The 51,520-nt window shown below is 39.5% G+C and overlaps 1 long non-coding RNA gene across 1 annotated transcript; it reads right to left on the bottom strand.

Moving 5' to 3' along the window:
• Positions 1–29,984: 29,984 nt before the first annotated feature.
• LOC122454209 lies at positions 29,985–46,907 on the bottom strand. Its single transcript, XR_006273348.1, has 2 exons — positions 46,638–46,907; positions 29,985–30,448 (listed from the first exon to the last, which is right to left on the bottom strand). It is a non-coding gene; the product is annotated as an uncharacterized LOC122454209 (long non-coding RNA).
• Between the last annotated feature and the right edge of the window lie 4,613 nt (positions 46,908–51,520).

Genomic DNA, 51,520 nt, shown 5'->3' with positions numbered 1-51,520 from the left:
TCCAGATGTGCCCCAGCGCTCGGAGACCTAGGAGCGTAGGAGCACTCCCCTCTGCCCCTTGGTACCTTTACCCAGGGTATCTTACCGACCCTCGAGCCTGGAGGGAGGGGTGGCCGGCCACCGTGCAACCCTGGGCTGCCAGCCTCCGACCAGTCGGTCCGGATACTCTCCTTCCCGGGCGGCTCAACGGGATTGTCCTCCAGGGCCGGAGACGGTGAACATCGCCGGGTCAGTTCTGCTGGTGTGAGACACTGCGCTCCCGCGGTCCATTCATCCAGGCAACGGTCTTTCTGAGAGTGGGAAGAAACCCCATTCCTCTTCCTTACCGCTGACAAGAGTGCATTTTCCAGCCAAACCTGAGTCTCACTTCGGACATAAAAGATGCTAGTGGGAGCTATTTTGCAAATAGGATTTTCTAGCTGTCTGCCTGATAAAGCAGCTTATTTCGGATCCTGTGATTCCTTGCTTACAAAATAACCCCGACATTTCTCCTTCTCAGTTTTGGGGGGAAGAGCACCAGCATCTGACTGGTGAACAGATTTTAATTTGTTTCTAGTCAATGGGTCTCATGTACCACACAACTGGATGGACCGGATGGCTTTTATTTTCTTAGAGCGTGATTTCCATATCTGATCAACAGTGACTGCCTGTGAGTTTATTAGATGTGCTATTTCCTAATTACTTTCTTTGTAGAAAAATATATCGTAGCCAGAGGGGAGGATGTCAAGAGAAACAGTAACAGAAAATACTTAACACTTGGATCAATTTCTGTGAATTAACCTATTCAACATCTGTAATGGAATTTGGCTTTCAGATGAGGGATGCCTGCCCTCCCTGGTGTGGGGTTAGGTTCTTAGCCTCATAATCATGTTTTAAGTATCAGAGGTGTCCATTTAGCCACAGTGTGGAGTAATTTCTTCCTATAAATAAAATGTGATTTTTAGAAAGCAATTAATGTAAATGTGAGAGAGACCTATTGATGATGGAGAAATAGATGCATCTAAAACTGTACTAATAAAAATGGCTTTAAGGGGAATATAAATCTGTAGAATGTCATCCTTAAATTATTCTTTTGATTTTTTTTTACAATTTTTTTTTTTAACAGCCTGTTTTATTCACTTGAGCAGCAGCAACAACAACTGACTGACTCCCAGATCGGGAATAAACTGCTAGTGGATTGAAATAGTTAATTTTCTCCCTAAATATTTAATTTAACCAACCAGTGACATGCTATGGGTCTATATAATCCACCAAAGTAGAATACTACTTAACACATAAATTTGTTCATATAACAGAACTTTAAGAGATGGTAAATTTGAAACAATATATGTTAGCCTAATTATGCAGAGCTACTCTGGTGTGTCTGGAAAGTATTATTAAGAATATTTTAAATTGAAACACGGGTCAAATTTCACTGTAAATGAAAGAGGCATTATATTTTATAAAGCTCCTACCTTGTCCAAATTTTTTAAAAATAATAAAACTCTCATTTTGTCTCCATATATTAAACTTTACCAAGTGAATATTCTTGTGTGAGTGTAATTTCGATTCCCATTCAAGCATCACTCAATCTGGGCAACTATCTTGTTCATGTGCTATTATCATTATAGGCAGAGATGGGGTGGTCAGTTGAGCTGACAGTTAAACTATGTTAATGTTTTTGTCCTTGGATCTGCCCCCTCCAGCTAACATTCCTTTTCTTCTTCTTCACTATGAAGCTTCTTGAAGGTGGTACTTTTTCTTCTTGTGTTTTGTTTGTTTTTGCTTACTATCTCCATTTCATAACCTCCTACCAACTCCCTCTTAGCATGCTTCCATTTCAACAAAACTCCTGCTAAGGTCATTAGTAATCTAGATGGAGAAATCCAATAGCCATGGTTGGTATTGTCCATTTGCCATACCCTTCTGGTTTTCCTCTTCCTTTCCACTCAAATCCTAATTTTTCAAAAGTCTTTTTTCTATGCTCCCCAAGCCATATTAAATCTCTGCAATTATACATTTACAGACCATTTGATTAAGATCTGTCTTCTCCACTAGACTTTATGCTCCATGAGAGTGGGGAGTGTGCTCTGTTCACACCTGATACCTAATGCTATGCCCCCCATCCCATAGAAGGTACATGATAACCGTTTGTTGACTGAATGAATGAATAAAAGAAGGAAAGTCTCAGAATTAGTAACTGACATACTATAAAGCCAAGGTGTTAGGTAGAAAAAACCCACTGCAAATGTAGGATCACTTCTTTCTTTCTGTTTCATACTATGACAGTTTATTAGAGGCTGGTGATTGTTCTGTTCAGGGGACATAAATTTGATTTCTAACCAACTATTTATTTTATTAGAGTTTTCTTTCCACAGGGCAATTTCAGTTATCCATATTGTATTTCTTTTATCTCTTACCTTCCCAAATTTCTCTTTTAAACCTGAGCTGCATTTCAAGTCTATATTAAGTGGGAAAGAAAAGAACTACAGCATATATATGTATATATATATAGAGAGAGAATCTAGAAGAATGGTACTGATGAACCTATTTGCGGGGCAGGAAGAGACGCTGACCTAGAGAATAGACTTGTGGACATGAGGCAGGGTTGGGGGGTAAGGAGAGATTGGGACAAACGGAGAGCGTAGCACTGACATATAGACACTACCGTATGTACAATAGCTAGGGGGAGGCTGCCGTATAACACAGGGATCTCAGCTCAGTGCTCAGTGATGGCCTGAGAAGACTGGGATGGGGGAGTGGAGGGAGGCTCAAAAGGGAGGGGATACATTTATTCATACAGCTGAATTATTTTATTGTACTGCAGAAACGAGCACAACACAACATTGTAGAGCAATTATAAAGAAACAGAAAAGAAAAGAACTACAGACTGTGTGCTATGCTGGTGGCTTTCATATGCCCTATGTCATTGGATTCTTTTGGAACCCTGCAAGATGGCTATGTGTCTCATTTTTAATTTATATGTAATGATAGACCCCATCTCATACAGCTATTATAAACATTAAATAGATTACTGCACATAAAAAGCTTTGAACAGTACCTGGCACACAGTGTTCAATAATGAAGTTACTATTACAATTACAGATGAGAAATGGAGATTTGCAGGAGTTAAGTAGGAAAATTTTACCTTGTAAATTAATTCAACTATCACTAAAAGTCGTCCTACTTTTAGTGGGACATGTGAGAGGATGTGAGAGGAGCCCTCACATGCCCCTGTCACCCCAGGGTGCTTTCTGCCATGCCCGCTCCATTAATAATTGGCTCTGCCTGAAGTTCGTAAATGGTATTTAATAGGTCACAGAAAAGAGACTATATATGCAAATATTGTACTTGTGCTTTGGCAGGGAGACAATCCATTTTCAGTAAAGTCACATCCAACTTCAGGAGAAATGACTGAGACCCCGTGGAAGGCTGTGCCTCACGAACTAGGAAGTTCCACACCGGCATCTCTGCTCCCCATTCAAGGCTAACGGAGCCCAGTTATTCAATCTGATCTTTGCTGAAGCTGCTTTTTCTCTACTAACTGGAGAAATAAAAGGGCCTAAACCCTAAATTTTGCAAGATGAATGCCTCACCACAGTAAAACCTAGCCAGAGGCTTTCCTCTAGTCGACCTTGGGGCCAACAATGGATTCTTGGACATTAAAGAACATGTTCCAGTAAGGCAACAGGTTAAAAAAAAATAACCCTCTCCTCCCCAAAACTTTAAAATGACCTCCATTGGCTGTGTAGGTCCTATGTCATCTGCCAAGACAATAGCTTCAAGAGGGGTTAAGTACACAGTCTGGCATTGGCCAAGCCAACTTTGCCCCCTATTACATATGGAGTTAATTGGCATCTATGTTCCTATTGGTCCCTCCCAACCTGAAGAATGCAGCAGCCACGGCTCCACCTCAATGGCTGTATCCCAGGACCATGTCTTCCTTTGCATGATGGACAAGGGTCTCCCTGCCTTGCAGGACGGCACTGTTTTCTGTGCCTCCGTATACTACAGGGTGTTCTTAAAGGCAGGCTCCACCCAGTTGGGCTACCCAACAGCAGTAGCCACACAGCTTGTATCAGAGATGTGATGCAGCACTTATTCACTTAAACTCACCCAATAAATACTGCCGCTGTTGTTGTTTAGTCGCTCAGTCGTGTCCGACTCTTTGTGACCCCATGAACTGCAGCACACCAGGCTTCCCTGTCCATCACCATCTCCCTGGAGCTTGTTCAAACTCATGTCTATTGAGTCAGTGATGCCATCCAACCATCTCATCCTCTGTTGCCCCCTTCTCCTCCTGCCTTCAATCTTTCCCAGCATCAGGGTCTTTTCCAATGAGTCAGCATCAGGTGGCCAAAGTATTGGAGCTTCAGCTTCAGCATCAGTCCTTCCAATGAATATTCAGGACTGATTTCCTTTAGGATGGACTGGTTGGATCTCCTTGCAGTCCAAGGGACTCTTAAGAGTCTTTTCCAACACCACAGTTCAAAAACATCAATTCTTTGGTGCTCAGCTTTCTTTATAGTCCAACTCTCACATCCATACATGACTACTGGAAAAACCATAGCTTTGACTCGATGGACCTTTGTTGACAAAGTAATGTCTCTGCTTTTTAATATGCTGTCTAGTGTTTGTCGTAGCTTTTCTTTCAAGGAGCAATCACCTTCTAATTTTGCAGCTGTAGTCAGCATCTACAGTGATTTTGGAGCCCAAGAAAATAAAGTCTGTCACTGTTTCCATTGTTTCCTCACCTATGGGCCACGAAGTGATGGGACCAGATGCCATGATCTTTGTTTTTTGAATGTTGAGTTTTAAGCCAGCTTTTTTACTCTCCTCTTTCACCATCATCAAGAGACTCTTTAGTTCCTCTTTGCTTTCTGGTATAAGGGTGGTATCCTCTGCATATCTGAGGTTATCAATATTTCTCCCAGTTATTGATATTGATAGTGCTAGTTATGCTATTAATGTGAAGTCAGCACATTTGGGAACTGGATGGTATGGGGAAGGAGAGAGAAGATGTGATTCAGAATATATTTTCCTGCTCTTCTGAGATTCAAGCTAATGTCTGGAAGAGAGCAGATGGTTCTGGCTCTCTCAGGCCAGAGAGAGCTGCCCTTCAGGCTGTTGGGTTCATGATCTTCCAAAGAAAGGGCTCCTATGCAGATTGTAGCTGTTCAGGGAAAATGCTTGAAGGCTAAGGGTTAAGGGCAGGGGAGCTTATGGAGGTGAGTGAGGAAAAGACTCTTCTATTTTGCATCAGGACAAAGAACTGATTCAAAAGCTTTCATTCCTGTTTGAAAATAAGATCCTGGAAGACCAGAAGGGTTCTTCTAACCTGCCACATGATAATTGATTATCTTTATTTATTTTTTATTATTATCTTACTTTAAATCATACAACACTTAAGGAAGTAACTAAATTTCACTTCAAAGGAAGGCGTTAAAAATATATGTTAAAAAATAATCAGAGCTAAATAATTGATTCTAATCTAACTGATATTCTTTGTTCCTTGATTGTATATTTCGATATCATGTCTATTTAGCAGTGATTTCCTTTAAAGTAGTTTCAAAGATTTAGGAGCCAAAGCTCACATGATGAGGAAGAGTGAAACTCTTTAATTAGCTGTGTGTTTTTTTTTTTTTTTTAAAGAAACCTTAGTAGAATCTGATGTCGGAATAATTTAAAGAGGGCAACATTTTGTTCTTTATCCTGGCTTTCCGTTAATAGAATTTGAATGATTTAATAGAAAGTCTGGCTTTTAAGCAGTTCTGTTTATTTGTCTTCAAGTTTTATGTGATGGGGAATTATTTATTTTTAGTGTCAGCATTTCTCTCTGTTAAGAGTTGATCTGTTGCATTTTGTAATCATGGTTTCCACTCCAAAATTTACAGCTCAGCCAAATTCTAAAAATGATTCGTTACGGTATTTATCAGTTACATATAGTTACAATTGTTGCTGTGCTTCAGTTACTAAGCCACACTGCCTCTCAGCATTTTTTCTTTTGCTCATGCTTTCAGAGTGTTATATTCTGACTTTTTTTCTTTTAATCAATAAGATAAGTATGGAATATGCATAGGAAATACAGAACTAGTAAGGTATGATTCTACCTTTATTAAATATATTTTATAAGGAGATTAAAAGTAGCACTAACTTACTGCAAGAAATTATCAATTGTTGTTAAACACGTTCAAATGTCACATAAACTCTATGATTTTAATATCAATATGTTTTCTATGTTAAATTGTTATAATTAAATGGTGTTGTGTGTATTTTTTGGGCTGCTGTAACACAGTGCCACAGACTGGGTGATTTAAACAACAGAGCTTATAATCTCACAACTCTGGAGGTGCATGGTTGGAAATCAAGCTTGATTCCTTCCAAGGGCTGTGAGGGAAGGCTCTGTTGCAGGCCTCTCTCTGTGACTTATAGATGGCCATCCCTTCCCTGTGAATCTTTTTTTTTTTTTTTAGTTTATTTGACTGTGCCAGGTGGTAGTTGAGGCATGCAGGAGCCTCAGTTGTGGCATGCAGATCTAGTTCTCCGACCAGGGATCAAGGCCAAGACCCCTGCATTGGGAACATGGAGTCTCAACCCCTGGACCACCAGGGAAGTCCCTTTCCTGTGTTTCTTTATATCATCTTCCCTCTGTGCACGTCTCTGTGCCCAGATTCCACTTTTCTTGGGACACCAGTCATGTTGGATTGAGGGCCACTCTAATGACCTCACTTTAACTTGATTCCCTGGGTAAAAATCTCATCTCTAAAGAGGATCTCATTCTAAGGTACTATGGTTATCTGGCACAATTTAACCCAGAACATTCATGCTCCGGTCCCTCTAAATTCATACCCTTTTCATATGCAAAATACAGTCACCCCATTTCACCATCTCTGAAAGTCTTTAACCCAACCCATCATCAGCTCTAAGTCCAAAATATCCAAATATCATTTAAATCAGTTATGGGTGAGGCTTGGGGTCTGATTTATCCTGGGAAAAAATCCTCTCCATCTGTGAACTTGTAAATCTGAAACTGAGCAGAACCCTGACTTTCCAGGGAGCAGACATCTCTTGTTTGTAGAAAAACTTTGGCCTCCTAAATTTCCCCCGGGTTCCAAAGAACAAATTTAATCAAAGAAGTGAGAAACTGTAAACAAAGGGAAAAAAATCAAGAAAGACAAAATAATAGTTTAGCCAGAAAACAAACTCAAGGACCTTTAGCTCTTTCTCAATGTCTGCAAATAATATCCTGAGCCATATGCCTGAGTAGTTTTGCAGATACTAAAATCCCTGACAGGTGGAGGAGGTCAACTGTGGGCTGAGCATCAGCATGTTGACTGGTTGGGACTAGAAGGTTGATGAATAAGATTCTTGAAACATAGCCTGTTACCTCACCATCAACAGAGAGTTGAGCACCAGCTGATCATGCACCCTGTGACCCTCTCTCTCATACTGTCTTTAAAACACTTCCCTGAAAGCCGCTGAAGAGTTTGGGTCTTTTGGCCCTGAGCTGCCCATTCTCATGTTTGGTTCCTTCCCATAAACACAGTACTTTCTATCTGTGTTTCTCTCACTAAAATCTGGTGTTAGTGGATTGGCTTTGAAGTATTGTTGAAGTATAGGACAATGTTAAAGAAGTTATAGGTGTACAACATACTGATTTCAATATGAGTTTTAAAAGTTGAATTATTCCAAAATTTATGTTCAACTGTCATGGGTCACATGATTATACAATATTTTATAAGTGGATTTTTCCAGGCTTGGCATTATTCTCTGTATAATACACAGAAGAATAAATATGGTTTCTATTTTGAAGATTATTTCTATTTTTCTATTTTCCTCCTCAGAACTTTTTGAAACAGAAATCTTATAAACAGATGAAATATATAGTATACGAATTGCATTAAGTTTCAACCACATCCATTTAATATATTTGAACATGTAGACACTGTAATATGAACACTGCAACAGAATAATTAAAATTTATGTTTTCAAGTTTAAAAAAGTTACATTTTTGAGTTCTAAAAGAAAATTGTTAAAGTAGTGCAAATGAATATCACATTTTGAAAAGTCTAGATTGCTCTGGTGTCAGTTGCAAAATGTAAAATTTTAATAATATAAAGCAGCTGCAGTGGAAGAGAAGCACACCGTAGCAGCTGCTTCTTTTGTTATTGTTGTCGAATGGGTTTATTTTTAGTAATGTGACATGTTGATTATTCTTTTAAAGTGACTGTAAAAGCAAATGTTGAATAGATGCTCTAAGCATATGCATAAATTCTCTATGAGTTTTCTTACTGAACACATTATCTTGAATAATGTTTTTATTGGTTTACTTGCTCTCAAAACACTTATGGTGTTCGATACATTACTTTCACTTGTGTGCCTTATAATGTCAGATGCTCTAAATTAAAGATGTGGTTGGCAGTTACACAGCTATTTGCATTTGTGAGCTAAGTTTGCAAACTGTGGGCTTTATGAGAAAGAGTTGGATAACATTTCCAGACTTGGTAGAAATAGAGAATTTCCTTTTATATAAAAAGGCCCACAAGAGCATTAATAGAAAATGATGAACAACTGAGAGAATGCTTCCAACTAAACAATCTGTTTTCTGGAATAAAAAATCTTGTTTCGGTTTTAAAATAGCTAAATTCATGGGTAGTTTAATTCAGTAACAGTTTAACTATTTCTCTGTACCAGTGATGCAGTCCAAGATGTGCTAGATACATTTCATGTTTGGCATAATTACAGGTCCTTGAAATCCGAGGTCTGTAAAGCCATTGCCAGGGTTATCTTTTATTTCCAATGTTTAGCAGACATTGGACCAGACGGCACTCCCACCTATTGGGCCTTTTTGGGTGCTGTAGTTTTAGGCAAAGCATGATCAATACATTTTTCCCTTTCTCTCCTTAATTCTTCATAGAGTCACAGAAGTTTTTAAAGGGTGCTAGGAAATTAGGAAAGAAGACAGTGATCGCGAAGAAAGTACTGACTCATATTATTGCAGATATGATAGCAGGACCCAAGAATACTTCCGTAGCTCAATTACAGATCACGTGTGTTTAAGAGGAACGCGTGCTAAGTCACCTCAGTTGTGTCTGACTCTGCGATCCCCTGCACTGCAGCCGGCCAGGCTCCTAAGTCCGTGGGATTGTCCAGGCAAGAAAATTGGAGAGGGTTGCCATTTCCTTCTCCAGGGGATAACACACATCTCTTATGTCACCTGACTAGCGCCACCTGGGAAGCCTATTAAAGGGAATCGGACAGCAGAACTATTCCAAGTTTACATCATCATGGAATTTCATTATAGTTTTTCAACCAGAATTCTCTCACCACTGGTTTTTCCCATTTTAACGAATAGTGACATTGTTCTTCTAAGTGGCTCACATTCAAAAGTGAGTAAAATCTTTCCCCTCCCTTGCCTTCTGGACTTACTGGAGAATTCCATGGACAGAGGAGCCTGGCAGGCCACAGTCCATAGTGTCAAAGAGTTGGACACAACTGAAGCAACTAAGCATGCGTGCGTGCATCTGGCCTGCAGGGGGCATAGAGTCTACTCAGACTTATGGCTAGTTATTACTTCATTTTCTCATATCGTTACCTGCCTTTCCCTTTCCCTTGTAACTACCCTCCTTCAGATATTGTCACTTTATGCCTGGAGTATGATATTATTTTCCAAGTCTCTAACATCTTGCACGACTACTGCTCTGATCATGCGTCTCTCTTATTTGCCATGAAGTGGTATAGGCTTCGCATAATACCTTGTTTTCCAAATACTTGATTCTAATTTTGTCACTGTGTGTATATGTAGCTTGGGCTTCACTGGTGACACAGTGGTAAAGAATCCACCTGCCAAAGCAGAAGATGCAGGAGACAAGGGTTCGATCCCTGGGTCTGGAAGATTCCTTGGATAGGGAAATGGTGACCCATTCCGGTATTCTTGCCTGTAGAATCCCATGGGTAGAGGAGACTGGCTGGCCACAGGTTATAAGGTCACAGAGTCAGATACAACTAAAGGACTGAGCACTCACACACACATACACATCTCTATACGCATCTCTGTATATGCATATATACCTATATGTATGTATGTACACACAGACACTATTTAAACTGTGTTACAAAAGCAACAGGCACTTTAAATTCTGTACCTTTGCTGTTGGAGACGATCAAGGCTACAATATGTGCGGTTAGCTTATCTCAATTTTGTGCAGTTGTTGGAAAAATGCCTTTCCTGTGATCTTTGTTTATTGGAATTTTCCTGAAAGTGCAATGGGAGCTCTTCAAAACCTGTTATTTACGACTGTGTATCTGTTTGAAACAGATTTCTTTCCACACATAAAAAGAAACAAACAGGATCCCAAGCCCATGAAACATCTAGAATTTTCATGGTAAGTAAGAGAAGCTGCGACAGTTACCAACAGAAAGTGTAGTGCCGTGGGTTATGACAGTTGGGTCCAAATCTGAGCTACTGGAAAGAGGCCTGGACTTGTGGTGGGAAGATCTGGGCCCTGCTTATTAGGGATGTTCCTGTAGGCAAGTGCCACAGATCACTGTCCGCTTCTGGGTCTCTGTCCTCCTGATGGCAGTCTGTAGTTAATAATGCCTGAAAGTGAAAGTGGTAGTCGCTCAGTTGTGTCTGACTCTCTGTAGCCCTGTTGACTCTAGCCCTCCAGGCTCCTCTGTCCACGGGATTCTCCAGGCAAGAATACTGGTGTGGGTTGCCATTTCCTCCTCTAGGGGATCTTCCCGACCCAGGGATTGAACCTGGGTGTCCTACATTGTAGGTGGATTGTTTACCATCTGAGCCACCAGCGAAGCCCTTAATAATGCCTACCTTGACACAATGAAGTCTGGATAAAGTCATCTATGCAAAAGCTCTTCTGTGGTATAAATGACAACCAGATCCAGAACCCCTTTTTCTGTATCCTTACCCATGTTCTCCATTGCACAGTGACCTCTGTCCTCTGAGACTGTTTTCTGACCTCTGACCTGACCTGGCAGTTGGGAATTGCTTTGTTACCCTTGGTGCTCTTGGCTTCCCTCAACAAACTGACTCTTCCCTAAGCCTCCCCTTCCCCGACAGATAGACAACATCTGTGGTGGGTTTTTTAACATTGAATGTTGGACTGTGGATTTGAGGCATGAGATATGTTGTATTCCTGGGATGAGACATTTGGTAAAGGGCTATGAAATGCTGCCCTTACCATATTTCATCTTTGTCCTTTCAGAGATAACAAAAGATACAGCTTACACATTGGCATTAGATGATGAATTATAGGGAGAATTTGTTTGTCTCTGGGTCACTCATGTCTGGCACTGAAATTTTACCCAGATTTAGAAAGTCTCCTGGTAATAGTCCAAACTTTATGATTTTTAAATTCAGAAATACATTTTTGAAGGACAATTAAAAATTTCTGAGTCTTCAGTGGAGATAAAGAATTTCAGTTCCTCCAAAGGAAGAAATATTATAATGATAGTGCTAATAGTTAAGAATTGATGCTTTCAAGTTGCGGTGTTGGAGAAGACTCTTGAGAGTCCCTCGGACTGCAAGGAGATCTAACCAGTCAATCCTAAAGGAAATCAACTCTGAGTATTCATCTGAAGGACTGATGCTGAAGCTGAAGCTCCAATACTTTGGCCACCTGATAGGAAGAGCCAACTCCTTGGAAAAGACCCTGATGCTGGGAAGGATTGAAGGCAAATGGAGAAGAGGTTGGCAGAGGATGAGATGGTTAGGTAACATCACTGACTCAATAGACATGAATTTGAGCAAACTCCAGGAGAGAGTAAAGGGCAGGGAAGCCTGGCGTGCTGCAGTCATGGAGTTACAAAGAGGTGGACTTGACTTAGTGACTGAATAATAACAATAACAGCAATACTTTAGAAGGTAATGGGATCTTTGTCTCAGTCTCTATATTTGAAAAAATAGAAATGAGTCAGAATTTTCACTGTATGTTGGGAGAAAGAACGAAAACTAAGCTTTCTACAATCTGGAGCAAGTGAGAGAGATTATATATCAAGTGTGTGCTAAAGGAGCAATTATTTCATAATTATATCCTCAGTGTGCTATGGAAAAATAATTTAAATCTTTGCGAACAGAGAGAAAGAGCATGTTTAATCTTTCTGCCAGAAGAGTAGGAACTATGGAATAAAATCAAGTATTTGTAGTTGAGAGTAGACCTTTTATTTGATAATTTGTGTTACATTTGTGAGTAATGTAATCTTCAATGAGTTTGTGAAGCATTATTTCATGTGATGTCAGTTTATTGATAAAAATGGAATAATTTCACTGGGATAGCACCAGTTAATTTGGCAAACATCACAAATAAAATGTGTTGGAGAAAATATTTTAAAAGTCTACAAACAGTAAATGCTGGAGAGGATGTGGAGAAAAGGAACCCTCTTGCAGTGTTGGTGGGAATGTAAATTGACACAGCTGCTATGAAGAACAGTATGGAGATTTCTTTAAAAACTAGGAATAAAGTTACCATATGACCTAGCAATCCCACTACTGGGCATGTACCCTGAGAAAACCAAACCACAATTCTGAAAGACACATATACCCCAGTGTTCATTGCAGTATATTTACAACAGCCAGGGCATGGAGGCACTCTGGATGTCCATCAGCAGATGAACAGATAAAGGAGTTGTGGTGCATATATACAATGGGATATTACTCAGCCATCAAAAGCAAAGGATTTGAGTCAGTTCTAGTGAGGTGGATGAACCTAGAGCCTGTTATCCAGACTAAAGTGAGTAAACAAATATTGAATATTAACATGTGTATGGAATCTAGAAAGACGGTACTGACGAACCTATTTGTAGGGCAGCAGTAGAGATGCAGACACAGAGAATGGACTTGTGGACACAGTCGGGGGAAGGGGAGGGTGGGAGGAATTGAGACAGTAGCATTAAAATATATACATTTTTACATGTAAAATACACAGCAGTAGGAATTTGCTGTGTGAAGCAGGAAGCTGAACCTGGTGCTGTGTGACAACCTAGAGGGATGGGTAGGAGTGGGAGGGAGGTTCAAGAGAGAGGGAACATACACATACCTAATACTGATTCATGATGATGTGTGGCAGAAACCAACACAACAGTGTAGAACAATTATACTCCAATTAAAAGTAAAAAATGAACATCAAATCAAAACAAAGCAAAATGTCTACCTTTTACCATCTGTTGCATGCCATATTAGCTAAACTTCCATTTGGCCACTGGTAGAAAGGATTTTATGGTTTCTTTATCTTTTAAAGAATTTCCCCTCAGCTTTAATATTCTATAGCTTCCCTGGTGGAAAAGGCAATGGCACCCCACTCCAGTACTCTTGCCTGGAAAATCCCATGTATGGAGGAACCTGGGAGGCTGCAGTCCAGGGATTGACTAAGAGTCGGACACGACTGAGCGACTTCACTTTCATTTTTCACTTTCATGCATTGGAGAAGGAAATGGCAGCCCACTCCAGTGTTCTTGCCTGGAGAATCCCAGGGACGGGGGAGCCTGGTGGGCTGCCGTCTATGGGGTCGCACAGAGTCAGACACAGCTGAAGTGACTTAACAGCAGCTTCCCTGGTGACTCAGATAGTCAAGAATCTGCTTGCAAAGAGGGAGACACCAATTTCAATTCCGGGGTCAGGAAGATTTCCTGGAAGAGGAAATGGCTGCCCACTCCAGTATTCTTGCCTGGGAAATCCCAGGGACAGAGGAGCCTGGCATGTGACGGTTCATGGGGTCTCAACCAGTCAGACACGACTGAGCAACTAACACTTTCACTTTCTTTAACACTCTACATTTTGCCAAAAATACGCAATTTTCTTTTTCTTCCCAGCCATGTTTGACTCCCTGGTCATTCACCTTTAAGATGCCACAAAGATCCTGTTACCTTCATATTTTACAATCCAAGAAGTTCCCTTTTTCTTGTTCTTCTCGTTTAAAGCATGTTGCAACACTTTGTAATGATTTAGTTAATTAAATTAAATTAATTAATTAATTAATTATTTGCAAGTCTGGTTGATCTTTATCTTCTCTGCAGGACAGTGAGCTTCCTGAGGGCAGGGACCTGCTGTGCCTAACGTGCATGTCGTTCTGATGTCTGGTCCAGGGTCTGGCTGGACATTGCACACTGTGTGTGCACCACAGAATTTTATTCACCCACTTAAATGGTGGAGAAAACTCAGGCTCTGACACTTCAGTGAGAGAATGAAGGAATAAATCCCACTCCCTCAAGAACTGGCAAGTGTGCTTAAATGGGCTTATTCTCTGTGAGATGAAAAATGATTGAGAGTATAGAATATTCACAGGGATGCTTAAATTGTTGTTGTTGTTCATTTGCTAAGTCACATCCAACTTTTTGGGAACCCACGGACTGCCGCCTGCCAGACTTCCCTGTCCTTCATTATCTCCCAGAGTTTGCTCAAAGTCATGTCCACTGAATCAGTGATGGCATCCAACCATCTCATCCTCTGACGCCCTCTTCTCCTTTTGCCTTCAGTTTTTCCCAGCACCAGGATCTTTTCCCAGTGTGTTGGCTTAAACTGTTACAAGATGAAGATACTAAGTAATACAGACAGACTACCACTCAATATTTTAGGAATTCTGTGGTTTTCTGATCTAAGCCCCTAGAAATTCATTTATGGTAATTAAGGTGCAGTTAGAAGGAGAATCTGAGTCTCAAAAATTCTCAAGTTCGAATAAAGAGGTAATTTGTGGAAGGAAAAATAATTTACCTGATTGATTTAATCTGACTAAGAAATTGTGTTCCTTTTCCTCACCCCCTTCAGCTCTATTAAGATATAATTGACAAATTAAATGGTAATATATTTAAAGTACACAATCTGATGATTTGATGTAAGTATACACTGTGAAAGGTTTTTCATCAAGTTAATAAACACATCCATCACCTTACATATTTACCTTTGTGTGTGTGTGTGAGAAACATCTAAATTCTACTCTTTTAGCAAATTTCAATTACACAATACAGTGTTGTCAACTATAACCACCATGTTGCATGTTAGATCTTCAAACCTTATTCATGTTTAACCTGAAAGTTTGTACCCTTTTATCAAGTTTTCCCTATTTTTCCCCCACCCCCAAGCTCCTGAAAACCACCCTTCTACTCTCTGGTTCTATGAATTCGATTTTTTTTTCTTTTCTCTTTTCTTTTTTTAGATTCCACACATAAGTGATGGGCTTCACTGGTGGCTTTAATAGTAAAGAGTGGTGTAGTTGCTAAGTCGTGTCTGACTCTTGCAACCCCATGGACTATAGCCTGCCAGGCTCCTCTGTCCATGGGATTCTCCAGGCAAGAATACTGGAGTGGGTTGCCATTTCCTTCTCCAGGGTGACGGTAAAGAATCTGCCTGCAATGCAGGAGACAAATGGGTTTGATCCCTGGGTCAGGAAGATTCCCAGGAAAAGGGAATGGCTACCCACTCCAGTATTGCCTGGAGAATTCCAAGGACAGAGAAGCCTGGTGGGCTACAGTTCATGGGGTCACAAAGCATTGGCCATGACTGAGCAACTAACCCTTTCCCCTTTCATAAGTGATAATGCACAGTGTTTATCTTTCTTTGTCTGGCTTATTTCACCTTGTGTAATCCCCTCCAGGTTCTTCCATGCCATCATAGATGTCAGGATTTCCTATTTTTTTAAAAAAACTGAAAAATATTTTATATATATATACATATATATATATATATACATAAAACACTGTCTATATATTTTATATATGCATAGCATTTTTTTCATTCACTCATCTGTCAATGGATACTTAGACTATTTCCATGTGTTATGAATAATGCTGCAGTGAACACAGGAGTACAGACATCTCTTCATAATAATGACTTTGTTTCCTGTGGGTATATATGCAGATGTATATATCTGGGTATAATGCTGGAACAAATTATGTTTCTTAAGAGCAGTGTGAGCAATACTTTTTCCTCTGTACATCAGAATCTTAGTACTAAAATTGAGTTTAGTATAAAGTGATCCTGTTTTGGACTTCCTTCCAAGGATTAAAGGTGTTCTAAGATCTGAGGAAAAATTATAGAAAGAGTTTATGTGGCGTTTTTGTAGTCTGTAGCCTTAATGGCTCGTTTAAAATGAACTATTTTGGGAGGAGGGGAGAGAGCAAGTGTTCTATTTTAGGAGCAGATATATTATTTAAAATTTTTTCTTGATTTCCTTTTGAAACATGTTTTCAGAGCATTGACTTATGTAGAGTAGGGGATCTTTCCTCCCTCTGCAGACAAGTGGTGTCATCCATTTACAAATTGCCCAGTCTTTCATTCTCTAAGAACCCAACACATAGTTTCAGCATCATTTATCCTCTCTGGAGTACTTCTGGGACCATACTATTCTAAAGGTTTCTTTTGTGGGAGTCCTGGCTGTTTCCTCATCTTGACCCAGCATGCCTGTCTAAACTTTTCCTTCATCTATCGATATTTTTTATTACTTATTATTGTGAAAAATGTCAAACATGCAAAGTAGAAAGAATATCATAACGAACATCCATATCTACAACCCTCAGATATAACAATTATTAGTGTTCTGCAATCTTGCTTCTTTTTTATCCCCAAAGAAGACTGTGTATACTGCCACACTCTATCTCTAAATATCACAGTGTGAATCTTCAAAAACAAAGACTTCTTTTTACATACTCAGACCACCACTGCCATCACCACCATCACCATACCAAATAACCCCTCCCCCTGTTTAACAAACGGTCCTTGTTTATATTTCTAAATTCATTCCAAAATGTCTTTTACAACTGTATTCTTCAGAATCCAATCAAGAACTACTCATTGCATTTGGTTCTTATGTCTCCTATAAATGTTGATCTAGGACCTGAATATCAGAGAAGAAGAATGGAATTTGTAGCCTTGACAAGTCTTCTAAGCCAAAGCGAGACCCTAATGGAGAAGTAATGGGACTCAGAATTCAGAGAGAAATGTCAGGGTAGATGTGCTGGGGAACAGTAACCCTCAAATGTGTGGAAATGGATGTTGAGGGGGCTGGACTAGGGTGTGGAGACAGAAGGTAAGGCTGGTAAGGATGAATTTATTGATATATGTCATTCTCCAATGGCTTAGATTCAAGTCCTGAAAGATGATGCTGTGAAAGTGCTGCACTCAATATGTCATCAAATTTGGAAAACTCAGCAGTGGCCACAGGAAAAGTTCAATTCCAAAAGTCTGGAAAAGGTCAATTTTCATTCCAATCCCAAAGAAAGGCAATGCCAAAGAATGCTCAAACTACTGCACAATTGCACTCATCTCACACGCTAGTAAAATAATGCTCAAAATTCTCCAAGCCAGGCTTCAGCAATATGTGAACTGTGAACTTCCAGATGTTCAAGCTGGTTTTAGAAAAGGCGGAGGAATCAGAGGTCAAATTGCCAACATCCGCTAGATGATCAAAAAAGCAAGAGAGTTCCAGAAAAACATCTACTTCTGCTTTATTGACTATGCCAAAGCCTTTGACTGTGTGTATCACAATAAACTGTGGAAAATTCTGAAAGAGATGGGAATACCAGACCACCTGACCTGCCTCTTGAGAAACCTGTATGCAGGTCAGGAAGCAACAATTAGAACTGGACATGGAACAACAGATTGGTTCCAAATAGGAAAAGGAGTACGTCAAGGCTGTATATTGTCACCCTGCTTATTTAACTTCTATGCAGAGTACATCATGAGGAACACTGGGCTGCAAGAAGCACAAGCTGGAATCAAGATTGCTGGGAGAAATACCAATAACCTCAGATATGCAGATGACACCACCCTTATGGCAGAAAGCGAAGAAGAACTAAAGAGCCTCTTGATGAAAGTGAAAGAGGAGAGTGAAAAAGTTGACTTAAAGCTCAACTTTCAGAAAACTAAGATCATGGCATCTGGTCCCATCACTTCATGGTGAATAGATGGGGAAATAGTGCAAACAGTGGCTGACTTTTTTTTCTGGGCTCTAAAATCACTGCAGATGGTAATTGCAGCCATGAAATTAAAAGACTCTTACTCCTTGGAAGGAAAGTTATGACCAACCTAGACAGCATATTAAAAAGCAGAGACATTACTTTGTCAACAAAGGTCCATCCAGTCAAGGCTATGGTTTTTCCAGTGGTCATGTATGGATGTGAGAGTTGGACTATAAAGAAAGCTGAGCACCAAAGAATTGATGCTTTTGAACTGTGGTGTTGGAAAAGACTCTTGAGAGTCTCTTGGACTGCAAGGAGATCCAACCAGTCCATCCTAAAGGAAATCAGTGCTGAATATTCATTGGAAGGACTGATGCTGAAGCTGAAACTCCAATACTTTGCCCACCTGATGCAAAGAGTTGACTCATTCGAAAAGACCCTGATGCTGGGAAAGATTGAGGGCAGGAGGAGAAGGGGACCACAGAGGATGAGATGGTTGGTTGGTATTACCGACTCAATGGACATGGGTTTGGGTGGACTCCGGGAGTTGGTGATGGACAGGGAGGCCTGGTGTGCTGTGGTTCATGGGGTCACAGAGAGTTGGACATGACTGAGTGAATGAGCTGAGCTGAACTGAATGGCTTAGATTATAATGCTCAAGGAGGGGCTCCTGGAGCCATCCTTGTACTGCTAGGATGACGCCTAACTTTGGGATAAAAAATAGCCTACATTAAATGTTGAGGAATGGCTCAGAGAAATATGAATTTTTGAATGAATTTATTCAATAAGATACATCTGAGAATCTCCAGATGATATTCTTTAGGAGGGTCCAGAGGACACTGCCTTCACTAAAGTGGTATCATTATATTACTGGTGTCATTTAGAGCCTTACTAATGGCTGTTGCTATACTAATGGCTTTTTGTAAGATTTTCTGTGATGGCATGTGACTTGCTAGTGTAATGGAAATGACAGGATTTCAGAACAGAATAGGTCAGATGATAGCACTGAATTATCAGAGGCAAAACAGAAATAAATAATTGGAGCAGGGTCAGAATGGCAACCAAGAACATAGAGATGCATGTTGATGACTAATAGATCATTACATTCATAAGGACATCTGAAGAGAGTATGACTTACTATATATAATCAGAAGATATCAGAACAGATGAGCGTCAAGTCAGATGTTGGGCACTCCAGGGGGTTTTCATAAATGAGCCAGTTCTTAGACACAAAGCTCATGGTGCATGCTCTTGGGAAAGGACTTTGTAATAGCACAGCAAATGTGTACAGTAGCCATCCCCCTGGTGACTCCCCAAAGGGATCTATGGCCACTTAATATAAGTGCACTTAGGTGCACAGTACACTAGCTGTTTTGAGGGTGCTTGGATACAGAGTCTGAGCTAACATTGACACCTAGGGACCCAAACTATCATCATGACCCCTGTGTTCGAGCAGAGGCATGTAGGGGTCAGCTGATAGACACATTCCTGGCTCTGGTGATTAGCCGTGAGACAGACGTACTTAGCAGTTGGAAGAATTCTCATTTTTGATTTATCAACTTACGAAATAAAAACTATCATTATAGGAGAAGGCTGAGTGGAAGCTCTTAAAATGAACCCTTCCCCTCGTGGCCCTGAAACTGCCAAGATAAGAAACAAAATCACCGAGTGGTGGTTGGTATGCAGCTTGGGTGGCCCCGCCAGCCGTCATTCTCTGTGACTCCCTTGGGGTGGGGGGTTGGCTTCTGCTTCTGGTTTGCTTAGGTTCTGTGGGTGGAGAGGTCTGCTTCCCAGAGGGGGGACTCAGTAAAAATGCAACCAAGGCTAAACCCCCAGTGGTGGCCTGGTCATACTTGGGGCCTCTCCACTGTTAGATCAACAGGCAATCGAGATTTAGTCCATCATGAGAAGGTATAATTGCTATTACATGATAAGGGCAGAAAGGATTGATTGTGCTTGGATTTAAGGGATCCATAGTGACATCTCTTGGTACTCCAATGCCTAAATAATTTAACTGTGAATGGACAATTATGCAACCACTTCCCAATAAGATCATGGTCACCAGCAACCCTCCCTAGGGAAGAGGACCATGGGGGCTACATTTAAAGTCCTAAATGTAAATGGCAAAACCATAAAGCTTTTTGAAAAAATTATAAGAATATATCTTTGTGACCTTGCTGTAGGTAAGGTTTCCTCAGACATGATATAAAAATCATTACCCACAAAGGAAATTATTGATATATTCTAGTAAGCAATATTCGGAGAAGGCAATGGCACCCCACTCCAGTACTCTTGCCTGGAAAATCCCATGGATGGAGGAGTCTGGGAGGCTGCAGTCCATGGGATGACTAAGAGTCGGACACGACTGAGCGACTTCACTTTCACTTTTCACTTTCATGCATTGGAGAAGGAAATGGCAACCCACTCCAGTGTTCTTGCCTGGAGAATCCCAGGGACAGGGGAGCCTGGTGGGCTTCTGTCTATGGGGTCGCACAGAGTTGGACACGACTGAAGCAACTTAGCAGCAGCAGCAGCAGCAGCAGTAAGCAATATTAAGAACTTCTATACACATAAGAAATCTCTATAAAAAGAAAAACCAAGCTGTAGAATAGATTAAGCTAAATACAACACATATAGCTGACAAAGAACTAGTATCCAGAATAAATAGAAAGTACTCATAAGTTGATAAGATAAAAAGATATCCTGGTAGAGAAGTTGGCAAAGGACTTGAGTAGCCCTTTTATGAGAACCTAACTCCAAATAAGCAGTAACATATAAAAAGACTTTCCAACTTTTTCACTAGTAATAAGGAAATTGAAAAATCATGTGTATTTTGATATTTTAAGGATCTACCAGGTTAACAATGAAAAAGTCTGACAACCAGAGGTATTGAGGAAGGTTTGGAGCTACAGGATTTCTTAAAACATTGCATCTGGGAGCATAAATTGGTAAAACCAGTTTAGAAAATCATACTTCATAATCTGCTGAAATTCATATATCCTACAACATTTCAATTCCTCTCCTAGTTATGTATCCTAGAAAAATAATGCACAAATGATTGTGCATTGATGATTGCAGTGCAAATGCTTTATACTAGAGAATAAAAGATCTAGATTCCAGGATACAAGTCTATTGGGTTTTAATAAAGTTTCTTTATTCCATGCTCAATTTGTAGAAGAGGCTGCCAAGCTTGTCCGCTCCCACCCAGGCATTTTGAATGGCCATTTCCCCAGCTTTCCTTGCAGTTGTGTGGCCCCATGACTCAATTCTGTCAATGGAAAGTGAACAGAAGCTAGATGTGCTGAGTCCTGGCTGAGACCCTGAAATTTCTGAAACACAACCTTCTTTTAGGTTGTGTTGAACACAACCTGGAAGCTCTTTCCACTTCCAGGTGGCAGGAATGGAAATGACCCCCACGGTGACCTTGGAAACCTAGTGTTGAAGAAGAGAACATAAGATGAAAAGGACTCATTGTCCCTGACACTGCAGGGGGGAAATCTACCTGACTAGAAATACCCAGAGATCAGATTGTTAGGGGAACAGGAAATAAACTCTTATTGTGTAAAATGCTGAATATCAGGATCTGTTTGTTACAGCAGTTAAGTCTAACCCTAACCTACACAAAAATATCTTCTTTTTCAGCTATTTGTTCATGAGATCTTTTCCTTTGAGCTTTAAAAAATGTCCAAGTAGAACTGACCCATGTCTTCCATCTGTATCCATCTTAGTAAGAAAAACAGAAGAGATCCATTCACAGCCAAGCTCTTTAGAAACATTCTCTCAGCTTATTGCCATCCACTATAGCTTAGCCTTTGTTGTTCAGTCGCTAAGTTGCATCCAAATCTTTGCTACCCCAGGAACTACAGCACACCAGGCTTCCCTGTCATTCACTATCTCCTGGAGTTTACTCAAGCTCATGTCCATTGAGTCAGTGATGCCACCCAACCATCTTATCCTTGTCCAAGTATTTTAGGCTGATTTACCTCTCTGTACATCCTTCTGACCTCAGGAAGGGGAAAAAGAGGGTTCAAAGCAAGAAGTTTTTAAATTAAGGTTGCACACAGCACTTCCTCCCCTATCTCATCAATTTGAACCTGGTTATGTGGAAAATGAACAGTGAGAAGTATCTTAAGATGGTATACCTATGACCACCTCCTATTACTAAAAGGAAGAAAAAGAAAATAGATACAAGTAGCTCTTCTGACTACCTAAGTATTAATCCACACAACTATTTTCACTGTAGAATACCAACACCCTCCTGCTAAGTGCAATAATCCAAGTTTCCATCAGGTTTCCTCTTCCAGCTCAGAGTCTAGGAACTCTAAGTGGTACATAGTAGTTTCCATTAGTTTCAAATGTGGGTCTTTGTGCTCTGGTGATCTAAAGAGTAAATACATGAGTTATTCATATCCAGCCTCCCATCTGTAACCATCATCTATTACTACATACAAATTGCTTGAAAATGTAGCAGTTTAAAGCACCAAACATCTATTATCTCACAATTTTTGTGGTCCAAGAATTCAGGAGGGGCTTTGATGGAAGGTTCTGGGTCAGAGTCTCTCATGAGTTGTCAAGACCTTGGCCAGGGTTGCACTGATGTGAAGGCCTGATTGAGGAATTGACTTCCAAGATGACTCGCTCATTTGGCTCTTGGTAGGTCTAACATTTTTTGCCACATGGGCATCCCCACAAGGCTGTCTGATTGTCTTTATGACCTGGCAGCTGCTCCCCCTGCGTGAGTGATCCAAGAGATAACAAGGAGGAAGTTCAACACCTTTAGTGACCTAGCCTTGAATGTCACACACCATCATGTCCACCATGTTATGTTCATTAAAACAAGTTACTAAGTCCAGCCCACACTAAAAGGAAGGGGAATCTGGCTTTCCCTTCGGAAGTGAAAATGGTCAATAAATGTATAATCATATTTTTAAAACTACTATACTCTGCTCTTTGGCTGTGTTTGTGTGTGTGTGTTTATTGTAGTAAAATAAAACATAAAATTTACCATTTTAAGTATTTTTGAGTGTCCAATTCAGTGACATTAAGTACATTCACATTTTTGTGTGGTCATTTATATTACACATTCTGCCCACATTCAAACTACACACACTTCTTTCCATATCCCATTAAGATCTCACCACATAGCTGTCAGCTCTGGGGTTTGGTTTGACCCTCCTGAAGACACTTCAGTCAGCCTGTTGCTGTTTCATGGATGCTGGGTGTGAAATAAAGAATTTTATAACTCATAGAAGAGCAGGAGCAGCAAGTTTACATTGGTTCCCTGGCTCTCTAAGTCCTAGAGAGTGACTCAGAAGGGTCCAGGTGGGCCCCAGGGTGCCAGAAGGCAAATGCAATGGGTTTCTGTCGCAGTTGAGGAACCCTGAGTTTGGGGAATCCACCCTTTTTACAGCTAGCCGCTCCTCCTCTGGAGGGAGAGATTACTTCATCCCTTCAGGTTGCTTGCTGAAAATACAACCCCAGGTATGGGAAGGACTGACCACGATGTGGCTTTCCTGGTATATCTGGCAGAACAGGACAAGCGCCTTGGGTTTTCTCCCCAGCATCCTTCTTTCCTCATTTAGAGAAAAACTATGGTAAAAAACAACCATTTAGAAAAGCAAGAAGAGGAAACACATGGTAATTAACGATCCACAGTAAGAGGAAATCATGATGAAGAGGGCTTGACCTGGCTGTGGAGTTAATTCTCGGGTTAGACTGACTGGTTCTTCTCTCTGGATGGACACCAATATCTATTTCCCCCATTCCCCAGCTCTCCACTCTGCATGTTTCTTCATTTTCTATCGTCCCCCGCACACATATCTGATGAAGATGCTGGAGAATATGCCCTATAAAAGAGATACAGAACTTCTGTAGCCTGTTCATTTCTTTCCCTGATGCAGATTTAGGGATGTGTGTAGCTTTACTATTTGAAGGCCAAATAGTTTCAGGTTTTTCTTTAGCCAAGCTTGCTGTTTTCTTGACAATACAATTGCAGTAAGATTTAATAATCTTATGGGCTATTTGCTTCCAGTCATTTTCATGTCAAAGGAACAGCATATAAAATTCCCTTCTATTCATAGATTTTACATATTCTAAATCTCATCTTTCTAAAAAATTTACTGGCTTCTGTTCAGATAATTTCCATTTCCCCCAAATAAATGGAGACCACCTTGAGGGTGGGCTTTTCTGGTGGCTTAGATGGTAGAGAATCTTCCTGCATTGCAGGAGACACGGGTTCAGTCCCTGGGCTGGGGGGATCCCCTGGAGAAGGGAATGGCTACCCACTCCAGTATTTTTGCCTGGAGAATTCCATGCACAGAGGAGCCTGGAGGGCTATAGTCCCAAAGAGTCAGACACTACTGAGCGACTAACACACACACACACACAGCCCTTGAGGGCATCTGAACCAATAAGCTTGTGTGCAAAGACAATAATCTGGTCTTCCTTTTTCTTTTCTAAGCATTTTGGCTGCACTGGACCTTCACTGTGGTGCTTGGACTTCTCTTGTTTCAGAGCTCGGGCTCTAGATTGCCCAATCTCAGTAGCTGTGGTATGCAGGCTTCTCTAGTTGTGCTCTGTGGGTTTAGCTGCCCAGCAGCATGCGGGATCTTAGTTCCCCAACCAGGGATCGAACCTGAGTCCTTTGCATTGGAGGGCAAGTTCTTAACCACTGGATCACCAAAGAAGTCCTATAGCAATCTGATCTTCATAGCAAAATCAGCTCCCCTTGACCATGTGGTGATCTTATCTCCTGTTATTTGGGGACCAGATACAGATGGATTTCCCAACCCTGCAAGACACTAAACTGACTATATTATCAGGTCACCTATCAAGAGCAGTCCTTAGGATAGCTGTGTTTCCTTCTACATCTGCTCATAAACTGGTTAATTCTTGCCAGAGGTCTTCTCCCTTTCACAGTGTCTTTCTAGAAACAACAAACCACACACTGGCCTCCCGGCTTTTCCTAACCTCTTCTCATAGAACACACAGTTTGCATGGGTATGAGGGGCATGCTGTCTAAAACACTGTAGGTGACAGTTTCACCAGTTGCTTGCACAGAATAACAAGTGTCACCAACTTTGCAGCCTGCAATGCTTTTTAACCTGATCAGCTGTGGTCTGATATTAATGGCTCTGAAATTCTGTTTCCTCTTTTATAAAATGGGAATAATAACTTACTACCTATCTCATTAGTGTTGTTATAAGGATTAAATGAGCTAATACACTATATAAAAATCTCTAAGTGTGTAGTAGGTACACAGTAGACATTGATTTGTTTTTTCTTCTTAGTAGGGTAATATTTGGATATTTTATTATTGGTGGTGTTGGAGTAACTTTTAAAATATAAATATAGCAATATAAATAAATAGATAAAAGTTACTCCAACACCACCAATAATAAAATATCCAGATATTACCCTACTAGGAAGAAAAAAAACAAATTATTGCCTACTGTGTACCTACTATATACACTTAGAGGTTTTTAGATATTATACTATCTCACTTAATTCTTATAACAGCACTAATGAGACAGGTACTAAATTATTATTCCCATTTTACAAAAGAGGAAACAGAATCTCAGTATGTGGGGTTCCCTGGTTGCTCAGTCAATGAAGAGTCTGCCTGCAGCACAGGAGACCTGCATGCGATCCCTGGGTCGGGAAGATCTCCGGAGAAGGAAATGGCAACCCATTCCAGTATTCTTGTCTGGAGAATCCCATGGACAGAGGAGGCTGGCAGTCTATAGTCCATGGGGTTGCAAGAATCAGACTTGACTTAGTGACTAAACCACCATATTAACATAGTATGCAGTGGATTAATCTATTTTTAAATTAATTTTTATTGGCGCATATTTGCTTTGCAGTGCTCCGTTAGTTTCTACTGTAGAGCAAAGTGAAACAGCTGTACATATACACACATGCCCTCTTCTTTGGATTTCCTTCCTATTTAGGTTACCACAGAGCCCTGAGTTTGATTCCCTGAGCCCCACAGTAGGTTCTCATTGGTTTTTATTGGGTAGCTTTTAAAACTACTTGCTCTCAAATTCTCTCATATTTTTTATGAAAAATAAATTCAATAAAGGCATAGATGGCTGATTCATGTCAATGTATGGCAAAAACCACTACAATATTGTAAAGTAATTAGCCTCCAACTAATAAAAATAAATGGAAAAAAAAAAGGTATAGAGGTCAACTTCGATGACCTCTTTGATTCTACAGAGAGCTGTCATTACCAACTTTAACCTCTCTTTTCAGCTTTCCAATCCCTGTTCCTTCTACTCTCAATAGAGAAAACTAAGGCCATCAAGCTAGAACTCTCCCAGTCAACTTTTCTCCCTATTATAAATCAGAAACCTTCACTTAAAACTCCCTTACCCCTCTCCTCTCCTCTCCTCTCCTCTTATCTCACAGGATGTGATGATTCTCCTGTATATCGTCTAAAATCTAAACTCTCTCTTCTCTGAATCTTTCCTCTCCAAACCATCACTTTTCTCTTCTATCGCCTGCATCACTGAAGCTCCATCAGTAATGTTCCCTCCTTCCTCCTAGCAGGAATTCTGCAGTCTCTTATGTGTTAAAAATGTACATCAATCCTGCATCTCTCTTGAGCTCAGCTCCATCTGTAGCCTTCTTTTCCCTCCCAAGTTTTTAAAATGAATTAGTGCATTTCATTTCTCCTCCCTATTCTTTCCTTAATCCACTGAAATCTTAGCCTCCACTATGCCTCTCTCTGGCAGTTTGACTGTTTTAGTGACTTTGCCGATCTTGATCTAACTTATTTAATGCTGTGAATCATTATGGAAATGCTCCTTTGTTTTCTAGGACATCACTTTCTAATCTATTCTCCCCTTACCCTGTGACTACCCACTATTAGTTCTTTTTCACAGGTTCATCTTTATTTGATTGCCATTAAAATTTTGTGTTTTCTGTGTCTATTCTTGGTCTTCTTTTCTTCTCATTTTTTAAAAAAGAAGCCTTTATTGAATTTGTTATAATATTGCTTCTGTTTTATGTATTATTTTTTTTTCTTTTTGGCCACAAGGTATATGGGATCTTGCATCCCTGACCAGGCATTGAACCCACACTCCCTGCATTGAAAGGCCAAGTCTTAACCACTGCACTGCCAGGGATATTCCTATCTTTTCTACTGATTTTATGTCTTCTTTCTAGTCTACTTTATCCTATTCCATAGCATCAATTCTCAGCTATAGACTAGTGAATCCCAAGTCTGCACGTCCAACCTAACCCTCTTTCCGGAGCCCAGTTTGGCTAACAGACTTGTGGACGCCTCAAAGGCAGTAGGACACCGTCCTGCCCTTCTTGTGTTCTTTCTCAGTGAATGCACTACCACCCACTGTCTTAGCGGAAAGTTTGGACTCATCAGTAAGTGCTCTTCCCTTTTCTTCATTTACATGTCTGGTTAATCCTCAACTTCTACTGACTCAGTTCTCTAAATGCGCCTTAATTCTCTAAACTTGTCCATTTATTTCCATCTTATACCTACCATTCCCCTTGTCTGAAGTGTCCCCCCCTCCTCGTCTTTCCTAATAGATTCTTACTCATCCTTCAGATTTTAGCTTAAATACAAATTCTTTGCAAATTTTGCCTGAATTTCAGATTGGATTCACTCCCACTGCTCTATGATCAGTTTCCTAGAGCTGCCATAAAAAATGTACCACAAATTGGGTGACTTAAAACAACAGAAATTTGTTTTCTTTTCAGTTCTGGAGGCTAGAGGTATAAATTCAAGATGTCAGCAGGGCCACGCTCTCTCTAGACTAGATAGAATCCTTTCTGTTTCTTTCTGGCTTCTGGAAGTGGCCGGCATAGTTGGCATTCCTTGGCTTATAACTGCATCACTCTAATCTCTGCCTCTGTCATCACATGGCTTCCCCTCCGTGTCTCTGCATTCAAACAGTGTTTCTTATAAGGATACCTATTGTATTAGATTAGGGCCCACCTGAATGACTTCAACTTAATTTGATTACATCTGCAAAGACCCTATTTCCAAATACAGTGGCATTCACGAGACTAGGGGTTAGAACTTCAATATATCTTTTTAGGGGGCATAGTTCAATTCAGAAGACCCTTATAATTTTCTTTCAACAAAACTCATCACCCTGTATTGTAATTATTCAATGTTTACCTTCCGGGGTAGGCCATTCTTCCCTACTTCAGTGTAGTCTCATTGCTTGAGATAATAGAGCTCAGAGGCAAAGTTATGGGCTGAAGACTGGAGAAGCAGGTCAACCAAGAAATTGATGCTGGAAATTTCCAAGCTGAAATAAACAGCAGGATTCAAGCACAAATTGGAGTTAGACACAGAGTGGGCAGAGATGTGGGGGAGGTATGGAACAGGGTCAACTTGAGAACAAATTTTATAAAAGCAATTACTTCTTGCAATTTGCTACCTCTTTTTTTTTTTTTTTTCTGGAGGTTTGCCAGCCTCCTGGGTGGGGGGCAGAACCCTAAATTTTTGGATTTTTTTCTCCAGAGTTGCTGAAATATTTTTTCTATGTCCTTACCCATCTCTTAGTCTAAAGGGTGTGATTATGTTCACACAATCTGGGTTCCTGAAAACAACTTTTACGATTCATGGGGAAGAGAACTCAGAGAACATGCACAATATTTATGAAGGCATTGTTTTGTTCCTTTAGCTTTTATTTATTGCCTTTTCCTGGAAAGAGAAGCTTGTATGTATGATTCAGCAGCGGATTAATCATGCCCTTGGCTCCCCATGTCCCAGCTCACAAATACTTTAGCTTTCAATTCACTACCTGAAACAATTACAATCAAAGTTTCATAGTACATGATGTGAAATCTTTCAACTTTTAGTAATTTTTAAAACACTTTTACCAAGGTACTGGTAAAAAACTGATGCTTTGACTAAAACCAGTTAAAATATTTTGTCTGTTTATGTGTAATTTACTTTCATATTAGAATTGATCTAGACAAGGTGAGAATTCAGCTGTTTATTGATTGTAATAGAATTTCTTTTTGTGATTTTCTATAGGACACGGGATTTGGGTATCTAATTATAGAAGGGAGAGATGCCAATAAATAATAAGCAAACAAACAAGTAAATAAAATATAATTTGAGGGAAAATTTTGACAACTGCTCGTTTAGTTAATTAAGATCTACTGGCCTAATGTTCTCTGCGATAAATCTAATACATATATGCATGTTTACATGTGTACATATATATGATTACATTTAAATAGGGTAACTTTGGGGCTTCCCTAGTGGCTCAGCTGATAAAGAGTCTACCTGCAGTGCAGGAGACCCAGGTTCGATCCCTGGATCGGGAAGTTCCCCTGGCAAAGGGAATGGCTACCCACTCTAGTATTCTTGCCTGGAGAATTCCATGGACAGAGGAGCCTGGTGGACTACAGTCCATGCAGTCACAAAGAGTCAGACATGACTGAGGGACTAAGGCTTGAACAAACCCCATATGCAATCTTACGTATGTACATATATATGATTATATTTAAATTATTTATAATTTACTTAAAAGTGCTATTAGGGTAACTTTAGAGCAGTGGTTCTCAAGCAGGGGCATTTTTCCTCCAATGGGACACTTGGTAGTGTCTTGAGATATTTTTGGTTATCACGTGGATGGGGAGGAATGGGTGAGTGAGGATACTGCTGGCATCTACTGTAAAGTCCCAGGATGTAAGATGTTATGAAGCATCTTACGATGTACAGAACAACCCCTACAACACAGGATTGCTGAACTCAAAATGACAGTGTTGCTGAGGTTGAGAAATCCTGGTTTAGAGGATAAACATTTAGTTGGCACAAAAAGGAATTTTCTATTTATTTTTCACAATCTTCCCCCAACCCCATTTTCCCTTTTATTTCTACCACCCTGGAGAAGGGAAAGGCTACCCACTCCAGCATTCTGGCCTGGAGAATTCCATGGACTGTATAGTCCGTGGGGTCGCAAAGAGTCAGACACGACTGAGTGACTTTCGGTCACTTTCTTCACTCACAGAAGAGAAGGTGCAGATAATCTTATTTATTGACTTTCAGTCCCTAGTTCCAGTTCTTTTTTGAGATTTGACTGTTGAAATTTACCCTTGAATTTTACAAGACATTCTTTTTTAAAAAAAAATTTATTTATTTATTTTATTATTTATTTTTTTGGCTGTGTTGGGTCTTCGTTGCTGTGAGGGCTTTTTCTTTAGTTGTGGCGAGTGGGGCTACTCTCCAGGTGCAGTGCACAGGCTCCTCCTCGTGGCCTCTCTTGGTGCAGAGCCGGGGTCCAGGGTGTGCAGCTTTCAGCAGCCCCGGCGCTTGGGCTCAGTCGGTATGGTTCACAGCCTCTAGGGCACAGGCTCAATAGTTGTGGTTCAGGGCTCCTTGGTGCGTGGGATCTTCTTGGACCAGGGATTGAACCTGTGTCTCCTACATTGGCAGGCAGATTCTTTTTTTTTTTTTAATTGTTTTGGCAGGCAGATTCTTTATAACTGAGCCACTGGGGAAGCCCAAGAGACATTCTTACATTTCTTCTTTTGCTTAAACTTTATTCACTGAGTTTTGTTGATAGTAACCAAACAGTCCCTAAGTTAGAAAAAGAAGTAATGTTAACACCAAAGAATTTAAAAGTAGAGAAATAAAATGCAATTCATATATATATATGTATACTTATAAATAGCATATTAAAATTTGTCCTACATTCTATGGTACACTTTGAAATATGTTTATTCATGATTGGAATTGAAAGAGGTGATAATGTAGGCTTAATTAAAATGATGAGTATTATGTATTCATAAAACTTTGAGACTAAAAAGACAACTGAGATCATCAGGTCATCTTATGTTCCCAACCTATTTCTTGTTGAGGAGGCATTATAGACATTGTAATGGACAAGAAATATTATTAAATATTAAACATTTAAAATTTAATACAAGAGTTAATTTCTTCTTGGCTTTTATGAGGTTCCTTTTAAAACAGTTATTTCTCAAGGGTTAGAATCTCAGGTGTTCAATACAGTATACTAACACATATATATGGAATTTAGAAAGATGGTAACGATAACCCTATGTGCAAGACAGAAAAAGAGACACAGATGTACAGAACAGACTTTTGGACTCTATGGGAGAAGGCGAGGGTGGGATGACCTGAGAGAACAGCATCGAAACATGTATATTATCAAGTGTGAAACAGATCGCCAGCCCAGGCTGGATGCATGAGACAAGTGCTCGGGGCTGGTGCACTGGGATGACCCAGAGGGATGGGATGGGGAGGGAGGTGGGAGGGGGGTTCAGGATGGGGAACACATGTAAATCCATGGCTGATTCATGTCAATGTATGGCAAAAACCACTACAATATTGTAAAGTAATTAGCCTCCAACTAATAAAAATAATTGGGAAAAAAAAAAGAATCTCAGGTGTTATTTCTCAAGCAGGTATTTGTCAAGAGTTAGAATTTCCATTGGTATAAGAAGTTGGAATCTCCAGAATCATTTGTTGAATAGGCTGTATTCTATAAACACTTACTAAATGCCTCTGAGCATAGTCATAAGCCCATTTGGTGTTTAATAGCTTAGGCCCCAGGAAGTTGTTTTTAGATAAATGGAAAACTCAGGAGAAAGCAAAGTTGGGGGGACAAACATAAACTGCCAGCCTGTGAGGATCAAATTCAGGTCAGATCCTATCTGGGTCAATTCTGTCTCCTCACTTCCTGTTCAGTTTAGCCAGGGGTAAATCTCTGACCTTTAAATCCAAGGCTCCCAGAAGAGCTAAGACTTCCATGAGCTCTTGAAAAGAACAGCAATTTGCAGGATGAGAAAATGGAAAAAAGTGGTTCAGAAAACTCCAAAGGGTAGCTGTGGTTCCTCTCAATAAGAAATCAGTTGGACCCCCCCCCAAAAAAAAAGAAAGAAATCAGTTGGAAATGTGCCTCACCTAAATAGGGCCAAAATACAGAGTACAAAATACAACACCATGACCAGTAAAATAGAACCATGTGATGCGTGTGGGTAAGATAGATGTAAATGTGCTATTAAGAATACTAAGGTAAATTATGAAGTGCAACTTATTAAGATCTGTAGTGTAAGATATCTTATCTCTTGGAGAATAGAATTCTATTTCCTGCTTTGTTGTAATTGTATAGAAGTAAGAATTGGGAATAGATATCATAGGCTTCTTAAAGTATACTTTTAAAACTCTAAAGAAGAAAAAATATTGTAAATATTTCTGAGAGGTGGTGTCTGATTACATCTCTGCAAGAAACAATTGCAATCTGGACCCAGCAGCCTTATCTCTCTCAGTTTTTCTTGCCTCTCCATTTATTTTAAAACTCAAGCCTAACTGGTAATGGATTATTGTTTATATATGAATAATTGTTCATATGTGAAATGATGTGAATATGAATATAATAACCACCCAATAATAAGTCTTGGGGCTTGATAACAGTTTCTTCAATGTAAAATTGATACCACTTTATGCAGAAACAGGACATTTTTGATGACTTTTGTAAATTAACCTGTATCTTGTGCTGTGTTAGGACATTAATTCTAGTAGTTATTTTTTATATTCTTTATAATCTTTTATGCAAGCTATAAACAATTTTATTGTTTATAAAACAGTTTTATTTCCTCTTTTCTTGAATTTATGTCTTTTTCTTGCCTTACTGGAAGGGTTATGTCAACCAGCATAATGTTGAGTGGAGGTAGAAAGAGTCGACATTCTTGTCATGTTTCTATCTTAGGGAGAAATTACTCAGTATTTCACTGTTAAGTATGATACTAACTTTAGGTTTTCTATATGAAAAGCTTTCACATAAAAAAAAAATCTGTTCAGAAAAATCTAATTCATCTTATATGTTATTAATTTCAGTTTTCAAGTATTTAAGTGATGAAAAACAAGTAATTTCTGTTTTAATAACACATTTATAGACTGAGCTTCAAAGACAAGGAAAAATTAATTTAAAATAATGTGTATTTATTTCTCTGTCCAAAGATATCAAAAGCAAGAAATAACGCTACAATCACAGAAGTGGTATGTAACAGAAGAGAAAACAAATCGTTCAATGTAATGACTGTCTTCTTAAAAAAAACAAACAAACAGCAAAACATATTGTTTTATATTATGTCTCTAACCAAAGAATATTCTAAAAGCTAATGGGCTAAAGAAGAAAAATCAGAGCAAATCTATTGGAAATAAAGATAAGGCTGCTTTGCCAAATATTTTAAATTCTTTTTTCTCTGCACAAAATAATTACTAGCACTTGCCTCCTTTTTTGTACAGTGGTACAAGTGGTGTACCACCCGGAAGCCAGCCACAATATGGATGGAGGGAAAGGGAACTGGAGAGGGCATGTGTGTGGAGTCAGCTGCTTCTCTGCTGACAAGGCTGTGGGTAGAGGGGCACAGCAAACCCACTAACCCTGGGGGTCTAAAAAGCAGAGAGTCTCAGTAGAAAAGATCCCACTTTTACTCTTTTCCCAGATCCTGATTATTCCCCTGCCTGCGTCTGCCATTGGCCAGATCTAACTGAAGGCCAAAGCAAAAGGAATCTTTTGATGCAATCTAAACAGCTCAGCCTCTCATTATATAAAGCAGGCTGGAAAGAAGGGGGCAAATTCTTGTGGGTCAAATGAGAATATCTAGCATATTTGTGTTTCTGAAAATTTTTACAATTTTTTTATGCCAAAAATTTATTTTTGGTATTTCAGATTAATTCCTCTTGGATATATTTCCAACAGTGGTATTACTGGCCCAAAGAGGATGAAAATTTTGAAGGCTGCTGATGGACTTGTAAATGCCACATAAGTAATATTTAAAGTTTTGCCTATCATGGTTCTAAAAGCCTATGATTTCTCTGTTTCACCATCACTGTTGACATATATATATATATATATATATAGCTTCCCTGGTGACTTAGTCGGTAAAGCATCTGTATGCAATGAAGGAGACAACCTGCAATGCAGGAGACCCAGGTTCAATTTCTGGGTCAAGAAGATTCCATGGAGAAGGAAATGGCAACACATTCCAGTATATTTGCCTTTAAAAACCCCATGGACAGAGGGGCCTGGTAGGCTACAGTCCATGGGGTCTTAAGAGTTAGACAAGACTTAGCAACTAAATCACCATATATATACAAAATATATAACTCCAACACAATTAATTTTATATATTTCCATAGATATCATCATGTTTTTCTTTCATCAGTGGTTAATATTATTGACACATGGAAATTTTAATTTAAATTGGGGACAAAACTGTATATGACAGGGGTCCCCAACTTCTGAGATCTAATGCCTGATGATCTGAGGTGGATCTGATGTAATAATAATAGAAATAAAGTGCACAATAAATGTGATGCACTTGGATCATTCCCAAACCATCCCCTCACTCCTTGCTTCGTGGAAAAATTGTCTTCCATGAAATCCATTCCTGGTGCCCAAAAGGTTGGGGACTGCTGTTATATGACGCAAGGGGCCAGGGACACATTAAAAACAATAATTAATAAATTTTTTTCTTTTAAAGAAGGAGTAAATTAAACATATCTATCTGTGTATCTACTGGCACACATAGAGTTGTTTTTTTAGAAGATAGTGGATAAAATGTTTTCATAAATGTATGGTAATTTGTCTCACTTTCAAGACATGACTATGGGTTTAAATGTGTGTTCAAATTGCTTATCTGTGTCTTTAACACTTGCTGGTTCCTTATGATAAGTGCATTGCTCATGAAAACTAAGTTTGTAGACTGTTTTTGTGTCTATTCATTTCAGGTTTTTTCCAGTAATGGTGATTTCCCTGGTATTGCCATGGGCTTCCTGCTCCTCTTGTTCTTGTCCAAGTCTTCACTCCAACTAGAGAATATGAACAGCTCCAACGGTTACTGAAGGACGTCAATGAAGAGGCCACATGATTTTTAAAAATCCTTTGTTGTTTCTCATTTCACAGAAATAGACATCTTTTCAGGCCACTGAACGTGTTCTTGCCAAGGTCACTGATGACTCATTTTTTGCTAAGTCCAGTGAACACTTTTGAGTTTTTATTTAATTATTTGACCTTTCAGAAGCATTTGGCACTACTGATGATAACCCTTTTCTGGAAGCAGTGTCATCCCTTGGCACTGGAGACTGTTGTCTGTGTGTTTCAGGTTTCTGAAGACAGGCTGTCTGGTCTCAGTTCTGACACTGATTAGCTGCATGACCTTGGGAAGCCACTCAACATCTTTGGGATTCAGTTTCCTCATGACCCTTAGTTGCTCAGTCGTGTCCAACTCCTTCCCACGCCATGGACTGCAATCCACCAGGCTCTTCTGTCCACGGAATTCTCCAGGCAAGAATACTAGTGTGGGTAGCCATTCCCTTCTCCAGGGGATCTTTCCAACCCAGGGATTGAACCCACGTCTCCTGCAATGCAGGCAGATTCTTTACTGTCTGAGCCACCTGGAAAGCCCCAGTTTTCTCATAGTTAAGAATAATAACAGGACCCAGCTCTTAGGGTAGGTGTGAGGACTCATGTAAAAGCATGTGTAAAATGATTTGAAATTATACTTGGTACTTCAGCACCCTTAAGTGACAGCATATGGTGTGCTGATAAACCGACTTTGTTTGAAAAAGAAAGCCCTGATTTGTAGTGTTGAGCTTCTTTGGTGTAAATACTTCCACCGTGGCCTTAAATACGCCTACCTTTCTTTAGCGTTTAGCAATTGGCTTTCCCAGGAGTGGCTGACATGGTAAGAATCTGCCTGCCATGTGGGAGACCCAGGTTCGATCCCTGGGTTGGAAAGATCTCCTGGAGGAGGGAATGGCAGCCCACTTCAGTATTCTTGCCTGGAAAATTCCACAGACAGAGGCACCTGGTGGGCTACAGTCCATGGGGTCACAAAGAGTACAGCATGATTCAGTGACTATCACACTCCCAGGAGTTGATTTCGGCACACCCCTGACAGCAACCTTCCCCCTTGACATTTCAATTTCCTCTGCCTGGTTTCCACTTTGGGCTCCTCTTCTTCCATTTCTGACACATCTTTGCTCTTCAGGGGTCTGTCTAGGCTTTCCTGTTGTTTTCCTTCATACATTTTTCTATGATCAATCTCATCCACTTAAAAAATTGATATATAATTCACAGATTATAGAATTCATCCACTGAAAGTGTAGAGCTCACTGGTTTTTAGTATATTCATAGCATGGTGTAGCCATCACCATCTTTAATTTCAAACAATTTTATCATTTTCCAAAGAAACTCAGTACCCATAGACAGTTGGTCACTCCTCATTTCCCCCACTCCTCCCCATATCCAACTATTAAGCTACTTTCTGCTTCTAAAAATTTGCAAATTCTGGGCATTCCATGTAAATGGAGCCATATAATATATGGTCCTTTGTATCTCCTTTCACTCAGCATAGTGTTTTCAACATTCAACTATTTGTAGCATGTGTCAGTACTTTATTCCTTTTTATGCTGAATAACATTTCATTGTCTTGCGATGCCACGTCTGATTTATTCATCAACTGATGGATATTAGGCTTTTTCTCCTTTTTGGCTGTTATGAATAATGCTGCTATGAACCTTTGTGTGTAAGTTTTTGTGTGGACATATATTTTTTTCCTCTTGGATATATATCTAGGAGTGGAATCACTAGACCATATAGTAAATCTGTGTTTGACTTTTTGAGAAATTGCCAAACGGTTTTCCAAAGAGGTTACATGACCTCACCTGCAGTGTACAAGAGATTCGATGCCTCCATATTCTTGCCAACATTTGTTATTTTTTTTTTTTTTACTATAACCATGCTGTGAGGTGTGTTCAGTTACTCAGTTGTGTCTGACTCTTTGCGACCCCAGGGACTGTAGTCCCCAGGCTCATTTGTCCATGAAATTTCCAGGCAAAGATACTGGAGTGGGTTGCCATTTCCTACTCCAGGAGATCTTCTCGATCCAGAGATAGAATCCAAATCTCTGAGTCTCCTGTGTATTCTTTACCACTGCACCACCTAGGAAGCGCTATAGCCATGCTAGTAAGTGTGAAATGGTATCTCTTTGTCATTTTAATATGTTTTTCTCTGATGGCAAATGATATTGGACATCTTTTCACATGCTTATTGGTTGTTTGTATTTCATCTTTCATCTTTGGGGTTTCCTAGTGACTCAGTCGGAGAAGGCAATGGCACCCCACTCCAGTACTCTTGCCTGGAAAATCCCACGGACAGAGGAACCTGGTGGGCTGTGGTCCATGGGGTTGCTAAGAGTCAGACACGACTGAGCGACTTCACTTTGACTTTTCACTTTCATGCATTGGAGAAGGAAATGGCAGCCCACTCCAGTGTTCTTGCCTGGAGAATCCCAGGGACGGGGGAGCCTGGTGGGCTGCCATCTATGGGGTCGCACAGAGTCGGCCACGACTGAAGCGACAGCAGCAGCAGTGGCAGTGACTCAGTGGTTAAGAATTCACCTGTCAGTGCAGAAGACGCGTGAGTTTGATTCCTGGGTTGGGAAGATCTCCTGGAGAAGGAAATGGAAACCCACCCTAGCATTCTTGTCTGGGAAATCCCATTGACAGAGGAGCCTGGTGGGCTGCAGTCCATGGGGTTGCAAAAGAGTTGCACGTGACTTGGCGACTAAACAACAAATTTCACCTTTGGAGAAACGTCTGTTCACATTTTTGGCTCTTTTAGGAGCTAGGTTGTTTCTTCTTTTATTATTGAATTGCAATCTCATCCACTTTTATGACTTCATTTACATTTTTACTCTTAAGATTCTGAAAATGTATGTTTTGAGTCTGGGTTTCTTATAGCTTCATAGTGCTGTAGAGCCACAATAAAGTCAACATTATTTTCAAAACTGCTCATCTTTTTGAGATTTTATTTCTTTAAAATTATCACTCTCCATTTAGAAACCTGTCATTCTTTCAACTCTCTTTCCCTCTAAATGCAAACAAGTACTAAATATTGTTTTTTTAATCACCTAAAAAATTGTAAATTTTTTATTTCTATGCTAGCCTTTTCTAGATCACCATCAAAAAATTATACCTGAGTATCTGTAACAGTCTCTTAGCTGATTTTTTTTTAAAAAGCTCTACTTTATTCTTTGCACTTTAGTGCATACTTTAAAGTATAAATCCTTTTAGTGGTTTCCTTTCAGTCTTAGGATGAAATTCAGATTCCTTAATGTGTATTCATAGCTTCCTAATAACTAGAGTTATCAAAAATGAATTGGATCAGCTTATCATGTAGAGAGTTTCTTGTCACTAGAAATATCTAGATAGAGGCTGAAAACTGATCATCTTTTAAGGGTGATATGAACAATATTCATCCTTTGCCTGGAAGATAAAAACCAATATCTATTAAACTTCTTACCTTTGTAAAATGCTATGATTCTAATTCATATGTATTGAAGATGGTAATAACCAAAAGTCTTGATTAATTAGAAACTCTCATGTAAATATAGATAAATATAAGTAAACAATTTTACATTCATAAAGAGTTGTAAAAACATGAAGTCATCTAATCTGAAAGACTACCATATGTGATAGGAAGCTACTGAGTACACAAAAGTCTGGTTACACAATTTGTCCTTGAATAAGAATTATAGTAAAATTATAAAATTGTCAAATTTATAATTCTGGGGAGTCAGAGAAATGTCACTATAGAACAAATAAAAATAAAGCCCTCTCCTTTGACCTCAAAATTGTTACCTTCACATTTCTAGTTCTCTGATATTTTTTGAACTGATGAAAAATTAGGGACTCTTTTGTTGAAAAATGTGCTTACTGCTCCAAATATTCAGAGTGATCATGACCTTCTGAGGTTTGACCATGAATTCACATTAAGAGATCCTATATTTACAGAGTGACAAGATAAGATTTGAAGGGAAATACTATAAAATATATATGTAAGGTTGCTTTTTTTTATGGTTAGCTTTACTACCATTAGTGTTTGAAAATTTTAAATAAATCATAAACATATAAAAAGACTTTAATTAAATATATCCAAATCTTGTATAAATCTGTATTCGTCTCAGAAAGAAAGTGGTCCTGTGTTAGAAGTTAGCATATAGCTCAATTATCTAAATGGTAATCATGTGACTTACAGAGAGGATTTGAAATGAAAGAATAGGAAAAAAATTCCATTAAGGACTTTTTCATGGAAGATTTTAAATATTAAAAAAAAAATTGATGCAGAGACATGCATATCCATGCCGTGAAACCTGATCTCCAGTTTTTAGAGTAATAACACATAAATTGGTCATTTAATTTGTTTGTTGAATATTGTTTCTAAAATACAGTTGATCAGGGCTTCCCAGGTGGTTCGGTGGTAAAGAATCCACATGTCAGTGCAGGAGACCTGGGTTTGATCCTTGATCTGGAAAGATCCCACATGCCTCGGAGCATCTAAGTCCGTGTACCGCAACTACTGAGCCTGTGCCCTAGAGCCCAGGAGCTGCAGCTATTGAGTCCCCGTGCCACAGCTGCTGAAGCCTGAGCGCCCTGGTGCCTGAGCTGGGCAATAAGGGAAGCTACCACACTGAGATGCCTGCGCTCCACAACTGGAGAGACGCCCCCACTCACTGAGATGAGGGAGAAAGCCCTGGCAGCAAGGAAGACCCAGTACAGCCAAAAATAAATAAACGAAATTATTACGAAGATGCCATTGATCACTATTATAGAGATCACTATTACAGTGGCAAGATACACTTTTTGTAGACTTTCTAAGTTGAACAATAGTCTGATTTGCTTTCAAAGGGAAGAATTATAAAAGTCATGGTGTGCCCTGGCCAACTAAGCATCACAGATACAGTTATTGAACTCCAGCAAGGCATTACCCATTAGCCTTGTCACAGTGGGTTGAAATTACATCTTTAGGTACTGCCAACTACTTTAAATTTGATGTCATGGAGGACACATCATTAATTTATTAAACTGCTTTGTCTGAGGAAATGAAAGATGGTTATATTATTTTCCTGAGTCTAAAGGGAGGAAAGAGGGGGTATCAGAATAACAAATGTCTCTTTTACTCACATTAATTCAGATGTCTAAAATGAGGATGAATTCTGAAGAAATGTAGAATAACCTATTGAACTACAGAGGCAAAACTTACTGAACTTAGGATATATTTGGAGCATCTTGCCCCTAAAATCCTTTTAAATTGATTGTATCTTTAAAATATAAGCTGATTAACCTCATTCATCTATGAAGAATTTATATTGTAGTGTTTTGCAATCTTGGGGGAATTTTCTAAAATTACAATAAATTTCAACATATAGGTGAAATTTTAATATTTTTGTACACAGTATTTGTTTTGTCTCAGAAAACTGATAAAACATATGCTTCCAGTAAATACTTCTCTAACTTTTTTGATTCTTAGAATTTACACTTGAGTAAAATATGAAAAATTTGAATTGTGAATATAAACAGAATTGTTCTCACATTTGCACTTCAGGTGAACATTTAATATTTATAATTTTGAAATTATAAAAGAATGCTTTTCATTATAAATATTAAGAATACAGATAAGCAAAAGTTTAAAAAAATCTGTAATTGTACCGTCAGAGAAAACTTAAAACTGGCATTTTTATTTAAGATTTTTAATTTTACATGTTCCCCAGATGGCATAGTGGTAAAGAAATGGCCTGGCCGATGCAAGAGACATAAGAGATGCAGTTCAGTCCCTAGGTTGGGAAGATGCCCTGGAGGAGGGCATGGCAACCCACTCCAGTATTCTGGAGAATCCCATTGACAGAGAAGCTTGGCAGGCTACAATCCATAGGATTGCAAAGAGCTGAACATGACCGAAGTGACATCACGCACTCAGTCACACAGATGATTATATCAATTAAATAATGAGAACTATGTATGTTTCTTTTACCTTTTCATTTCCATTGTACATCAGTTAGAATTTTTAGAACATGTTAAATATTAAGGACGATAATGCATACTGTATCTTGCTTTAATAATATTGCTTCTCACATTTTAGCTTTAAGCACAATGTCAATATTTGAAGTAATACAAAGGTTCTTTAACAAGTTAGTGTCTTTTCTTCTCTAAGTTATTAAGATTAATTTTGAAACAGAAGATGTTAGTACTTATTAAGATTAAGTGTATTTTTTGTACTTTATTAAATGAAGATCCCTTGGAGAAGGGAATGGCAACCCATACCAGTTACTGTTGCCTGGAGAATTCCATGGACAGAGGAGCCTGGCAGGCTACAATCCAGGGTGTCACAGAGTTGGACACAACTGAGTGACTAATACACACACATTGTTGATATAATTTGTATTTAACTGTATCTTTATCAAAATAATACACATAAAGTAACATATTTTATATAAAAACGAGTTAATTGCTCAGTTGTGTCCAACTCTTTGTGACCTACCAAGGCTCCTCTGTCCGTGGAATTCTCCAGGCAAGAATACTGGAGTGTGTTGTCATTCCCTTCTCCAGGGGAATCTTCCCAACCAAGAGATTGAACCGAGGTCTCCTGCATTGCAAGTGGTTTCTTTACTGTGTGAGCCATCAGGAAAGGCCCAATATTTATACTTAAATATATTTATATGTATGTCTCCTACCACATCTCTTTCCCTCTATGAGTTCTCTTCCTTAGAGGTATCCACTTTGTACTCCTTTAGCTATGCCAAATGGTATTTATTTCCATATTTTTGTGGTTTGCCTTTTAACTTTCTTAGAGTTCTCTTTAAATGATATTAATTTTTAAATAATTTATTAAGATTTACAATATGGCTTAGTATATACTACATTTTGGCAAATGTTCAATGCACACTTGAATACTTTCTGCAATCACTGTCTCAGGCATGTGTGCTCAGAGGTGTCCAACTCTTTGTGACCCCATGGACTGTAGCCCACCAGGCTCCTCTGTCCATGGGATTTCCCAGGCAAGAATACTGCAGTGGGTTGCTGTTTCCTCCTCCAGGGGATCTTCCCCACTGAGGGATCGAACCCACGTCTCCTGCATCTCCTGCATTGGCAGGGGAATTCTTTTACCAGTGAGCCATCCGGGAAGCCCAATCACTGTCTAGTATTTTCTAATATCAGTCAGAGGAGATTGGTTAATGGTTTTGTTGAAATATTCTGTCTTCACTAGTTTTTGTATGAGTTTTCTGTTAATTCCTGAGACAAGTGTTCTATATTTTACATCTATGTTTTGCATTCAAAAAATTTCTTTTCAGTTTAGTTCAATTGCTCGGTCGTGTCCAACTCTTTGTGATGCCATGGACTGCAGCATGCCAGGCTTCCCTGTCTATCACCAACTCCTGGAGCTTGCTCAAACTCATGTCCATCAAGTTGGTGATGCTATCCAATCATCTCATCCTCTGTTGTCCCCTTCTCCTCCTGCTTTCAATCTTTCCCAGCATCAGGGTCTTTTCAAATGAGTCAGCTCTTTGCATCAGGTGGCCAAAGTACTGGAGTTTCAGCTTCAGCATTAGTCCTTCCAATGAATATTCAGGACTGATTTCCTTTAGAATTGACTGATTTGATCTCCTTGCAGTCCAAGGGACTCTCAAGAGTCTTCTCCAACACCACAGTTCAAAAGCATCAATTCTTCGGCACTCAGCTTTCTTTATAGTCCAACTCTCCCATTCATACATGACTATTGGAAAAACCATAGCTTTGACTAGACAGACCTTTGTTGGCAAAGTAATGTATCTGCTTTTTCAATATGCTGTCTAAGTTTGTCATAGCTTTTCTTCCAAGGAGTAAGCATCTTTTCCTTTGTAGTTTTTTTCCTTTATAATTTTCTTTATAGTTTGATAAATTTTCAATTCATATATTAAGAAGCTAAGTTGCTAGGCTCATATGTTATTTCTTTCAGATGATTCTTTTCCTTTTTTCTTTACCCCTGGTTAATACTTAAGTTTCCTCTCTGATATCAGTATAACCATACCAATCTTCCTATGGTTAGTGTTTACATAAAATATCTTTTTATATCCTTTTATTTTCAACCTATCTGTGTCCTTATTTTTAAAGTGTATCTTTTTAACTTAACTACCAATCCAGTATATACATGGGTCTGTGTTATGGTTTGTGTTTTCAAACCAAGTCTGACACACTCTAAGATTTATTTCAAGTGTTGACATTTAATATATTTATTGATATGATTGGGTCATTATTATTGTTATTTTTCCTTTGCTTTCCAGAGAGAGAGTCCTGACAGCATCCGAACTCCTCATTTTAGTTTTTCCTGAGGCTCAGTGCACTGCCATCCTTAAGAAGTCTCATGATATAAACTGGTATTATATTAATAAATTCCTCATTTTGCTGAATCATCTAAGAGTTCTGAAAAGTATATTTACTACCCCTAGAGATCATTATTAGCAATTGGTGGAAGGATTTATTTTTTATCTTGATTTTTAAAAGTCTAACATTATATTCTGAACATTTAAAGTTAAATATTTCCCACAGCACAGAGTTATTGAAAGAATAATGCTCTATTATATAGCTATGCCACAATTTCTGTATCCATATTGTATTTAGTTTCTTTTAACCACATTAGTTTCATGTGTTAAGTCTTTATGTCTCAAATACATTTACACACAAATGTATATAAAGTATATTTATTTGAAAAAGAAATTAAATTTGGTAAAATAGTAATTTAAGTAACATTTCTGTTTGTTTTTTAGAACTTCTTGCACGCTAAACCACCCATAGAAAACATTACATGGATTTATATGACACCTGCTGTCCTCAAGGCATTTGCATTACCACTGAGAAAGAATTATGCATAAAATATGTAAAAAATAACATCTAAGAGGATGTATTTAAGCTTAAAAATGAGATAATCAGAGGAAACCTGAAGGATGATACTGAATAAAGACTGAGGAGCTGCTTCATATATATTTTCAAAGCAACATATATTGATAAAACCTTAAAACATCAACTCAAGCCAACTATGTGTCACAGCTGCTACCACAATACAATGGTACCTTAGACAAACTTTTATATACAAGGCTTAGTACCATTAGGACTGGGCTTCCCTGGTGGTTCAGATGGTAAAGAATCTGCCTACAATGCAGGAGACCCCTGGGTCAGGAAGATCCTCTGGAGAAGGGAATGGCAACCCACTCCAGTATTCTTGCCTGGAGAATTCCATGGACAGGGGAGCCTGGAGGGTTAAGTCCATGGGGTCTCAAAGAGTCGGACACGACTGAGTGACTAACACTTCTACTTTCACCATTAGAATATCATACTGTGAGCTGGCTATTTGCAGAATAGTACCCACTCAGATGTGAAGAATCTGGGAACCATACAAGGAATAATGAAGAAAGTCCATTCTGGAAAGGAGATACATAACCTGGAACAGAGGAATCAGTAGGTTGCATGGTGAGCTGGGCTCCTCCCATAGTTTCAATAATAGCTATTCTGAGCGAGGCCTGGGTACTTCATTAGCTAATTTCCTTACATTGCTTGCTTATCTTACAATCATAAGCTCTGGCTTGAAAAATCGACTTTCAGTCCTTTTACACTTAGTATTTAAGCTGAAGTGTCACAATAGTTTGTTAAATAATAAGTCAGCTTGGTGGAATCACCTTGTTTTTATTTATTGCCATCTTTTTAAAAAGTAGGCCCAGAGAATATGCAAGGAAATGATTTATTGTACACCATTTTTGTTATTTGCATGTTGGTATCATTTCTCACAATCAATGTGACATACTTTGGGGTGAGACTCCTGGAGTTTGGTGAGATATATAATTGAGTAAAACCTGGAAATATTGACATCTGGTCGGGCTTCCCTGATAGCTCAGTTAGTAAAATATTGACCTGCAATGCAGGAGACCTTGGGCCTGGAAGTTTGATTCTTGGGCCAGGAAGATTTCCTGGAGAAGGGGTAGGCAACCCACTCCAGTATTCTTAGGCTTCCCTTGTGGCTCAGTAAAGAATCCACCTGCAATGCGGGAGACCTGGGTTCCCTCCCTGGGTTGGGAAGATCCCCTGGAGAAGGGAGAGGCTACCCACTCCAGTATTCTGGCCTGGAGAATTCTGTGGACTGTACAATCCATGGGATCACAAAGAGATGGACACAACTCAGTGACTTTCACTTTCAGGCCACATGAAATTTGTTTGATGTTTATGCCACAGTGACAATCAAGAAAACAGAAAATGCATGAATAGTAGAAGTCAGTTTTAGATTTCATGAGGTTAAATTGAGAGATTTTTGAGAAGCAGAGCAGTTTTAGAGGGAAAACATTTAAAAATGAATACCTGAACAGAAATATGTTCTAAAGGATCAAAATCTTGATGATAGAATCAGAAAGATCTCTGGACTTAAGAAAGAGGAATCCATGTGTGTGGAACATCTCCTAAGATGTTCTCTGGGATTTAACATGTTTCTTTGTGCTGTGGATAAATATGTGAAGCTGTTTTGCCCTGATTTCCCAAAAGTTTTGGAGGAATCAACTTTCATGGATGTGAGAAGGAGAACAGCAAGGTGTGTGTGAAATACATGGGAAGTATGTTAAAGTAGAATGCAGAATGGCCAGTAGAAATTCTGGGCTCAAGATTTTGTATCTGTAAGAGATTGTTGGGTAGTGCCTAGAAAGTTATACAAGTTTATTGACACTTAATTCATTTTTAACTCTAAGTAGCTGATATTATTTTCCTTAACTCCATATTCAATAGATTGATTCCTCTGGCATGTTTGTACAGAATGCCATGTCCTAGAGTCTAAGCTTCATAAAAAGTCTGGAGACATTTCTTTTCTGGGTGGAAAGGTCAGGAAATTGGCATCAACCCCAAAACTTGAAAGCTGTTGCAAGCTTGCTGACAGCTGGCTACATTTCAAATGAACACCTCATTTAAAAGAACAGAGGAATCAACAAATACTATATATTCTGCAACAGTCGAACCATAGTAGTCTAAAATCTTATTTGGCTCACAAAAATCAAGGCATTCTGTACTATGGCTCACCTATTCTCTGTGAGTTTTTGACCCAGTGTCTTCTAACCTTTCGTGTTCTGTGAACCAGCAAAGCCAGCATCATCTGGGATCATATGAAAAATGCAGGATCTCAGATCTCATCATAGACCACCTAAATCAGAATCTTTGTATTAAAAAGATGCCTAGTTTGAGAAGTACTGTTCAAGCCAGTGTTGGTTCTTAGGCAATCTCCCTGGTAATCATAGTAAGAAGACAATGGTCACCTATTCATTTTTTTTTAAAAAAATGTGGTCTCAGAGGTGAAATAGAATGAAGGAATCGATCATTTATTCAAACAACCAACATTACTAGTCACTTTTTACAGAAAGTCCCCTATATATATTTGGAGACCATGTTTGTAAGTCCAAAAGTTAGCCTAGGTACCTAACTAACACAATCAGCTATATAGTACTATTCTGTAATAGGATTTAATGCTTTCCACTAAAAAATACATAGATAAAAAACAAACACAAGAAATAAAACATTTAAAATCTTACAGTACAGTACCTTGAAAAGTACAGTGGGGCAGGACAAACAGCTGGCATACAGGGTCTGGCACACATGCTCATATCTTTGCAAACTTTGGAAAGTTTGCAGCTTTCCATAGGGGACTTACTATGATAAACACTATGTCAGAAATACAGAGATAGGGATTCTTGCCTGGAAAAATCCCATGGACAAAGAAGCCTGGAGGGCTAAAGTTCATGGGGTTGCAAAGAGCTGGACATGGCTTAGGAAGTAAGCCGTTTAAATAGTGTTAGAAATATAGAGAAAGGGATACAATTCTATGTATGAACTCTATGTGATAAGCACTATGGAAGTATAAAGATAGGGATAGAATTCTTGCCCAAGAAGCCCATACCTCATGGAGACACAGTAGACTGGAGGTTGCTCCACACATCTCCCACCCTGTTGAAGTCATTATTTCCTTTAGTGGTCAGAGTAAATCATGTGGCTTCCGCCTATGCTACCATACATAAAACCAATGCCTTCCTTAGTATTTCAGAGGGTTGCTGGGCATACTGCATCATCTTCTTCCAAAAGATCTTGAGGACCACTCCCCAGGAATCTCAGTTATTTAGAGCTTCTGTCCGCTACCGTTCCATGTTCACCCACTTGGCCCTACATGCACTTCATGGGCAGGACCTCTTCTGTGGAATATGGGGGTGTAAGGATGGACAGAGGGGAGGAGTTAAAAATGTGGGCAGAGCTCAGAAGCCTTGCTCTAGTTAAGCCAAAGTTCACAGATCAACACGGCAGGTTCTGTGGGTGGTGCAATTGGAGTTGAAAGCAACTGAATAAATATTTAATTATATATTGTAAGCATTGGTTTCAGGAAGAGGCTGGAACTTGAAGGGGACAGAGGGCTCATGTCCAATACAGTAAACATTGCAAATTTTCTCCCAGTGCCTCTGACTTTGTCTTTATGCTTCCATTTCCTATTGTTTCTCTCAAATTGCAGACTTCCTTTAAAAATATTACTGTGTTCCATTGCTGACCTGTGCTCTCAGGCTGATGGTTGAAGCAGCTATGTAGAGAAACCACAGGCAGGTTTTATGTGCAAGTCTGAAGCTGAGATAAATTTCTGTATCTACAGGTTTGTATGTGGTGGATAAGCAGGAAGTGCTTCTTATCTGAGGACAAATGCATGGGTTTGGGCAGTTTTGCAGAACTCTGTGGCAACGGCAACTGTTTCTAAACAACGTGCTGACCCGATTGCACTGTTTATTTATCCCTTAAATAGAGGCCCCTTTTCTCTCTGAAAGGAGACGACTTAGAGAATACACACAGATTCAGTCATCCTAGATACATATAATGAACGGTGATCTGGCTATAAAATGGAAGTGACAGTCCTTCAGGCCAGGTATTTCAAGGCTGAATGTTTTTCCCAAGGCTGAGTGCTTGACTGAAAACAAGAAAACAGGCTGGCAGTTGCAGACAGTACTTGACACATTTTTAGTATAAATGATGAAATGCATTGCAGTCCTGTGGTTCATCTCCTTGAGGCATCTGAGAAGCAGTGAGGTGTCTGGGTCACGTGAACCAAGCAGCAGCCAGTGGAAATGCAACATTTATCTTCTTGTCATCAGCCGCAGTCCCTGAATAAAATCAACTGAGCCCCAAACTCCGGCTGAGACAAAGTGCCACTTCATCAATACCAAGTCACTCTACTGGGATACACTTAATTTCCTATTTTCTCAGGAGAAAGATGAGAAAAACAAAGAATTATTGCTGAATACATGAGGCTGACTTTTGCACTAAGCATAAAAGCAAAATCTAATTCCTCCTCCAAACCCTGGGAGATCAAATCTGGGTTTATGCTCTCACCACAAATTGGAAGACACATTTATTTCAGAATTCAACAGAAAATAAGGGAAGATTAATGGGGAAAAACAAATACATGCACAAGAAAAACTAGTACCCTCCAGTGGAGGGAGAGCTAGATGTCTTTTCACATTGTACATAAGATTGTTTCATAAACATTAACGAAAGGTTAAAAACTCTTGAGCACATCATGGCATATCTCTGCATTTATAAGGCATTATCAGGTTATGACTTGGAACTCTGGGCCCTAATCAGGTAAGTGATATTGACAATAGACGTAAAACTTCTGGAAAATTTTAACTTTGAGTAAAAAGGCTCTATTTATCTGCCTGTGTATGGATGTGCATGTGTGTGTCTGTGAGCCAGCCAAATAATTATAATCGTTCACCATATAGTCAGATTCTTATTCAGCTAAAATCAGGCAAACCACCAGGCCTTCACATACGCGGCCTGAATAAGCCTCCCAGAAAGCCTGTGCTCACTAGCTTTAGTCGTGTCCGACTCTCTGTGGCCCCATGGGCTGTAGCCCACCAGGCTCCTCTATCCACAGGATTCTTTAGGCTGGAATACTGGAGTGGGTTGTCATTTCCTCCTCCAGGGGATCTCCCCAGCCCAGGGATCAAGCCTCTGTCTCTTTTGTCTCCTGCGTTGCAGATTCTTTACCCGCTGAGCCACCTGGGAAGTCCCACAGTAAGCCTATGAGGTGGGTATTAAGATTATTTCTCTTTTGCAGATAGAGGAAGTTGAGCTTCCTTCCTGAGTGGTTGAGGGTCACATGACTACTAGGGTAGGACTGGGGTCCCTGGGTGCAATGACCTTTCATTGTCCTGGGCGCTAGCATTCATTCACTCACCTACCATTAATTCAATACTTCATCCATGAAGTGAGGCTTTGTATGTTGTGTTTCATGTAATTATTACAACAGCCCCACAAGGTGTGTGTTTATCACCATTCCCACTTTACAGAGGAGGAAATCAAGATAGAAGTCGTCTGGGGAGCTTGTCTTTAGGAAGTGGCAATGCCATATTGTCATGGAGGATTTCTGATGCCAAAGTAGCTGCTCTTCCTTCTACGGCATACTGCCCAAACACGTTTCGTAAAAAATAACTCTGTCCTTTAAAAGTGAAAGTGTTAGTTGCTCAGTCATGTCTGACTCTTTCTGACCCCATGGACTGTAGCCTGCCCAGCTCCTCTGTCCGTGGAATTCTCCAGGCAAGAATACTGGAGAGGGTAGCCATGCACACCTCCATGGGATCTTCCCGACCCAGGGATCGAATCCGGGTCTCCTGCTCTGCAGGCAGATTCTTTACCATTGGAAGCACTAGGGAAGCCACCAAAAAAGGACAGAAGAAGAAAAACAAGTCAACAAAAACCTGACAAGTTTCAGACAAGTACAATCATAATGAAGCCAGGTTTCTAGTTGGACACAAAAATAAGGCTTATGGGAGAATGTGACTATGTCAGATAATGAGTAGAGTGTGGTTTCAGCTTTCTCATGTCCTCCATTTAATGTTTCTTAAGATCCTGCTTCAGGGAGCTTCCTATAAGTCTAGTCTTTCCTGCAGTTTCTCCCAACATTTTCCTTGGCTAAGCATCAGAGCATTCTTTATTTGCTGCGGGACCTTTGGACATTCAGTAGGGTACGGCTCATATTCCCAGGGAGCAAAGTGAAGGAAAGCATCCTGAATAAAAGTCTGTAGAACATACTTTCTTTGATCCTTCAAAGTAAAAATGCTATTGAAGTGCACAAAATTAATTTTCCATTAATTTAAAAGATGCTAAACAACAGAAGACCATGTCTAATTACTTGGATGCCTGAATCTCATATTGTTGACTCCATTTACTTTTGTAAAGACAAGTATTTCCATGAAACAAAATTCTTCTGCAGACAACACCAGTTTCCTGAGAGAGGAAACCAAATACCCAAAGCATGAAGAAGATGAAGAAATTAAAAGATGTTCAAATACATGCTGTCCCAGACCTAAATGGTATCTTCCAGAGACTCCTCACATTTCCTCTCAGCTTCACAGCCCTTTCTTAGAGATCCTACTCTGAAAGCTGCCCCTACTGTTTTTGCTGAGACCCCTAGACACCAACTCTACCTCCCTGGGTCCAGAGTAGACAATAAATGTTTGTTGATTTCCTAACAAATTAACACACACTTCATGGTTTAAAGCAATTTATTATCCTACATTTCTGGAGGCCAAAGCCCAAAATGGGTGATGAGATCAAGGTGTTGGCAAGAGCAGGTGCCTTTTGGAGGCTGTAAGGAAGATTGATTCCCTTGCCTTTTCCAGTTCTCGAGGTCACTCACATTCCTTGGCTTGTGGCCCCATTCAATCACCAGCAATGTCAGACCAAGTCGTTTCCATGCTGCCAGTCTCTTGTTCTCCCTCATCTGCCTCCCTCTTTCACTTTTAAAGACCCTCGTGATTATATTAGGCTCACCCGCTGGTCCAGGTTAGTCTCCCCATCTCAGGGTCAGCTCACTAGCATCCTCAATCCCATCTATAACATTGTTTCTCCTTTGCCATGTCACATAACATAGTCATGCATCCAGGGGATTAGGACACAGACACCTGTAAGGAAAAGGAAGAGTGTAGGTACAGATTGCACACCTTGATGAGCTGAATGAACTAGATCAGAAAAAAAAAAAAAAAAGCTTTGTCTAGTCATTTGTCTTTGTGGTCAAACCATGATTTTGAATTGACCATGATCATAGACCTAAAATTTAAAAATAACCCCAAAGACTGAAAGTTTGCATTTATCCCTTTGAAAAGTCCATTGACTAACTTGTGACTTAAAAAATAACAAATTGTTCCCTTGCATTCCTATATACTAACAATGAAAAAACAGAAAGAGAAATTAAGGAAACAATACCATTCACCATTGCAACAAAAAGAATAAAATACTTAGGAGTATATCTACCTAAAGAAACAAAAGACCTATACATAGAAAACTATAAAACACTGATGAAAGAAATCAAAGAGGACACAAACAGATGGAGAAACATACCGTGTTCATGGATTGGAAGAATCAATATTGTCAAATGGCTATTCTACCCAAAGCAATCTATAGATTCAATGCAATCCCTATCAAGCTACCAACGGTATTTTTCACAGAACTAGACAAAGAATTTCACAATTTGTATGGAAATACAAAAAACCTCGAATAGCCAAAGTAATCTTGAGAAAGAAGAATGGAACTGGAGGAATCAACCTGCCTGACTTCAGACTCTTACTACAAAGCCACAGTCATCAAGACAGTATGGTACGGGCACAAAGACAGAAATATAGATCAATGGAACAGAATAGAAAGCCCAGAGATAAATCCACGAACCTATGGACACCTTATCTTTGACAAAGGAGGCAAGGATATACAATGGAAAAAAGACAACCTCTTTAACAAGTGGTGCTGGGA

This window comes from Cervus canadensis, chromosome 1, assembly GCF_019320065.1.
Source record: "Cervus canadensis isolate Bull #8, Minnesota chromosome 1, ASM1932006v1, whole genome shotgun sequence".
In the NCBI taxonomy this organism is placed as follows: Eukaryota; Metazoa; Chordata; class Mammalia; order Artiodactyla; family Cervidae; genus Cervus; species Cervus canadensis.
This window is presented reverse-complemented; position numbering and strand designations above follow the sequence as displayed.